This window comes from Chenopodium album, chromosome 17, assembly GCF_948465745.1.
Source record: "Chenopodium album chromosome 17, dcCheAlbu1.1, whole genome shotgun sequence".
In the NCBI taxonomy this organism is placed as follows: domain Eukaryota; kingdom Viridiplantae; phylum Streptophyta; class Magnoliopsida; order Caryophyllales; family Amaranthaceae; genus Chenopodium; species Chenopodium album.
In genome coordinates, this window is record NC_137850.1 from 32352542 (window position 1) to 32424630 (window position 72089).

Below are 72089 nucleotides of genomic sequence, written 5' to 3' on the forward strand. Positions count from 1 at the left end.
AGCTCCTATGGAATCTTTTCCAAAGCTTTTAATGGAGCACGGTTCTATGTTAGTGCCGCAGTTAGAAGTGTGTGTCCCCAGAAAAAGATAGGAGGATCACTAAGACCCATTGTTGATCGTACCATGTGCGGCAAGGTTCGATTTCTCCTTTCGGATAGTCCGTTCCATTGTAGAGTTCCTGGAGGTGTCAATTCTGAAAGTATACCCTTTTCTTTCAGATGGTCATCGAATTCTTGGCTTAAGTATTCACCACCTCGATCCGATCAAAGGGCTTTGATTTTCTTGCCAAGCTGATTTTCAACTTCACTCTGAAATTCTTTGAATTTTTCAAGTGATTTAGATTTATGCAACATAAGGTAGACATATCCATATATACTATTGCCGTCTGTGAAGGTGATAAAATATCGATGGACGTTCCTTGTGGTTGTGCTCATTGGTCCACATACATCGGTGTGTATTAGGCCCAACAAGTCACCTGCCCTTTCTCCCAACATGGAGAATGGCTGCTTTATCATCTTGCCTAATAAACAACCTTCGCAATTCTCAAATAATTATAAATCGAATGAGTCAAGAACACCTTCCTATACAAGTTTCTTGATGCGTTTGATGTTAATGTGGCCAAGACGACAATGCCACAGTACGTCTCATTTGACTCAATGGTCTTAGCTTTCTTGGTGGTATTATTAACATTATAAACTTGTTTTTCTAACAAAAGCACATAAAGATCATTTTCAGAATGTGCAATACCATATAAAACATTATCGAGATAAAACGAACATTCATTGTCTTTTACTCGGAATTCAAAACCTTTGGCGTCTAGCGCCGAAATTGAAATAATGTTTTTGGTAATGTTAGGAACATAATAACAGTTTTCAAGTTCCAAAACTAGCCCGGAGGGCAAAGACAAACTGAGAGTTCCTAAGGATACGGCTGTAATTCTTGCTCCATTGCCGACCAAGAGTTCAACCTCTCCCTTTGTTAGCCTCCTAGTGTTCCTTAGTCCCTGAGAATTGGAACAAAGGTGTGAGCCACATCCGGTATCTAATACCCATGATGCTGAGCTAATGAAGTTTAAGTCTACAACGAATATACATGATATAGAAGCAACGGTTCCGTTCTTCTTATCTTCCTTGAATTTAAGGCAATCTCTCTTCCAATGTCCCTTCTGCTTACAATAGAAGCATTCGCAATCAGATTTAGAAGATGCTACCTTCTTGTCCTTGTTATCTTTTGTAGCTTTTGGCTTAGGCAGAAAGGTTTTCTTACCCTTCCCCTTAAAGCCTTTCTTCTTCTTGCCTGAGCGCTTGAACGGCTTGGCCTTTTTTATCATGAGCATATCATGCTTCCCCTCATCCTTGAGCGTTTTCTCGGCTTGCTTCAATATACCATGAAGCTCGATGAGGGTTTTCTCCATGCTGTGCATGTTATAGTTCATCTTGAACTGATCATAGCCTTTGTGCATCGAGTGGAGAATGATGTCAATTGCCACCTCGGTTGAATACCCTACGTCAAGACTTTCCATGTTCTCGAATAATCCTATCATTTTGAGTACATGTGGGTTGACCAGCTCTCCTTTCTTAAGCTTACTTTCAAGGATCTGCCTGTGGGTTTCAAACCTTTCAGTTCGGGCCTGCTCTTGGAACATGTTCTGGAGCTTAGAAATGATCTCAAAAGTTGTCTCTTTTTCAAAGAAAGTCTTCTGAAGGTCGGGAGACATAGTGGCCAACATGATGCATTTGGCATCCCGATTGGCATTTTGCCATCGGTTTAGGGTAGCCTGAGTCACTTCCTCATTGGGAGTCTCGAGCATTTCCTCGTCAAGGACATATTCCTTTTGCTCTTGCATGAGAACTATACGCAAGTTCCTTTGCCAATCAAGAAAATTTGGCCCATTCAACTTCACCTTGTCAAGAATTGAGCGCAACGAGAATTGGTTGTTTGAGTTATTTGCAGACATTGTTCTAAAATTGAAAGAATTTGAAATGAAAAACCATTCATAATACTTAAATAAGATAGAAATCATGCATATTTATCAAACTTATTTAAACGTCTTATTCACACATTAGATTGTCCCCATTTGGTGAGAATAATTCTATTCCAAGATCCAAAGAATCAATAAGTAGTTAAACATGCTTTGGCTTGTCTTAACGCTTAATATTCTAAGGTAAGCAACTCTTTGATAATGGCTCCAAGCCACTCTTGGTTAGATAAATCGTCGCATCTAATGCTCTCTCAACAATTTATCTACTTTGCCACGACATGTTAGGACTCCATCACTCATATCGTTGAGTATAACCAAAACTAACATGCATACCCGGTATGCCTTACGTTTCCTAGGAGTAATAGTGATTCCTCGCTTTGGTGTAGCTCATCACTACTCTCATATAGGTCGGTAAGTGTTGTTTTGGAATGGCAAATTTAACTCAATATTTTAGGGACCTAGGGTTTCTATGTTGGTTGATTTAAGTGAATTTAATTAATCATTGCAACATTCGAAATCCTAAATATGCATCTAACATATTATTCATATATATAATCATAAATATATATCGAAAACATAAGTAAATGATAAATTTGGCAACTAGCATGACCCCTTGAGTCTTCAAGTCTTCAAGGGTCTTTTTTTGCAACTTCATGGCTTCGTCTTCCAAGAACCTCCGTCTTCAAGACATAACGAAAATAATGCAAATACTGGTATCTACGATTAGGAATAATCTAAATATAAAGGTACATACTCAACGGTTTGCATACCGTATTTAGATTTACAAAAATACATGACGAACGCAGTCCGTATTTTCTATCCTAATTGGGTCCCACTAGTTGCCATGTTATAAAAACCTGTGAGAAAATATACATTCCATTCATCCATTCACTATATGTGAATGGCTCATGCATTTTACAACGATAAACAAGTAACAATACATAAACACGCATAAACTAGAAACTAATTTAGTTGGTTAATCCGATTAACGCGCCTAATTAAAAATAGTCAAAATTGTTTAACTAATTATGTGATTAAGCACAATTGAAGATCCCATTAAATTCCGCATCCATCTTTACTAATCCAATTAATTAAGCCAGTAAACCCAAAATTTTGCCAAAATAAAATTTTGCAAGTGCCGCTCTCAAAGCCAAGGCCTAGCCTCCAAAATTTAATTAAAATAATTTAAATATAATTAAAATAGTTAAAATTGGCAAAAGGAAAAATTAGCATATCCCTAAAACCTAAAGTCCCTAACATTAAGCGTTTCGGCTTAGTTTGCTAGATATCGGGGAATGGGCGCCTAGTGAGGGGTCGTGCACACAGCCGTGGCTCGAGCCAAGCGTTACACCCATAGCCTAAAGCATCGCATACGCGTAGTGCTCCCTACGAGGCGTGCTTGCGACTCATGGCCATGAAGGCCACTCGAGCTTGCTGTTGTGCGCGCACCATGCTGCAAGCAAGCAGCACACCCCGCACACACAAAGGCACCCCTACACACCAAGAGCGCACACACGCACTAAGCAGCAAGCAGTGCACGCACAACCGCAGCATGAAGGCCACTCGAGCATGCTGCTGCTTCCTTGTTGCGCACCAGCCACGCACATGAGTGGCACACACACCAAGAGAAGCCAACCCCTTGGCAGCCATATGTGGGCTGCTGTGCAGCTTGGCTGGCCGAGGGTGGTTCTGCCTTGTTTTGCGTGCTACACTCTCAAGATTGATTTCAAATATTTGCGTGACTTAATTAATTAATTCCAAATTAATTTTAGAATTAATTTAATGAGCAAAATGAAAAGATAATAACAAGTCCAACTTAATAAATTCATTCAAGTGCACAAAACATAATTTATTTCCAAGAACTATTTTTTAATAAAATTGGTTCAACTTAATGCAATAAAATGAATAGCACTATTCTCAACATTAATCTAACCAACATAAATTAGTTATGAGATTTGAAAAAATTAAAGAGAGAGTTGGAATTATGAACATAAAATTCAAATTAAGATTCCAACTTTAACTTGTGAATCCTATATGAAGATAAATTAAAATTATATCTTCCAATAGAAGATAAATTAAAATTCTATCACAAGATTGAAACTTTATGATTCCAATCAACTTAGTAAATGATTAAATCAAAAGTTCATACATGGAATTTAGTAACACAAAGTTTCAATCACTTAACATAGTTAAAGATTGAATCTTTTGTACTTATGAGCCAGAAGAAAAAAACTTTTCACACTTAAAGCAATTTATTTGCAATTATGTGAAAATTTGAGCTAACTAATAAACACCAATTACTACCAAGTAATTATGCTCAAAAGTAGCCTAAAATTGCAGAAGTATAAAGGAAAGAACAAAATGCATAATCACAATTAATATGCCATTAAGATTCAAGGTTGAAAAGATTTAAATTTTTTTGTCAAAACGAAAAATCTCTCGAAACAAGCATTTCTAGGCAGAATTTGGCTCTTTCGTAAAACGGACAGAATGTTTCCAGAATATCTATTCCACCCAAAATTCACTAGTCTTGGGCGAAAATCTGGGTTCTAGAGCCACAGTTCTTAATAAAACGAGATTAAAATTAATAAAATCGAGCTACTAATCTAATTAGAAACATAACTAGAAATTAAATCATTTTTAAACACTTGAAAATTTTTAGTTACAAAAATAAATGAGCAAGGCTCCGATACCGCTGTTGGGTTTCGCTCTCACTCGGAGCTCTTACTTCAAAGCCAAGTCTTGCAAGCAGAGAGACCTCCTACGTTATCCACCCGCAACTTGACCCCGATCGGTCTCTTACTTGGAGTTTAGCCAAGTCGGACCAAAACACTACTCGAGTATTATATGAACTTAAAGGTTTTTTCTCAAGTGGAGATGCCTTATTGAGTTCCTGCTCAACTGACTTTCTCCAAATCCCAAGGTGGGTATTTATAGCGAATGCCATGAGAGAATTCCACTCTCCCATTTATGAGGGAGATTTGGTTAAATAAATTTTGCCTTTTTATTTTAAAATCAAAAGAAAAGAAAATAGCAAACAACTAATTAATCAACAAGTGGCATTCTAAGAGGAGAGGTTAGGTAAGGACCACAAGGGGAAGGGGGGACCAAAACTTGATCCCCAAGGCTCCCATAAACCGCCCCTAATTTCTCTCGGCTCCAATGAGCGGATGCCACATGGCAAGCCAAGCCTTGGCACCCAAGCAGCCTTGTTGGCGCTTAGTGCGCGTGGCTAGGCCCGCTGCTGGGCGCACGCATGTGCGGCAATGCTGCTGCCTCGGCCCAGCACGCCACGCATGCTTGCGGGCTGCTAGCCGAGGGCACTGCGCGCCACACACTACTAGCAGTGCTAGCACGCTAGAGCGCTGCTAGCTTGATGCTACCGCTGCTCGTGCATGTTAGCACGGTTTGCTAGCCATGTGCTAGCAGTGGTGCACTAGCATGCCGTAGCACCAACCAGCTAGCCTAGGCTCGGTTTGGTGCGCATGCTAGCCACCTTGCTATACCAAGTGCCCCTAGCACTCGGTTTGCTCAGGGCATTCCGATACGAGGGGTATTTTGGTAAATTGTTGATTAATTATTGATTTTACCATCTTGTCTGTTATTTATTCGACTCGACTTGCGACACTCGGTTTCGACGCTTCTATCTCGAATTCCGACGTCTAAATATTTAATACTCGAGTGACTCATTAATTCCTTCTGAATTAATTCTTCGCGTCGGATCGTTAGTTTCTTGGGTGTGACCTGAAGGGTTCAGTCAAGATTAAGCTGTAATATTAATTATTCATTAATATTACTGATCCGAAGCGGCCTCCAACTAGGCATTCCGATTACTTGACCTTACTGAATAATTAGCTTTCTAATAATTCCGAACCCTCTATCGAAATAATGCACTTGTTCAAAGGAAACCACTTCTATCAGTTGAGACTGACCATAGGGAGCTTGAGATGTTGAAACAAAAGGAAAATGATAGATTTACTTCCTTCTTCAATAAGTGCAGGGAAGATTCTGCTAAGATGGTAGAAGTTTCTACCGAATAAGAGTCCGTGAGAATGTTCATCGAGAACCTCTAAGAAAAGTATTTAAAGCATTTGAAATACTAAAGCAATTTGAATACTTTCAAGGCCGTCTATGACATAGGTATTGATATCGAAGATGACCTTGAAAAACAGAGAGCTCCTAACCATAGTAACAACTGCAGCTAGAAAGGAAAGAAGAACGACAATCCTTCTTCTTCCGAAAACACCTACTCTAGCAACAATGTTAGTACCTTTGACCTTAATGAAGTCTTAGCCATGGATCAAGGACCTAAAAAGCAACTAAGGAAAGAATTCACCCCTATTGGGATGAGCTACGATACTGCCTTCGATCGACTTCATGCCAAGGGACTCACTACTCTTATCGGACCTATTCAAGATCCCGCACCTGAAAAGAGGTTGCCTAGTTGGAACCCAAACACACACTGCAAGTACATCAAGGTAGGGGACATACTACTGAGAGTTGTTGGAAGCTAAAAGAGGTCATCCAATATTTGATCGATTAAAACAAGCTTCCCATACCTCTAGCGGGCAAGAAGACTGAGTGATAATAAAGCACAAGACATGAGGCGGGCTTCAACGACAAGGCTTCATGACCTTTTTCTTTTTCTTTTGACTCCCCTTCCCCAATGAGTCTAGCATAGGCACCCTCCATCTTTTACTTAGATTTATTTCTTAGAGTTTGATTTTTACCCTTCACTTTTTAATAAAATGAGCATTTATTTTCTTGCACATGATAATTGCATTGCATTTAAAAAAAAAAAAAACACGCTGAGCTAAGCATAAGGTACACCAATGATTTGAGGCACCTCTTGTAGCCACATCATATCACCTTCACCCTTTCAAATATATAATTCCTTTCTTGATAAACCACTTTGAACCTCGTCTAATGATAGACCTTTCTTTTTTCAACCCACATCTATCTAACCTTGGGATGGGATGGTGTGCATTTTATGCAAGTTCTAAATACAAAAGCTTGAGTGATTTTACCTAGATCTCAAAAATTCAAAAAAAAAAAAACCAAATAAAAATAAAAGTGTGCAAAAGGGCAAGTGTTCTATTGTATTTGATATGAACATTTCTTTGATAAGAACACGTCTCAGATTGCGTCTCTTATTGAGTGCTCGGTACCGTGCCTGAGAAACATGAATTTCAAGTGAGTGATAGACCGAATGATCGGGATTTCCCACACTTACAAAAAAAAGGATCTGAATTCAAAAAAATGAAAGAAAAAGAAAACAGAGAGCAAAAAAAAAAAAAAAAAAAAAACAAAAGAGTTCAAAAGTGAGAAACTTCAAGCATAAAAATACCAAAATTCAAAAGCAAGGTTGCATACCTTGGGGGCTTATCTAGGGTCTTGAGCCTTTATCCCCTTCTTCTTCAACCTTTAGCCTAACCATATTACCACCCTTCAAAGACCTCTTTGAGGTATACACATACTTGTGCGATGTTCGGCTAGAGTTACGTTCGGCCTGATTCCTAACGAATACGTAGGCAACCTCACATTAGGGTGAAGCCATAATAATAATGCATTCATTAACATTCATACATGATCATATCAAGGGATCTCCAATGCTCATCTCTATCCATTTAGAGCTAGACTTGGGGGCTTGATCGCTACATCATTAGCCTACCCAGCCTAAGAGTCACCATCATTTAGCTCTTTTCAAAATGTTTTTCCACACACTTAGCCTTTGCAGCCTAACTTTAGTGTCACTTTCACACACATCACAAATACTTGACCAAATAATCCTTCCTTTAGGAATTACTTGGTCAAGAAATCTTAACACAACTTTGAAGCATGTCTCGTCATCTTAGAGTCGTTCATTACTTAAATCATCATTGCATCATAAAGTATGAAGTACTTAGCCTCGGCGCCTAAGTTACCTAAATAATTTCATAATTGAGTCAACAATTGAGATAGCCTAGGATGTTATAATCCTTGCACCCTGAAATACAACGATCGATGCGTACACTTGATCGAGCTCATTCAACATGCACTATCAAGCACTTTACTTCCTTCTTTTCACGCACGTCTTTCTTTTTCGGGAGAAAGTAGGTACCCTCCACAAAAATGACGGAAAATTTTTGTTTTTTTCTGCATTTTTTAGTCGCACGAGCATGATCACACAATACTATGAACACACGAGTCATGTACGTTGAGTCATTTCATATCACATCGAGTTGAGTTTGCACCTTGAGTCATGACAAGTCATACGTTTCAAAACATATTCAATCGAGTTGATTTAAAGCACATTGAGTCACACAATGAGTCAAATAGCACCAAGCCTTAGGTTAACCCTAATAAAAGTACCAGCAAAGTCCTATAGTCCAAAAATATAGATGCAGGTGCACTAAGAGGCGATTTGATTGAGCGCAAATGAACAAAAGACGACATCAACAACAACAAAGCTAAATGAGAAGAAAAAGCTCTGGATTTGATTCAAGCACATTGCAGCATAAACAACGCAACACGATGCTCCCTAACGCAGCGCGATACACTATAACGCAGCGCGATAGACCTGTCGTTGTGCGATGGCTCTAATTTCGCCTGCATCAGCCTTCGATAGTCTCACAACTTGGTTGGTTGGTCCGTGACTAATCCATTTGAGCCTGTTGATGAGCATTTGATCCTTATGAGCAATTGATGGATATTTGATTGATAATCAACCCTATTACAATCTTGATTGATGATTGACCTGATGACGATCATATGAACATCTTTGAAATAACACCTTTGATTAGTAATTAGCCTGATTACAACTTGATTGATGATCAGCCTGATGACGATCAAATTATCGATTGGATATTGATATAGTGGATTTGAAAAATGATTAAGATGATCACAAAGAATTCCTAGGATGGAAGATTTCTACAAAAATCAATTTAAAGACTTTAAGAATCTTAAATATAGTTCTTAAGATGATATTTCCAAAGATGGAAAAGTCAATTACTTCTAGGAGTAAAGATAAGAAGAATTGAAGACTCAAGATGAAGCCTTCGACAGGAGACTCTAAGATTAAAGGGTCTCTCGCTTTGATTTAAGAAGGGCGGTTCGAGATGAAGCGGTCTTCAGTAGCTTTCTCTATGATTGGGAATGTTATCATTTGATTTAAGAAGATAGCACGAGATGGGTGATCTTCGACTGCTTTCGCTAAGATTATGGGGGTTGTCACCTAGATTTGAGAAGATAGCACGAGATGGGCGATCTTCGACGGCTTTCGCTAAAATTATGGGGGTTGTCACCTAGATTTGAGAAGATAGCACGAGATGGGCGATCTTTGACGGCTTTCGCTAAAATTATGGGGGTTGTCACCTAGATTTGAGAAGAACGGTTCGTGATGAGGCGGTCTTCGATGACATGCGCTATGGTTGTGAAGGTTGTCACCTTGATTCGAGAAAATAGCTCGTGATGTAGTAGACTTTGACGATGTTCTAAGATGTGGAAGATTGTCACAACAAAACTACACCAAAGCATTAGCATAGCGTGCAAAACGTAGCATCAGCAGACTGAGGATCAAAAGGCAACGAGGACATCGACAACTTTCACCAGGATGTGAAGATTGTCAATAAAATGATTGAGTCAAGGAATAGATGAAATTTTGAAGGTAGTTACAAGCAGCGGTCTTCAACGATGTCCCAAAGCACAGAGGAGATGTCTACAGCGGTGAGGCACCGCCGTGGCGAGGCACGGCCACAACAACTGAAGATGGCGATGCACGATCACCTTCGACGATGTCTGGAGGTACAGAGGAGATTGTCTACAGTGGCGAGGCACTACCATGGCGAAGCACGGCTACAACAAATGAAGATGGCGAGGTACAATCACCTTCGACGTTGTTCCCTAGGATGTGGAAGATTGTCACAAAAAATGAAGATAGAGATGCACTGCTACCTTCATATGGCGTTCACCAGGCACTGTGGAGGTCGTCACAGCAAAATACAGCAAATAAAAATCGGTTACTCTAGAGGCGTGTGCTCGACGGTACAAGATACACGTTTCTTAACTCTTTTATCTACTTAACTAGAGTTTTCAGGTATCGGCGTTACAAGAATGATTTAGGATCACAGAACGCTCTAATCATTTTCCGTCCCTATCGCTACTTTGACTTTTGTTTTCGAAACTTACGTTTCTCCAAACTTAGTTAAAGTGGGGGCTTCTGTAGACACCTAATTGTGTCTCCCCAAAAACTAAACCTAGTGATGAGTACTTTTCACGTCATTGATTATCGAACAAGGTGAAATGTGAAAGAGTCTCGTGAATCCCTTAGTTTTTAATAAAATAGTTCTTTCGGTTTTCGAAAATCTTTCTTTTCGTATCCTGTTTATGAAAAGCGTCCTAATCCAGCTTAGTTTGGTCCATGATATGGGTCCAATAAATGAAGTTGGATGGGCTTGAAAAGAGCTTTCAAACGATAAATTATAAGATCAATTCTGAGTTATAACAAGGAAGTTATGGCCAAAATACTAAAGTGGATCTTAAATGAGTTTTATGTGCGGCCCAATGATCAAGTGGATGGTCCGTTAATTATTATTCCTAAAGTCATTAGGAATTACTTTAATTTTCTAGAATGATGTAGAAGGTTGTTTGAAGTTCTAATGGGATTAGGACTAGTAATTATATTTATATTTGATTTTGAAAAGATAAAGGATTTTATTTGGAATAAAACAAATGTTTTGAAAAGATTAAATATGATTTTTAAAGATAAGTACGGACTCTTATTAATTCCAATTACATTGGAAAACGGACTCCGTATGGAAATTTATCATACGGCACCATCGAGTTGCGACAAGCCTGTAGCTGAACGATAAGCCTGTCGCTGAACGACAAATATGATGCGTTGCGATAGATCAGTTTTATTCCGATTGAAATTCTGACTCTTTTCTAATTTTTTACGGAAGATTTTTCTCTATAAGTAGAGTCGATATTCCCCCGTTTTCAATCATCAACAATCATCATCTATTCTCTTTTCTCTCTAAGCTAGAAGCTTGTTCTTTCCCTATTTTTCTATGCCTAGCCTTTTCTAAATACAACATTCTTCTTTCATGAGATTTACACACACCTAGCAAAGCTCAAAATTGCCTTTAACCTAGGCGTGAAAGGTTGATAATTTCTAAGGTTTTGGTCCCAAATTCCTACTTCGATTGTTTAAATTAATTGTTTGATTTAATATTGTTATTGAAGTTACTAACGTGTGAATTGTTTTGATAGAAAGAGATACGAGGCAACAAAGTGAGTAATTTCATTGTTATGTATCTTTAGAAAGCATGTTTAGATTATTTTTCTTAAGTCCTAGTATCATGTTATGATGTTATTTTTTACTTTCTAGTATCATGATTAGGTTGCTTCCTATTTCTTCTGTCATGTTAGTATCATGTTAGGATTAAAGCTTTGATCTCTATTGTTTAGTGACATGCTAGGATTTGTTATTAATCTTGTTGGTATCATGCCTAGGATCTTGCTAACATTATTATGCTTTGATGAGATTAAGATTATGATGATGATTTGTTGTATCAATATTATTATGTTGCTTGATTATTATTGTTATTGCTTGATCACGCCCTCTATTGTAGGTTTAAAGGGGAATTTGTACTTGAAATCACGCTTAATAAGATAATTAATAATTTGATTTTAAGCTAATGTTATTTTAATTCAAGTGATCGCCAATAATAGATTTGAATGTGCAATAATATTCAACCAACATAGTTTAAACAGGTTTAGGATTAATATATTAATTGTATGTTAGTCATAAAGTGCACATGAATATGAGAAGAACAAAGTAGAGACTTGTTTTTAAGGCAGGTTCAATCTCTTTTAGGTTAGACTTGTACCCTCATCCCCGAATATCCAGTCATGGTTCCGGACCATTATGGAGTTAGCGATCTCATTGATCGTGAAGGGGTGTAACCTTCACCCTGTGAACAGTTTACAAGTTCCTAAATCTTGTTGGCGACTCTTTTGCTCTAGCTTCCTTCCCTTTGGACGCCACCATGCTTAAGTGTATGATCATAGTGGGGCTCAAGTGTAGGATGCTTGAAATATTCCGTACAAATAACTTATGAATTGATTATATTGAAGTGATGGTTTATAAAGAAGATATCCGAGGTGAAAGAAACTTTTCCTTTCACGTCATGTTCTAGGTACTCGATGCATTCCCTTTTGTAGTGGCCTTTCCTATTACAATAGAAGTACTGCATCTTTTCCTTTTCTTTGAACTCCCTCTTCTTAGGCCTTAGAGAAAACCTAGTACCATTGTAAGAATTAGCTCTACGAAGCTCTTGAACATCCTCCATCAATGAGAGCTTATCTCGATTGGCCATCAAATGCATTTTCAATGCAACATAGCCTGAGTGGAGTGAGCTTAGTGGCACATGAGCCGCTTGTTCATCCTCCAATGACTTCCCAATGAGCTCCAAGTGCTTGAAAAGCCTTGTCATTCAAAGCACATGAGGTTGAAGAGGCATTCCGGGTCTAATTCTAGCATTGTAGACCTTTGTTCACACTTCGAGCCTTTCCTTAGCAATGCAACCTTCCTCCCGAATCTTGATCTTCATTTTCATAAATAACTTGGTCAAGTTATGCACATTCAAGTCCCTTGTCTAGGAAGACATAGTGACAAGCTCCTTAAGACTATTAAGAAGCGTGTCTGGAAGGTAAGAGGTAAATCAACTCTTCCAATCCTCCGGAAGGGAATTCCTCATCAAAAGTGTGACCTTGTCACGATCCAAGGACCAAGTCTCATGAGTCTCATAACTCATGATTCCCTTGGAAAAGAAGCTTGGAATGGGAGTGTCAAGAATGTACTGTATGGAACGATTCCGAAGAGTTTTCCGGAGTTCTTCTTCCCATTCCTTGAAATTGGTCAAATTTAGACAAAATGCCAATTTCTCCGGGAGTTGTCGGTATTAGTTGAAGACATGGTTCTACGACTGAAAGAATTTGAAATGAAAAACCATACATGAAACAATAAGTTTGAATTTTAAAGCATTTATGCATTTTTTCAAGCTTATTAAGTATTTTACCCACACATTAAATTTGTCCCCATTTGGCGAGAATAAAACAATTCCAAGATCCAAAGAATAAATGAGTTATTAAGCATGCTTTGGCTTGTCTTAACACTTATTTTTCTAAGGTAAGCAACACCTTGCTAATAGCTCTAATCTATTCTTAAATTGATAATGCATCGCATCTAATGCTTTATGACGTTTATCTCCATTGCCACGACATCTAAGGACTCCTTACTGATATCGTTGAGTTTAACCAAAAATAACATGTATACCCAGTATACTTTACGTTCCTTGGAAAGTAGTGATGCTTCGCTTTGGCGTAGCCCATCACTATTCTCATTAGTTCAGTAAGTGTCATTTTTGGAATGGCAAGTTTGATTTAATCTTTTAGGGACCTAAGGTTTCTATGCTGGTTGATTTAAGTGAACTTAATTAATCATTGCAACATTCGAAATCCTAAACATGCATCTAACTTATCATTAATATATAATTAAGCATAAATATATATCGAAAACATAAGTAAAAGATGCATTTGGCAACTCGCATGACCCCTTGAATCTTCAAGTCTTCAAGGGTCTTCATTGCAACTTTAAGGCTTCGTCTTCAAAGGAACGCCATCTTCAAGACATCACCATCATTTATGCAACTAATAGTAACTACGACTAGGATTAATCTAAATATTAAGGTACAAAAATACGCAACGGTTCACAGATCGTATTTAGATTTACAAAAAATACATAACGGATTGTAGTCCATATTTTCTATCCTAATCGGGCCCCACTAGTTTCTATTTTTATAAAACCTTTGAGAAAATATACATTCCATTCATCCATTCACTATATGTGAATGGCCCATGCATTTTACAACGAAAACAAGTAACAGTGCAACATTCGCATAAACTAGTAACTAATTAAGGTGGTTAATCCGATTAACATGCCTAATTAAAACTAGTCAAAGTTGTTAATCAATTATGTGATTAAACGTAATAAGCAATGAACTTCCCACTCAATTCTGCATCCATCTTAATTAATCCGATTAATTAAGCCGGTAAACCCATAATTTTGCCAAATAAAATATTTTACAAATGCCGCTCATAACTCGAGGCCTAGCCTCCATTTTTAATTAATTAAATTACAATTAAAATAAATAAATCGGCAAAGTACGCCAAACACATAGCCCCTACAATGCCTAAGTGCCTAGCATAACGCCCGAGGCTCTGTGTGCTAGGCACCAAGGCGCGACTGCCTTGCGTGGCTGCTGCCCTCGCATAGCCCCTTGCGGTACCAAGCACGTGGTAGTGGTTGACAGCACTGCTAGTGCGTAATGCTGGTCGCATCAGCGTGCTCACGTGCTCGCAAGACTAAGCCTCACAAGGCCCAAGGCTGCACGTGGTTGTGCTAGCTGGTGCCACACATCGCAGCACTCCACGCAACGTACCAAGAGCACAATTGTAGCACCAAGCATGTAGCCCCACGCACACTATGCTCGAGCATCGCCCAGCCAAGGCACCATCCGGCATCCCTCGGCAGCCACATGCGGGTTGCACAAGCAACCTAGCTGGCCGAGAGATTTGCTTTGGGTGAGTGCTTCGGTTTGCATGCTCTCGCCTCATGATTTTTATTCTGATTTTGTGTAATGTATATAATTAATTCTAAATTAATTTTAGAACTAATTTTGGGCAAAAATGAAACATAAAATAATTCTAACTCAAATAAATTTAATTTCAAGTGCATAACCAAAATTAATTTCAAGAACCAATCTTAAAATTTTTTTGGTATAACTTGATGCGACAAAATTGAAAGGGCTAACCTCAAAATTAAAATTACCATACATATATTAACAATGAGTTTTGACAAAATTAAAATAAGTTGGAAACATAAACTCAAACATTCAACAAAAAATTCCAATATCAACTTGTGCATACTTGAAAAAATTACATTTTCCAAGATGAAGACTAATTACATTTCATTCACAAGTTTGAAACTTTATGACTTTAATCAACTTGGATAAATGATTAAATCAAGAAATTTCAATAACACAATTATGGAGTCTAGTAATATATATGAAGTTCCCATCACTTAAAGTAATTAAAGATTAGAACTTTATTACTTTGAAAGCTTCAAACACAAACTTTTTCACACATAAAGCAATTAATTTGAAATTTGTGAAAAATTAGCCAACTACTTGAGCACTAATTATAACTTGATAATTATGCTCAAAATAGGCTTATATATGCAGTAGGTTAATAATAATAACCATACATATAATGAATAATTAATATGCCATTAAACAAAGGAAATTTTGGAATTTTGTACCTAAAAAACGGGGGGTGTTAAATCTTGGTACCCCTTTAAAACTTTATTTTATTTTGGTACCCATCAAAGTTACAAAATATAGGTTTAGATACTTCCGTCTATTTTCTGTTAAGTTTGACGTTAGTGGGGCCCAGCCATAGTCTTGCCACCTCCCAGCCACCCTTCCTCCTCTTCAGCCACTACATTGCCATCCCCCCTCCCCGTACTGGCTGTCGGCGACTCCAAAAACCACCCCTTCACCTCCAAACGCACCACCAACTCCACAACATCAGCAGCATCAACATCAGCAACACCGCAAATACCACCAACACAACACACAAAACCACTATAACACCATAACAGCAGCACACACAACATGCAACAACACACAAAACCACCGCAAATACCACAAAACCACCGCAAATACTCCATCTCCACGAAATACCAACCAACACACAAAACCACCGCAAATACCACCAATCATAACACACAAAACAACTTGAAAAACCATCGAAACCACTATTGTGAACGCCAAAGCCGCCACGACCACTACGTTCTCCTCGAACACCGCCGCTACAAGCACCCTTAAAGCTAATGCTATTGTTGTTGTTGTATGATTTGAGAGGAGAGAAAAGAAATTGAACACAAAAACCCTAAAAAATTGATTTGGGGGAAAGGGGGAAGGGATGATGTCGGGGGCAGCCAAGAGTAGGAAAAGGGAGGGAGATTGGTGGGGAAAAGGGAGGTGGGGTGAACGTGTCGGCGCCGGGGGAACGTGGGTGGCTCACGGGGAGGGGGGAGGGTGGCAGTAGCTGGGTTTTGGGTTTTTTTTAAGTTTCTTTTTTCTTTTTTCTTTTTAAAAATAAATTATTAATTAATTAGATATTGGACCCCATTAACGGAAAGTTTAACGGAAGTTGGACGGAAGTACCAAAACCTATATTTTGTAACTTTGATGGGTACCAAAATAAAATAATGTTTTAAAAGGGTACCAAAATTCAACTCCCCCCATTTTTGAGGTACCATATTCCAAAATTATCTTAAACAAACAAGGTTTAAAGATTTAAAATTTTTCGATATAACGAAAAAGCCTCGAAAACAATGTTTCCAAGAAAATTTGGCTTCTAGAGAATCCTAAAGGTCAAAAGTGTTCCATAATATCGATTTCACCCAAAATTCACTAGTCTTGTGTCGAAATTTGGGTTTTGGAGCCAAAATTCGATTTAAAATCGAGCTTAAAATAAACAAAACGAGCTTCTAATCTAAATAGCAAGCATAACTAGAAATTTAAAGCCATTTTAATCACCTTGAAAAAAATAGTTACAAAAAGGCTTCGATACCGCTGTTGGGTTTTGGGATGACCAACACAACGCGGAAAGAAAATCCGACCCCAAGACCCGCCCATAAATAAATGCAACTAAACATAAGCATATTAATTAACATAATTAATAACGTAATTAACAAGAAAAGGAAAGACGATTTTACCCTTGTAGCGTGCTTCGCTCCTTGAAGAGCTTATACTTGAAAAGCTACTCGAGTTCTGCAAATGCGAAAACCTCCTACGAAGTCCACCCACAAGCATGACCCATACGTCCCCTACCCTGGAGCTTAGCTTGGGCTAGACCAAAAGAACTTATTGTATTATGAGCGAAAGTGTTTATGCTTTTAGAGATCCTTTGAAGCTCACAACTTAAAAGTGGGTTTTATCAAATCCCAAAGCTTGGCATTTATAGAGAAATCCCATGAACATTCCTCTCTCCCATCAATGTGGGAGAGTTGGTAAAATCCCCTTTTTCTATTTTAATTTAAACAAAAAATAAAAAGAAAAAGGCAATGTAATCAAGAATCAACAAGTGGCATAGCAAGATAGAAGGAGTATGTTAGGACCACAAAGGGAGGGGACTAAATCCCTTGCTCCCCAAGCTTCCCTCATAAACCGGTTCCCAATAAGAACGGGGCTATCCTTGCGTGCCATCTGTCTCACTTGGCCTTGGGCACCAAGGCTGTCTTGCTGTCGGCCTGGCCCCTTGGCTGGGCATGCCAGCATGGAGTGGGGCTATTGCCTCGGCCTAGCAAGCCTTGCGCAATTGCGAGATCCTGGGTGTGGGGTGGTGTACGTATCTCTAGCTTAATTCTTGCAACTGCCTCGGCCTAGAAATGCTGGCGTGCTAGCATGCGATGCCCCGTACTAGCTACTGCTGCTAGCCGCCTCGACTTGGTGCGGCGCCCATGCTACCAGCCATGCCCCTAGCACTCGTTTGCTCGAGGCATTCCGCTGCAAGGGGTATTTATTACTTCTTGATTACTTGATTTTTACCGTCGTGTCGTTTCAAAAAAATCTGAGTTAACTTGAAACGCTCGGTTTCGACGCTTCTAGCTCGATATCTGACGTTTAGGCTCATAATACTTTGACGACTCATTAAATCCTTTTGGATTAATTCGTCGTCACGGATCATTTACTTGATTGGGTGTGACTCGTAGGGTTCAGTCAAGATTAAGCTGTAATATTAATTATACATTAATATTAATGATTAGAAGCGACCTCTAGCTAAGCATTGGGATCACTTGAACTCACTGAATAATTAGCTTTTTAATAATTCCGAGCCCTCTATCGGAATAATACACTTGTTCGAAGGACACCATTCCTACTAGGGTGTAGGGTGGGTTTCCAGCACTTTTCCAGCGGTTTTAAGTGCCTTCAGGTCAGGTGAAGGTAACTCGTGTTACCGTCTACAGGTCAAGCAATTTTTCGGCGGTTTCCACGTTCTATTTGGTGTTTTTTTTAGGCAAAATTTAGGTAGTTTTCTGTTGTGTTGGGTGCAATTTCGAAGTGCTATTTTTAGGCAACTTCAAAGAGGATTTTCGGATGGCTATTAGGCGGTTTTAGAAGGTTTCGAAGATTTCATCTTTGGTTAGTAATAGGGCTGTTTTTCTAGGCAGTTTGGCTTCATTTTTGGTCTCGTTTTGGTCAGTTACGTGAAGTTTCTGCCTCGTCTTTTGTTCAATTTGTCCTAGCGGTCAAGGGGCAGGTGTAGGACTGTGTTTGGGCTACGTTTGGGCTATTTCAGGTGGGCAGTGAGGTTACTTGTTTGCTGGTTTTTTCTTCGTGGATTTTTTACGTTTTTACAACATTCTATTCAGCTTTTTGCGGCCTTTTGATCAGGCATTATTATTAGGCAAGTGTCTTGGCTTTTACTGCATTTTTGTTGCAGTTTCTTGTGAATTGTGGGTGTTGTTGATAGGAATGGTGTCCTTCGAACAAGTGTATTATTCTGATAGAGGGTTCAAAATTATTAGAAAGCTAATTATTCAGTGAGGTCAAGTGATCGTAATGCCTAGGTGGAGGCCGCTTCCGATCAGTAATATTAATGAGTAATTAATATTACAGCTTAATCTTGACTGAACCCATCGGGTCACACCCAAGCAACTAACGAACAGACATGACAAATTAATCCGGAAAGAATTAATGAATCGCTCAAGTATTGTGAACAAAGACGTCGGATTCTGAGGTTAAAGCGTCGGAACCAAGTATTAAAAGTCGAGCAAAAATTTAGGAATTGGCGAGACGGGAAAATGCTTCAAGTAACAAGTAAAAACCGTAGCCGCGCGAAAGGCTAGGGAAGTGCGCCAAATAGAAGTGCGCCACGTGGCAGCCACCATGGTGGCGGCGTGCAACATGGCAGCACGCCAAGGTGGCGGCGTGGCAAGGTGGCAGCGTTCCACGTTGGCATCCACCAAATGGCAACGTGCCATGTGGCAGTGTGCCACGTTGGCAATGCCATGTGGCAACGGGCCGCGGACCTGGGTGACGTGTAATGGACGCGGGCCGAAGAGTGGCGGCCTAATCGAACCCAACTTGGGGCTAAAGGTTGGGTGCCACATGGTTAGCTCATAATGCATGTGAGTTTCCTTAGGGAGAAAATGAGGAAGTGGTCCTCACCTAACCATGTGACACCTGTTACTTTGTTATTCCTTGGTTTATTTAACTAAGGATTGAATTCAACATTCTTTCCCTGTGGGATCTTTTTGTGAAAAAGTCCCACATTGAAAGATGAGTGGAATTCACCAGGAAGCACTCCTTATAAATAGCCAAGGCATACCATAGGATTGTTCACTTGAGTTAGAGTTAGAAAAGGCATCTCCATTGAGAAAACCTTTAAACTCATAATTACTCGAGTAGTTTGGTCGCTTGGCTAACCTCTAAGCAATAGACCTAGTCCGGGTCGTGTTGCGGGTGGATACCGTTGGAGGTTTTTGCCCGTGCAAGACTTAAAGCTTTCTCAAGTAAGAGCTCGGGATACGAGCAAAGCACGCCTCAAAGGTAATTAATCTTTCCTTAATTCTTGTTAATTAAGTTGATTATGTCTTTTGATTATATTAATTTTGAGTGTGATCTTGGCTCGGGTTTTCTTCCACTATTAGTCGGACTTATCAAAACCGAATAGCGGTATCGAAGCCTTGGTCATTTATTTTTATAATCATAATTTTCAAGGTGTTTTTATGGCTTTATTTTTCTGGTTTTATGTTGCTAATTAGATTACTAGCTCGGTTTTATTAATTTTAAGCTCGTTTTAGACCTGATTATGGCCCTGAACCCAGATTTTCGCCCAAAAATAGTGAATATTGGGTGGAAAAGGTGTTCTAGAAATGATTTTAACTTTTCTGGACTGTTTTTTAGGCCAAAATCTGACCGGAAATGCCTTTTTCAAGGTATTTTTCGTTTTGATGAAAACATTTTAAGTCTTTCTAACCTTGAATCTTAAGGGCATACTTATGGTGATTATGTATATGGTTCTTTCCTTAATAATTTTGCAATTTTGAACCTCTTTAAGCATGGTTACTTGGTAGTAATTAGTGCTTGAAAGATTGGTTTATATTTTCACATAATTGCAAATCCATTGCATTAAGTGTGAAAAATTTGTTATTTGAGGCTTCTAAGTACTAAAGATTCAATCTTTCATTGTTTAAGTGATTGAAACTTTGAGTTACTAAATTCCATGAATTTTTTGTTGAACTTTTGATTTAATCATGTATTAAGTTGATTGGAATCATAAAGTTTGAATCTTGTGATAGAAATTTCATTTATCTTCATATTGGATGATATAATTTTTCAAGGATTCACAAGTTAAAGTTGGAATCTTTATTTGAATATTTGTGTTCATAATTCCAACTCCCCTTTATTTTGTCAAAATCTCATGATTAATTTAAATTAATTAAATTAATAGTGCGTTATTACCCTTGTTCATTTTGTTGCACCAATTTGAACCAATTTTATTAAAGAATGGTTCTTGGAAATAATTTTGGTTATGTGCACCTTGATGATTTTTTATTTAAGTTAGACTTGTAATAATTTTTCATTTTTGGCTCATTTTATTAATTCTAAAATTAATTTGGAATTAATTATTTAGTCACGCAAAATTATTTAGTCACACAAATTTGGGTTAAAATAATTTTCATAGCATCCCGCATGTGGCTGCCTCGAGGCTGCCTCGAGGTGGTGCAACCCTTGCGTGGCTGCTTCTCGCTACCAACAGCACGGCGTGCCAGCCAACAAGCAGCAGCAGCCTCGAGCTGTGCGCGCCATGCATGCCGCTGTGTGTGGCTCGGTTGGCCGTGGCATGGCTTGCGCGAGCTCGAGCCTTGTGGTGCGGGGTATGCTATATATGTATATATTCATCTTGGTGCTTGATAGGGGTTATTAGTGTGCGTAGACATTGCTTGCGAAGCAATGTGGTGCAATGAACTCGCGCAACATGGCCATCATGGGCCATGACTTGGTGTGTGAAAGTTCGCTGATGTGGTCGATGTAACGCGTAAGCGACATCGTAAGTCACTCCCACGTTCATTGAGCAACAATCGGTTGTGCGAGTAGTGAGCACTCTAAGTCTTGGTGCTAGGCACTTAGACATTTTGGACTACGCAATTTTGTATTCTTTTGCCGTTTTAATTATTTTGGTTTTAATTATTTTAATTAAATTTTGAGGCTAGGCCTCGGTTTTGAGCAGCATTGGCAAAATTTTGGGTTTACCAGCTTAATTAATTTGATTAATTAAGATGGATGCGGAATTTAGTGGGAGCTTCAATTTTTAATTGCGCTAAATTACATAATCGGTTAAACAATTTTAACTAGTTTTAATTGGATTAACGACCTAAATTAGTTACTAGTTTACGCGTGTTTGTGAATTGTTACTTGTATATCGTTGTAAAATGCATGGGCCATTCACAAATAGTGAATGGATGAATGGAATGTATATTCCCCCGCAGGTTTTACAAAAATGGCAACTAGTGGGGCCCGATTAGGATAGAAAATATGGACTGCGTTCCGTGATGTATTTTTGTAAATCTAAATACGGTCTGCGAACCGTTGAGTATTTTTGTACCTTAATATTTAGATTAGTCCTAATCGTACATACTAGTTTTTGCTTAATTATGGTCATGACTTGAAGATGGAGGTTCTTGGAAGACGAAGCCATGAAGTTGCAAAAGACGTCCCATGAAGACTCAAGGGGTCATGCTAGTTGCCAAATGCATCTTTATTTATGTTTTCGATATATATTTATGATTATATATATGTGAATTATATGTTAGATGCATGTTTAGGATTTCGAATGTTGTGATGATTAATTAAGTTCACTTAAATCAACCAACATAGAAACCCTAGGTCCCTAAAATATTGAGTTAAATTGCCATTCCAAAACAACACTTATCGACCTATTGAGAGTAGTGATGGGCTACGCCAAAGCGAGGCATCGCTATTATTCCCTAGGATATGTAAGGCATACCAGGTATGCAAGTTGGTTTTGGTTATACTCAATGATATGAGTGATGGAGTCCTAACTTGTCGTGGCAAAGTGGATAAGTTGTTGAGAGAGCATTAGATGCAACGATTTATCCAACCAAGAGTGGCTTGGAGCCATTAGCAAAAAGTTTCTTAGCTTAGAAGACTGAGTGTGAAGACAAGACAAAGCATGCTTAATCACTCATTGTTTCTTTGGATCTTGGAATCACCTTATTCTCGTCAAATGGGGAAAAATTTAATGCGTGGATAAGAAGCTTAATAAGATTGAAATTTGCATGAATGCTTTTTAAATTTCAAACTTATTATGTTATTTTATTGATAAATGGTTATACTTTGCACTTATATTTGTAGAATTCCAAATCAAACTATATTATTTTCCGTGATTGGTAAAGGAAATCTTTGATAATAGTTCTCAAAGGAAGGAAAGGCATTTCTAAAATACAATTCTCATAAATGACTTTTATAAGTCCGAAAGGACGGTTGGACATCATGTATTCAAAATACTAGGTAGTTTTGATAAACATGAAGTATTGAGTTGGAAACTCCAAATTGTCAATGCTTGACAACCAACATATCTTTTCGCTTTATACGCTAGTGAGCACAACTCATTGATGTATTAATTCAAGTATAAATTAAAGAAAAAGATGGAACTTTGTTATACGGCGCACTAGATGCTTAGTCATGCCTAACAAAGTATAAATGTCAAAGACTCTTAAAGAAATGGTTCATAAAGATTATGAGATGAAGTATGATAAGAAATATAGGAAACAAGGAACAAAGAAAAGGAATTAGATTCCATTTCTACTAAAGAGTTCATGTTAACTTAGCAAGTCATTATCTTCACAAGCATCAAATACTGCTTGAGTGTTACACTTTGAAAGTGACCTCAAACTATTGAAGATAAGCTAAGTTATTGACTTACAAGTTTAGAATGAAGCAAGAAGAGCTACATCAGTTGTAAGGTCGTATGCTTTGTTTAAAGACCTTTTAAGCTAAGGCTGGAACAAATAAATGGTTATTGTGTTCCATAATCAGCAAACAATCTGTTAACACACGGAAAGACTCACATCAAAGTAAAGAGCAATAGTTGCAAATTTATTTGAATGGCATGGTTGTCTAAACCATGAGTCAAGAATGCTTGATTATAAACAAACATTTTCCTAACATGAAAACTCACAAAGTTCAAATCATAGGCATGATTTGTGTTCCGAACATCTTTAGCAATGTCACATTAACAAGAACGTACTCAAGGCTATATAGGCTCTTGACAACTGATTGATACGGAATCATTCTAAGACAAGCAAGTCTTAATTGTTAAAAACCGACAAAGTAAAGAGCTATTGTTCTTGGTATAGACAATTGACTTCGAAAGCTAAAGAGGATTCAATTACTTCAACGTTTACGAAGAATTTGAAAGAATATGGCTATATTCATCAAATGTGAACAAACTGACCTTGAATGGCTCAAGAGTTCAATGAAGTACAGAATCCACCTGGAAAGATATCAAAACGTCTAGATTATATCAAGCGATGTTTGCTTGAGCCAAGAGTGACCATCACAAAGTTATGAAATTGAAATTTTCATACATATCTCCACAAAGAACATAGTGTGTCTTCACGGAGACCTCGATGCCATTTAAAATTGACTCGAACAATGATGGATCACATCCCATCCTATAAAGTTCTTAAAGATTTGCACAAATGACCAATGTTACACTAAACAAAATGTTAGAGCTAAGAAAGGACACCATATTCAGTTATGGACAGAATTAACTTCTTAACGTCTTTTCAAGTATATGTCTAAAACTCTTAGCCTCAGTGGGAGCTTGACAAGACAAAGTTGTATCTCCTAATCAAAAGAATTACCTAAGTCATCTAACTAAAGTAGATAGGGAAGTAGGGTCGAACCACAGGGAAACAAGTCAATTTATTCCTAATTAATTAAAATAATCTAAATTATTAAGTAACCAAATTGTTGTTGTAAAAAGAATTAAAGTAAGGAGATTAACGTAAGGAGAAATCAATTAATAAAGACCTAGGGTATAGGTTCACCAATAAATAATATTCCAGGGTAAAAACACAATAATCAATCATCAATGCATCAATTAATCAGATAATAAAGGGCTTTCGCTACGTATTACAATCACAGAATTATTCTACCGGTATTAAATCGCATCTCTCGAATCTTGAATTAACCATTTATAAATTAACCTGCCTATTGAAACTAAGCCTTAACATCAATTCTCATCTTTCGAATCTCGAATTAATATTGCTAAACTCATAAAAATTAAATCTACGCAAATCTAATTGCATAACATTAAAACAATCAATAGGAAATTAATCAAGCATTGACAATCAACAATAATAAATTACCCCTTCATATTATTTATGGATCCCCACAAACCCGAGAAAGAAAACTACTCACACATAATTAAATCTAAACTAATTGAAGCAAATAAACAAGACATAATGAATCAAAGAAATTAAAATACTGAAAGTAATAGAGAAGAAATCGTTACCTAAGTTAACAAAAATAAAGGATTGAATTAAACCAAGAGTTGTAGAGAGAGAAAATAAGAGAGAAAATAATACTAAGAGTTTAATTAAGGGGAAAGAGAGAAAAGTTACAGAGAGAAAGAGAGTAATAAGTAGTGTTAAACTCGCTTAACAAAAGCGTACTTATATTAAGCTAGAAAATCCTAAGTTAAAACAAAGTAAAACGACGCCTATTCTTCTTCCAGAAACACGCGCCCGGTCGGGCAGCAGCTCGCCCGGCCAAGCCCGCCTTTTTCATCAAGTGCGCATCTCTCGCGCCTAGTCGGGCGCGAGACAGGGCGAAGAGCTGCCCATTCCTTCTTCCACCCCGGTCGGGCGCGCCTTCGGGTAAGGCCTTACCTGGATGAGCGAATTCCTTGGTCTTCAAATGGACTAATGATTGGGCCGTGATACTTAGCCCAATCCAAATTTCCTCCAAGGGGCTTGAATACTCGGTCCATAACCTCGGCTTCTTCAAAGTCAAGCCCTTAATCACCGGTTTGATGACTCTAACTGGCCTTGGGCTACGAAAGATGGTCGTGCTCTTCTAATGCTCGTAGTTGCTCCAAATAATCCCGGGAAAATGCTCCAAGTGTGCAATTTCCTACAAAACTCAACCAAAACTACGAAAACACTAGGAGACACAAATTGGTAATAAAAGTGGCTCTAAAGATCCAAAAGCACTACTAATTATGACCAAGGGACGGGGGTAAATCACTATACAAAATAGACATATCATACTCCCCCAAGCCAAACCTTTGCTTGTCCCTAAGCAAAGAGCTCATAAATGAATAAATAAAACATGCCTTACCCCAAATAATCAAAATCAAGAACAACCAATTCAAGGCAAATCTAACAAACATGCTTCAACATCAACCAATCTCATCCATCCAATCACTCATCCTCCCTAACAATTGTCAAATAGAGCAAACCACAAGAGCATATAGAATTCAAGACTAGTGCTCACACACTCAACTCTGCTTTATGTGGCGAGTTAAAGATGTACTCGATCGCTCTCCATCCCAACCCCTTTATATGTGAACAATAACCCCCCAACTCACACTCTCGTGTGTTTAAGAAAACATGCACTCTACCTAATAGTCGACTCGGAATATGTCAAATCATTTCTTGCATTGATAAATAACTAATTTCACTTTCACAAAACTCTATGCACAAAGTTCGGAAGGTCTTTAAAGCTTGTAATGTAAGGCTTAGGATAAAGGGTAGGATAAATTTTAGAAAATGTGAAAGTAAAGTAATGCTTAAGGGAGCCAAAATCCTAATAAATCCCAGGGTCAAAAATACATAATGACCAAACATCTCCAACATACTCAACTCCACCAAAAATTCACCAAACAATAATCTAATCTTAACAAACATTCCCAACACTTACAATTTCACTCATAAAAATATGATAAGGTAAAACTTGAGTGAATAAACAAACTTTAAACTATCAAACTTGATTTTTTTCTTTCATTGAAACTCATTTTTTTCCTTTTGATCAACCTTATATTGGAACATTTGAACATTCAACAATTTTTCTCTTTTTACTCTTTCTTTTTCTTTTGAAGTTCACTTATTTTTCACTTTTTTTCCCTTGAAACTCTTTTTATTTTCACTATCATGCTTTATTTTTTCCAATAAATTCAACTTTCAAAACCATCAAAAACAAAACACAATCAAGAACAAAACAACTTCTCAACACCCACCCACATTGTGCAAACAATAAGCACACAACAAACTCCCCCACCTCACTCACTAATAGCTCCCCCAAACCAAGCTTGGGACTAGTAACCAATGGGGCAAAATCGGCTTATAATGTGGCTAATAAACAACAAAAGGTCAAGGCAACAACATGGGTAGGAAGAAGGGAACAAATGTATCCAATATCATTAGAAGGCCACCTAATAGAATGAACGCCTTCGTCCTCCTCAATGTGCATAATAATGAGTCATACAAACATCACTCAAAGTTAACAATCAATACTCAAATTCATTGACATACCAAGAATTAACACACAATTCCTAACGAAATCAACTAGTCAAGCACTATATTCACAAGTAGTTGGGCAAAATTGACGCATGTTAGGGCATCCAAGCAATCAAACATCAAATCATGGCTACCTTATCCATAATGTTCATCATCATATACCAAGAATCAAAACAATTTTTAAATATAGGGCACAGGGAAACATGATTTACAATTCATTGGAACGTATTTTTGGATTTTTTTTTATTTTATTTCTCAAAGCAATAAAGACTACACAAGAAAGCAATAAATCTATTCTAAATACACCAAAAACAAAAAGAAAGATAGAAACCATACCATAATCCGAAAACTCCCCCAAGCCAAAATCAGACAATGTCCTCATTGACTCAGGGATTAGCCTAGCGCGGCTAAACGAAATCTGGCTTTTAGATAGACAAAAGGTAAAGAAAAGATAAAAAGAAAAGAGAAAGAAAAAGAAGAAAAAAAGAAAACACAACGGGGAAAAGGGGGAGGCGCGCCTAGTCGAGCGGCTTTTTGCCTGGTCGGGCGAATATAGGGACAAAAACTTGCTAACCTCACGCCCGATCGAGCGGTTCCTCTCCCGGTCGGGAGATTTTGTGTCCTCGATTTATCTCTTTTACGCGCCCGGTCAGGCGAAATTTGTCGTATACGGACCTCTTCTCGTGCCCGATCGGGCGGATGTTTGCCCGGTCGGGCGAAATTAAGGCCATAATCTTCTTTCCTCTCGCGCTCAGTCGGGCGCGACTTCGCCCGGTCGGGCAGAGCCTCCACAGTTTGAATAGGGGATTCGTCAATACTACTCGCAAACCTCTGTGGCCTTATTAATTTGCCTTAGTTCTTCACTTGATTAAGCTATTGTCACTCGATGATGTGGGAATCTCATTACGAGCTCAGTTGTTATAACCTGTTCACCTGTCTGCACTTTCTCATCTTCAAAACCAAACCCTTCACAGTACAAGGCTCTTTCTATTGCATTAACTTTCTCTTTCCATGTATTAGTTTTTCCTGTAGAAGATGTAACACAAGATACCGCCTCTAAGGAATCTTTATCAAGAGCTTGGGGCTTATTAGAACAATTATCATCAACCACATTAATGCTAAAACACTTCTCCTCTATCATGGGGCCTTTAGGGGCATTATTCAAATTAAAAATGATATTATCATCCCCTATTGATAGTGTCAGTTCACCACTTTTCACATCTATAATTGCTCCTGTAGTATGAAGGAATGGTCTACCCAAAATAATTGGAGTTTGCAAATCTTCCTCCATATCAAGAACAACAAAATCAACAGGTGTATAAAATTTACCTACTCTAACAGGAAGATCTTCTAAAACACCTAAAGGGTATTTAAAAGAACGGTCGGCCATTTGTAGAGTAATATTGGTAGCTTTTATCTTACCCGTATTTAGCTTAGAGCACACAGTTGATGGCATAACACTAACACTAGCACCCAAATCACATAATGCATTATCAATCATCAGATTGCTAATATAACAACAGATAGAAAAACTACCCGGATCTTTTAGTTTAGGTGGAGATTTATTTTGTAGTAGGGCACTACATTTTGCAGTAAAAGCGAATGTCTGTACCTCACTAATAGATCGTTTCCTAGTCAATATTTCTTTCATCAACTTTGCATATGTACGATTTTGTGCAATTAACTCTGTGAAAGGAACTGTTACCTGTAAATTTTTCACCATCTCTAGAAACTTACCAAACTGTTTATCTAATTAAGTCTTCAAATGTCTATTGGGGAATGGTATTTTAATAACTGGTTTTTAAACATCGCCACTCATATCTTGAGTTGCAACCTTCCCTAGAGTTGTACCCTACAATGTATTATCAGAAATATTAGTACTACTCTGGAGCCCTGTAGGGCTAGTGTTAGAGTTATTAGGTATAACATAATCAAGATTAGCAATTTTCATTAAAACAAGTTCATCATCTTTGGGCATATGAGGCCCATCATATTGTGAACCACTCCTCAAGGTAATTGCAAAAGCTTGATCTGTAGGTTGTACTAACTGCGATGGTAGGGCTCCCTGCTGGCGAGTCTGTAGGGTAGAGGATAGCTGTGCAATTTGATTATCCATGAGTTTATTATGAGCTATGATTGAATCCATTTGAGCATCCCTACTCTCCATGTGATTTTGCATATTTCCTAACATCGCCCTAATTTCTGACAAAGCAGGGTCAGTAGGTGGAGGAGTATTTTTCTAGCTAGAGTTGGGATGGTAATATTTCTGTTGTGGTTGTTGTGGTGCTTGTTTTAGTGATTGTAGTGGAAGTATAGGGTTTTGCACATTGGTGCTCCGGTAGGAAAGATAAGGATGGTTCCAAAGCCCAAGATTATAGGTGTTTGAGTATGGGTCATTTTGCCTATAAGCTTAAAAGGCATTAACTTGCTCCACGGAACTCCTACAATCTTGTTCCCAACGCTCTACAATTCCACAATTTTCACAAAAAGCAACATTAGAATTATTATCTATAGCAAAAACATTAGCTACATTAGCAGTACTAACATTATCTAATTTCTGACAAATAGAGGTTAACTGAGCTTGCACAAAGGATATCGAATCAACAGTATGTTTCCCTTTGTTAGCAAAACCTCTTGGATTCCCATATTGGGAATTGTGAATTGCCATATCTTCAATAACTTGACCTGCATCGTCAACATTAAGATTCATAATCCTCCCACTAGCTGCAGAATCTAGAATTGTTCTAGATGAATTTCCAATCCCATTGTAGAAAGCTTGGATCAACTGCCACTGTGCTAAATTATGGTGGGGACACTCTCTCTACAGATCCTTGAATCTTTCCCAAGCCTCATATAAAGTTTCATCTGGCTCTTAGGCAAATTTTTGAATTGCACTTCTCAATAAAGTTGTTCTTTCTGTAGGGTAATATTTATTATAAAAATTTAAAGTAGGAGTTTCCCAGTCAGTAATACCAAGTGTAGTTCTATTCAAACCATTAAACCATAGTTTAGCTTTTCCACATAAAGAAAAAGGAAAAAGAATCTCCCTGATTTGGTCCTGCATAACCCCAGCTTGCCTAATGGTATTGTAATATTGACAGAAATCTTCAATGTGAAGATTAGGGTCTTCACCCTTAGCTCCACTGAATTGCTTTCTTTCAATCATTGTGATAAATTGGGGTTTGATCTCGAATTGCACCCCATGAAGAGCTGGAGTATGAGAAAGGTGTGGAAAATTCGTCAAGGACGGCTGCGAATAATCTCTGAGCTTATTAGGTGGATTTCCTGTCATCTCTGATTTTGGTTTTGAAAAAACTTCCAAATCACTGGAATCAAATGGAGGGTCCCTAGGAATATCACCCTCAGAACCTGCTAGTATTTGCCTGTTTAAATTCTTTTGTCTATGAAAAGAACGCTCAATCTCAAGATCGAATGGGATGTAACCTGATCTGGAACACCTAGGCATAAACAAAGAACTAAATGACAAATGACGAAAGGGAATAATCTAGAGTACAAAAATAATTAGAAATAAAAACAAAACCATTTTCACGGCAACGGCGCCAAATTTTGACAAGATAAAGTCGTATCTCCTAATCAAAAGAATTACCTAAGTCCTCTAACTAAAGTAGATAGGGAAGTAGGGTCGAACCACAGGGAAACAAGTCAATTTATTCCTAATTAATTAAAATAATCTAAATTATTAAGTAATCAAATTGTTGTTGTAAAAAGAATTAAAATAAGGAGATTAAAGTAAGGAGAAATCAATTAATAAAAACCTAGGGTATAGGTTCACCAATAAATAATATTCCAGGGTAAAAACACAATAATCAATCATCAATGCATCAATTAATCAGATCATAAAGGGCTTTCGCTACGTATTACAATCAGCGAATTAATCTACCGGTATTAAATCGCATCTCTCGAATCTTGACTTAACCATTTATAAATTAACCTGCTTATTAAAACTAAGCCTTAACATCAATTCTCATCTTTCGAATCTCGAATTAATATTGCTAAACTCATACAAATTAAATCTGCGCAAATCCAATTGTATAACATTAAAACAATCAATAGGAAATTAATCAAGCATTAACAATCAACAATAATAAATTACCCCTTCATATTATTTATGGATCCCCACAAACCCTAGAAAAAAAACTACTCACACATAATTAAATCTAAACTAATTGAAGCAAATAAACAAGACATGACGAATCAAAGAAATTAAAATACTGAAAGTAATAGAGAAGAAATTGTTACCCAAGTTAACGAAAATAAAGGATTGAATTAAACAAAGAGTTGTAGAGAGAGAGAAAACAAGAAAGACATATCACTATACGAAATAGACATATCAGAGCTCTCTAGCTCAGAGGGAGCTAAGTGACTCAGTGGGAGCTCACCAGCTTAGCAAGATCTTGGTGGCTCAGTGGGAGCTTAATGGCTCATTAAAGGCTAAGATAGCTCAAGTAGGAGCTAACTATTTGTTTCATAAAAAACTTTTACCCAAAGACAATATACATGTCTCTTTGTAAGCATTCAAGTGAGACTACGGGCATTTTCTCCACAACCTAAATGAGAACATAATGTTTGTTTCTCTAAGTGGTGTCTTTTTGGAAAGTAACACATTTCCAAAACGACAAGTGGGAGGAAAATGAACTCGATTACTATCGAGCTTAGCAATAAACTAGAACTGAGAATCTCGGAAGACTCAAAAGGGCTTCATGAGAATGATTGATCAAGAATACTCAAAGGACTTTACAAGTGCATGAAAAGAGAATTCATTACTCACAAAACTACTGATAAGTTGGAGTAAGATCAACATAATGAAATGGCTTTGGAAGCGCCTTGAAACTCAATGTTTAATGCAATAATCCCGTATAGGTATAGAATTCACCAAAGTTTTGGAATGAATCCTATAAATTTTCTATTAAGTTAGAAATAAACCAAAGACTTACAAGAATACTATTTACTATTAGATAGTAAGGGAATAATGCCTTGTAAGATAGCTACGAAAAATCCAAATTCCGAATAATGGTTAGAGGCCATAAAATTCGAAAAAGACTCCATGATTGAAAATCATGTTTAAAACTTGATTAATTTACATGAAAGCCAAAAACCCATCGATCGCAAATAAGTTTTGAAGGAGAAAACTAACAAATGGGGAAATGTATATGCATACATAGCTAGATTGGTTGAAAAGGATATAATTAAATTCACGGAGTTGATTTTAATAAAAACCTATTCACCAATCGGAATGCTCAAGTCTTTTCATGGTTATTCTAGCAAAATTGCACATATGAAATATAGCAAAATAAATACCAAAACCGCCTTCCTAAAATAGGATTTTGGAAGTGACTATGAAAATAGTCTAAGGGTTTTGAAAATTTAAATAATGCTAGATTTGAAAGCAAGCTCAAGAAATCCATTATAGGATTGAAGGAAGCATTGCATAAAGGAATTAGAACGTGTTTTCTCATAAAGTTAATAAAAGGATTAGCTTATGAAGAAACATAGAAATTCTTATGAATAAGAAGTTTAGTGGGAGCAAGAGTCAATCTTGTAAGGTCCAACAAGAAGTTTACGAACTCTGTTGTAATTAACTATCAAATGCTAAATTCTTAGATTTGAAAGTATTTTTGACAATGGATCAAGCAAAAGACGATACTTAGTACATATTGTGTATTAAGATCTATTGTATCGACTTAATAAAATGTTTAAATGAGTAAAGGAATTTACCGTGTTAAACATGAATTTAAGGGCTTTGAAAGGCTTTTGACCCATATGTATAAAACTATGTAAATGTTTGAACTAAGTATAAGCTAGGCTAAATACTAAGTCAAACAAGAAAGACTCGAGTAGAGACTTTCGAACATATCACATAGCAAACAGTTTAGCAAGACTCAGTGAAACTAGATTAGCTAAAATGTAACATGGATGGAAAAAGATTAAGAATCATTCTACAATTAAATCCATCATGTACGCTACGATATGGAATCATCACACGACTTACTTGCTTAGAGCATGTGAAGTATGTAAATAGTACCAATCAACCTGAATCTATGTAATAGATCGTTAGATTATAGCCAAGAACATCCAAAGTACTTGGATATATATGAGGATGAGTTCTTGACGCATGTAAACAAATATGATTTTCGTAATGATGTTGCAAGAAGAAACCTTAACAAGGAAGTCGTTTATAAGCACGAGCTAACAATGAGTCGTGGCTTGAGAATGGTAACATGCACGTGCATCCGTGTGTAATGTGCGGGAATTTAAGGTAAATTTCTATGATCATAAGTGATTAGGGTATCCCAAATCATTATGAGCCGTTTGGAGTGAAACCCAAGCAAAGCATCATTAGGAAGTCTACTAAAATATATGTTGAGAATATTGTTGTCTTAAAGGCAATAATAAAGAAGATGTTCTATGGAAAGTTCATTGTTGAACGTTAATGATTGTAGGTTGTCAAGTTGAAGATCTCAATCATGAAAATGAGTGGGAGCCGTCACTTGGACAATAAATCCTAAATCACATAAAATCCATGACACTCTCAAATTTTATCATCTTATTATGAAAGTGATCAGTAATGAAGATGCTAAGATTAGAAAAGTAATTATAACTAAACCTATGTAATAAGTGAACGACAACATTCACGATTGCACGAAAGAAATCAAGCATATTAGATATGGGTGTGATTTCTATAAATGTTTTATAAAGAGTGTTACTCTTAAAACATTTGGAAAAACCATTTATCATAAGATAAACCATTCAAGTTTTGGAGTAATTTAAATTTCATGCAATTTTATCACTTCGTTTGCTATTTAATTGTGGTTTATGATTAAATAATGAGTCCATTCGATTATGAGAATATTCAAAATAGGGTATCAAGATCAGTCTTGATAAGGAAACACCTATTAAGTGAACATTGAATATTATAATAGAGAATTATCCTTAATCGAGGTCATTTAAACGATGGACGATTAATGTCCACTTGAGATTAGTGTGTAGTGTGATTTATAACACCGTTTCTTGTGCTACAAGGACATGATTGTCATGAATCATTTGCATAGGTATTGGTTTAGAACTATACTGGATCGACCTATGAGATTACTTTAAGAGATTTAAAAATTGTCATAAGTATACTTCTCATTATGGCTATCGGAACCTCTTTCCTCGACCATGAGTATTGTGAGTTCTCTTGTTTGAGTACTAGTCCATTTTAATGTTAGTCAAACGTCTGGCATAAAAGGGGATTATACCGGCAACACTCGGGCGGCTAGGTCCTCTCAGTAAGAGAAGCTACATTACAAGACTGGGAATGTCCTCCTACTAAAAAAATAGGGAAGATGTCTTTGTTATTTACAAGGCTTCTCGAAGAGCGAGACTGTGAAAATGCATAGTGTAGACACTCATTTGTGTCTCCCCAAAACCAAACCCAGTGATGAATACCTTTCGCGTTGAATCATAATCGAATAAGGTGAAAGTGTGAAAAGTCAAGTGTTGCGGTTTAGTTTTAATTAAAATTCTCTTCTCTCTGTTTTTGAAAATGACTTTATTTATTTGAAAATAGCCAAACCAGTTTAGTTTGGTCCATAATTACGGTCCAATATTTATGTAGTTGGATGGGGCTTTAAAAGACCTTTTCAACGATATATTATAAGCCCGATTCCGATGAATATTGAGGAAGTTATGACCAAAATACTAAACTGGGCCTGGTTAATTATTTAAATACGGCCCAATGATCTAGAGGAGGGCCCAATGTTAATTATTATTCCTAAAATTATTAGGATTAATTACAATTTCCTAGAAGTTTCTAGAAAGTTCTTTTTAATTCTAATATTATTAGATTTAATAATTAATTATTTTAAAATAGACTTTTATTTGGAGTAAAATATCGTTTTATTATCTTAAAAATACATATTTTATTTTCTGTACGGATTCCGTAGATCAAGTTGATTAAAGATCGGATTCCGCGTGAAGAAAACGCGCTAATACAGGTTGTCGCCAAACGACAAGTCTGTCGCCGCGCGACAGACCCTGTCGCCTCGCGACAGACATTGTCGCGTCTCGACAGAGTCGATTCCTGGCGACAGCGTGTAGTTTTATTCCTTATCAAATTCTATGATTTTCCGGACTTTTTCCTTATAAATAGGGTCTCAAACCTCCGTTTTTATTCATGATCTATCATCAACTTTCATCAACTCTGATGATCAATTCTTCCTTAATTCTCTCTATTCCCTCTCAAGAATTATTTAATTCTTTTCTTTCTCCCTCTCTTTCTAAACTAGCTTTCAAAACACAATATTCCGCATTCACAAGACTTAGAGTCTCTTAGCCAAGTTCGAAGTTACCTTCGCCCTAGACGTGCAAGGTTGATAATTTCTGAGGGTTTGGTCCAAAACTAGTCTAAACTTTATTTAATTTGATTTAAATTTAATTCTTTGATTCTTTAATTGTTGTTTATTATTTTCATTGAAGTTTACTAACTTGTGTATTTTGTTATTAGAAAGAGGTACGAGGCTTCAAAGTAAGTAGATTAGCTTACTCTCTATTTTCTTTCACAATGTAGATTGCATGCTTATTATTGTTTTATGATTCCTAGTATCATGTTAGGATGTTTAATATTCCTAGTATCATGTTAGGATGTTATTATTGCTTTCTAGTATCATGTTTAGGGTGCCTTTATTATATCATGTTAGTACCATGTTAGGTTTAAGCTTTGATCTTTATTGTTTAGTGACATGCTAGGATTTATTATTAATATTGTTAGTATCATGCCTAGGATCTTGCTATTATGTTTAAGCTTTATTATGCCTTATCATGCTATTATCATTGATATTATTTAATATTGATTATTATTTATGTTGCTTGATATTATTTATATATTATCGTTATTGCTTGATCACACCTTTTATGATTGTTAAAGGGGATTTGTACTTGAAATCACGCTTAATAAGATAATTATTAATTTGGTTTAGGCTAATGTGATTTTAAGTCAAGTGATCGCCAATAATAGTTTTATTTGTGCATTAATATTCAACCAACATAGATAAACAGGGTAGGTTTAATATGATGTTTGTATGTTATTCGAAAAGCGCACATGAATACGAGCAGAACAAAGTAGAGGCCTATTTTATAGGGCGGGTCCTTTCTTTTGTAGATTGGATTCGTACCCTCATCCCCGGACCCTATTTGGTTCAAGACCTTATGGAGTAGTTGATGGTCCTTTTGGATTGTCTTTTGGGTTTACAAGTTCCTAAAACTTGTTGGCGACTCAACGCCACCGTACTTTAGTGTATGATCACAGTGGGGTTCAAGTTTGGGATCATAATGCTTGAAATATTCCCTACAGTTTTTGGCGACTCCACTGGGGAGGATTTCTATTTATATTCCTGAAATTTATTTAATTTTGGCAATTATTTAGAATGAGCAGATGAGACTCGAAAAATTCTAAGTATTTCATGTGCGTGATTTGATTAACATTATCGTAGGAAATTTTACACGTAGGAAATTTGAGAAATATCTTTCATGACTAGAATCGAAAAGATAATGCGAAATCTGGAAAATTCGAAGAACACAGAAACTTGCCAAGGCGTGTAGGAACTAGCGTCTAGAAAACAGGGCTTGTCGCCCGTAAAACGTTTCTGTCGCCTGGCGACAGGAACTTTTTTGCGGCGACAGTCCCTGTAGTGTGGCGCCAAGTTCTTCCAATACCGAGCCAGGGGTCTGCCTTCTTGCTTTGACCATTTCTAGCATTGTTGGCTTGATTTTGCTTATTGATTGATTCCTTTTCTCACTTTTCTGAACCCATATGTGTTCTACATATGGAAATAACCCTCTGGGGGTTCCTGCTTCACCTGCCCAATGGAATATTCCACTATCATGTGCAAAGTTCAGATTTGGGTACGTGCAAAGTTTGTGAATCCACCAAACCATGGAGTCGAGTTCGATTTCATCACGAACTCGCGGAATCCTGTCCATTCGCTCCAACCCTCCCGGTAGGCTTGTGTGCAATGCATATGGATTCATAACCATGGACCTTTTTGACTTAACCCATATCCTCGAACTTTAGAGAACTAGAGCCATGGTTAGGTTGCAAACTCATCATATTGTGACTATGTGAACTACTTCTGCACCCTTGCTTGTATATATTATATATGTGTTAACCGTTTGTTTGACTTGTGTTAAAGACTAAATAAATTGACTAATGACTAAAAGGACTTTGTCTAATTAATTAATTTTGAATTAATTAAAGGCTAATAAATCAATCAATTCGACTTAGTAAGACTTTAGGCATGTCCATTTAGAGTAAAATCACTGGAAACAGTCCAGATTAATGTTCCAGCAATGGCACAGAAATTTGGACTGTGGCGCTGCAGTTTAATGTCCGTCGCCTGGCGACAATTTTGTCGTCTAGCGACAGGCTCTAAACAGTGGCGACAGTCCTGTTGTTTTAGCGACAGTCCAGTTTTCTTGCTCGAGTCATCACGACGAGTCTAATTCACAGTCTACTAATCGGTTTATCAATTTATTAATGGTTCAAATCACGTTTAAGTCTTTAATTGAGTTTAGGCACTTAAAGTCCAATGGTCATACACTAAGAGTCAAGGACTTTGTTTAATTAATTTGAACTAAAAAAATGGCCTAAAATCGAGTCATAGTTCCTTTTAGTCAACCCGGATTTTTATTCCCGTATACTGCACATGCGTCAACTTGTTTTGGTCATAGACGGAGTTCTAAGAAAAAGCACGAGTCGTATAACCTATGGATCTGTAGCCCCGAGTTTTATCTTTAATTTGGAGTTGGTTTCGTCCCAATCAGAATCACAGATTAAAAGTTATGACTAAAATAACACAGCCTGTCCAGTTTAATGCACATACGTGAAGTCTTAATTTAGTCTTTGCTTAAGTCTAGTCACATAGTCTAGCCACATGGTCATGACACAAGTCTTAACATTTCACCTACACTCACTAGTCTTAGCACACACTTTGTACAAGTTACCATGACCATGTCTTAGGTTCATGCATGAGTCGTTTCTCCGTCATTTGAGTGGGGGTCCATTCTATTCCTATTTCTTCAATATTTCTTCATCTACATCTTCTTCCAATTCTCCACATACTTTCTTCCATATTTCTCCATCCACATCATCTTTCCACTCTCCACATACTTTCCCCATACATATCATTCCCTTCATTCTTTCATGATCTCTTCCCATCTATGCATGTTGAATCGAGTTCGAGTCATGTGATTGACAATAATAATAATAAAAAAAAGGAGTAATGATGAGACAAAACACAAGGCAAGCTTCTCACTAAGATTTCATGCTTTCTTCTTCTTATTTTCAAACCTTTCCCCAATAAAGTCTAGCATAGGCACCTTTCAGTTTCCCCTAGTTTTTACTTTGTAGGACTTTCATGTACTTTTTTCCTTTTAATAAAAAAATGAGCAATTTAATTTCTTGCATATGATCATTGCATTATTAAAAAAAAAAATCGAGGTCGAATTAAGCACAAGGTATACCAATGATTTGAGGCACCCCTTGTAGCCATGTCATATCTTTCACCCTTCAAATATATAATCCCTTTCTTGATAAACCACTTTGAGCCTCGTCTAACGATAGACCTTTCATTTTTTCAACCCACATCTACTAACCTTGGGATGGGATGGTGTGTAACTTATGCAAGTTCCAATTTACAAAAGCTTGAGTGATCTCAAAAGAATAAAATTAAAAATATATATATATAAATAATAAAAGTGTACAAAAGGGCAAGTGTTCCAATGTCTATGATATGAAAATATCTTTGATAAGAACATGTCTCAGATTGCGTTTCTTATCGAGTGCTCGGTACCGTGCCTGAGAAACATGAATGCCAAGTGAGTGATAGACCGCATGATCGAGATTGTCCACACTTATAAAAAAAATGCGAATATGAAAAATGCAAAAGCAGAATAGAAGAGCAAATAAAAAAAAGAAAAAAAGCTCAAAAATGAGAAAACTCAAGCATAAAAAATACAAAGATTCAAAAGCAAGGTTGCACACCTTAGGGGCTTATCTAGGGTCTTGAGCCTTTATCCCCTTCTTCTCTAACCTTTAGCCTAACCACGTTACAACCCTTAAAAAAGACCTTTTTGAGGTATACACACACTTGTGCGAGGTTCGGCTAGAGCTACGTTTGGCCTGATTCCTAACGGATACGTAGGCAACCTCATATTGAGGTGCGGCCATAATAAAAATGCATTCATTTTCACATTCACACACTTACACCATGATCATATCAAGGGATTTCCAATGCTCATCCCTATTCACTTAGAGCTAGACTTGGGGGCTTGATCCTTACATCATTAGCCTACCTAGCCTAAGAGTCATCATTATTTGACTCTTATTAAATAATACTTTTCCATACCGTTAGCCTTTGCAGCCTAACTTTAGTGTCACTTTCACACACATCACAGATACATGACTAAATAGACTTCCAATTAGGAACCCTTTGTCATGAAATCTTAACATAATGTTCAAGCATGCTTTGTCATATCAACATCACTCATCACTTATAATCATCATTGTATCAAAGTATGAAGTGCTTAGCCTCCATGCCTAAGTTACCCAAATACTTTCATAATCGAGTCAACTAAGATAGTTTAGGAGGAATTAATCCTTGCACCTTGAGGGATAGTATCAAACGCATATACTTGATTAAGCTCATTCAACATGCACCATCAAACACTTCGATTCTTTTTCGCGTCTTTCTTTTTCGGGAGAAAGTCGGTACCCTCCATAAAAATGACGGAAAATTAATTTTTGCTTTTTTGCATTTTTGAGTCGCACATCACACACGAGTCATGTACATCGAGTCATGTCGTGTCATATCACATCGAGTAGAGTCTAACACATGTGTCAAACGATTTGAGTTAAGTCATGTCAAATCAATGAGTCAAGAAACACTAAGCCTTAGGTCAACCCTAAGATAAAATAAAGATGAGCAAAGTCCTATAGTCTGAAATATAGATGCAGGTACATTCCAGGGAGCAAGAATATTCCCGTATTTTTTCGAAAAACTGCGAATATAGATGTATGAAACTTTTCCAAGATGAGAGAAGTTTGAGCAAAATTATATGGAGATGAAGAGCCTTAATTTGCAAAAGATTTGAGCAGATTTGGTTGTAAGGAAACGACCAGATTGAAAGTTCGGAGCGATATCGCGGCGACAGGCACTTTTGGCTTGCGCTGGTACAGCGACAGGTTACGTGGCTTCATGATGTGGTCATATAGACCTGGCTCAGCAATTTTGGGTTCCTTGGTACGCCAGTTAGCCTCTATAAGCAATTAGACAGGATTAAGTAGTCGGCTCGATTACAACAACAATAAGTGATCGACCTGACAAAAGATCGTCTCACTTAGCTTAAAGCGCCTAAGTATTATTTCATCGCAAGCACCAAAGTAACGGTTCACAACGATTTCCTAGGATGGAAGAAGATTTGAAGATTTGAGATGACGAAGCCTTCAACAGGGGGCTTTAAGATTTAAAAGAGTCTATTACTTGGATTTAAGAAGGACGGTTTGAGATGAAGCGACCTTCAATAGCTTTCACTATGATTGGGGAGGTTATTATTTGAGAAGAACGATTCAAGATGAAGCGGTCTTTGATAGCTTTCGCTAAGATTGTGAAGGTTATCACTTGATTTGAGAAGATAGCACGATATGGGCGATCTTCGACAACCTTCGCTAAGATTGTGGAAGTTGTCATCAAGTTTTGAGAAGATAGCACGAGATGGGCGATCTTCGACAACATTCACCAAGATTGTGGAAGTTGTCACCTTGATTTGAGAAGATAGCACGAGATGAGAAATCTTCGACAACGCCCGCTAAGATTGTGGAAGTTGTCACTTATATTTGAGAAGAGCGGTCCGTGATGAGGCGTTCTTCGACGACATTCACTAAGATTGTGGAAGTTGTCACCTATATTTGAGAAGAGCGGTTCGTGATGAGGTGGTCTTCGACGACATTCGCTATGATTGGGAAGGTTGTCACCATGATTCAAGGAAAAGCTCGAGATGTAGCAGCAATGATAGACAGCATTCCCTATGATGTGGAGAGTTGTCATGAATTCTGAAGATGGCGAGATATGGTCACCTTCGACGATCCCTCAAGATAAAGAAGAGATTGTCTATAGCGGCGATGCACTGCCATGGCGACGTACGGCCACAACCCTGGAGATGACGACATGCAGTTATTTTCGACGATGTTCCCGAAATACTGTGGAGGATTGTCACCAAGAATATTGAACATGGCGACATATGGTTATTTTCAATGATGGCGTTCACGAGGCACTGTGGAGGTTGTCACAAACGACAAATGAAGCAACAGCAAAACGGTTACGTTAAGAGACGTGTGCTCGACGATGCAAGATACGCGTTTCTTAACTCTTTTATCTGTTTAACTAATGATTGTTTTACAGGTATCGGCGTTATAAGAATGATATGGAATCGCAGAACGTTTTGAATCATTCTCCGTCCCTATCGATACTTTGACTTTCGTTTTCGAAACATTCGTTTCTCCAAACTCAGTCAAAGTGGGGGCTTCTGTAGACACCCATTTGTGTCTCCCCAAAACCAAAACCAGTAATGAATACCTTTCGCGTCGAACCATAATCAAATAAGGTGAAAGTGAGAAAAGTCAAGTGTTGCGGTTTAGTTTTAATTAAAATTCTCTTCTCTCTATTTTTGAAAATGACTTTATTTATTTGAAAATAGCCAAACCAGTTTAGTTTGGTCCATAATTAAGGTCCAATAATTGTGTAGTTGGATGGGGCATTAAAAGACCTTTTCAACGATATATTATAAGCCCGATTCCGATGAATATTGAGGAAGTTATGGCCAAAATACTAAACAGGGCCTGGTTAATTATTTAAATACGGCCCAATGATCTAGAGGAGGGCCCAATGTTAATTATTATTCCTAAAATTATTAGGATTAATTACAATTTCCTAGAAGTTTCTAGAAAGTTCTTTTTAATTCTAATATTATTAGATTTAATAATTAATTATTTTAAAATAGACTTTTATTTGGAGTAAAATATCGTTTTATTATCTTAAAAATACATATTTTATCTTCTGTACGGATTCCGTAGATCAAGTTGATTAAAGATCGGATTCCGCGTGAAGAAAACGCGCTAATACAGGTTGTCGCCAAACGACAAGTCTGTTGCCGCGCGACAGACATTGTCGCGTCGCGACAGAGTCGATTCTTGGCGACAACGTGTATTTTATTCCTTATCAAATTCTAAGATTTTCCGGACTTTTTCCTTATAAATAGGGTCTCAAACCTCCGTTTTTATTCATGATCTATCATCAACTTTCATCAACTCTGATGATCAATTCTTCCTTAATTCTCTCTATTCCCTCTCAAGAATTATTTAATTCTTTTCTTTCTCCCTCTCTTTCTAAACTAGCTTTCAAAACACAATATTCCGCATTCATAAGACTTAGAGTCTCTTAGCCAAGTTCGAAGTTGCCTTCGCCCTAGACGTGCAAGGTTGATAATTTCTGAGGGTTTGGTCCAAAACTAGTCTAAACTTTATTTAATTTGATTTTAATTTAATTCTGTGATTCTTTAATTGTTGTTTATTATTTTCATTGAAGTTTACTAACTTGTGTATTTTGTTATTAGAAAGAGGTACGAGGCTTCAAAGTAAGTAGATTAGCTTACTCTCTATTTTCTTTCACAATGTAGATTGCATGCTTATTATTGTTTTATGATTCCTAGTATCATGTCAGGATGTTTAATATTCCTAGTATCATGTTAGGATGTTATTATTGCTTTCTAGTATCATGTTTAGGGTGCCTTTATTATATCATGTTAGTACCATGTTAGGTTTAAAGCTTTGATCTTTATTGTTTAGTGACATGCTAGGATTTATTATTAATATTGTTAGTATCATGCCTAGGATCTTGCTATTATGTTTAAGCTTTATTATGCCTTATCATGCTATTATCATTGTTATTATTTAATATTGATTATTATTTATGTTGCTTGATATTATTTATATATTATCGTTATTGCTTAATCACACCTTTTATGATTGTTAAAGGGAATTTGTACTTGAAATCACGCTTAATAAGATAATTATTAATTTGGTTTAGGCTAATGTGATTTTAAGTCAAGTGATCGCCAATAATAGTTTTATTTGTGCATTAATATTCAACCAACATAGATAAACAGGGTAGGTTTAATATGATGTTTGTATGTTATTCGAAAAGCGCACATGAATACGAGCAGAACAAAGTAGAGGCCTATTTTATAGGGCGGGTCCTTTCTTTTGTAGATTGGATTCGTACCCTCATCCCCGGACCCTATTTGGTTCAAGACCTTATGGAGTAGTTGATGGTCCTTTTGGATTGTCTTTTGGGTTTACAAGTTCCTAAAACTTGTTGGCGACCCTTTTTGCTCTTTTTCTTTCCCTTTGGAACGCCACCGTATTTAGTGTATGATCACAGTGGGGTTCAAGTTTGGGATCATAATGCTTGAAATATTCCCTACACATAGCCTTGCTCGAATGAATTTTAGAAATCATCTATTTATTGACAGTCGGACTCGGATATCGAGAAACACTTCTGGACTTAATAAGGATGACGAATAAATCTTACCTTACAGTTCATGAAGAGAAATTAAGCGACATAGGGAATATTAATGAATAATTAATATTACAGCTTAATATTACAGCTTAAAATTTTGGCCGCTTCCGATCAGTAATATTAATGAATAATTAATATTACAGCTTAATCTTGACTGAACCCTTTGGGTCACACCCAAGCAACTAACGAACCGACACGAAGAATTAATTCGAAAAGAATTAATGAGTCGCTCGAGTATTGTGAACAAAGACGTCGGATTCCGAGCTCAGAACGTCAGAACTGAATCTTAAAAGTCAAGCCAAAATTTAAGAATTGGCAAGACGGGAAAATGCTTCAAGTAACAAGTAAAAACCCTAGACACGCGAAAGGCTAGGGAAGTGCGCCACGTGGCAGCCACCATGGTGACGGCGTGCCACGCGGCAGCACGCCAAGGTGGCAGTGTGCCACGTTGGCAGCCACCAAGTGGAAACGCGCCATGTGGTAGTGTGCCACGTGGCAACGGGTCGCAGACCCGGGTGACGGGTCATGGACGCAAGGCGAAGGGTGGCGGCCCAATCGAACCCAACTTGGGGCTCAAGGTTGGGTGCCACATAGTTAGCTCACAATGCATATGAGTTGTCTTGTGGAGCAAATGAGGAAGTGGTCCTCACTTAACCATGTGACATTTGTTACTTTGTTATTCCTTGGTTTATTTAACTAAGGATTGAATTCAACATTCTTTTCATGTGGGATCTTTTTGTGAAAAAGTCCCACATTGAAAGATGAGTGGAATTCACAAGGAAGCACTCCTTATAAATAGCCAAGGCATACCTTGGGATTGTTCACTTGAGTAAGAGTTAGAAAAGGCATCTCCATTGAGAAAACCTTTAAACTCATAATTACTCGAGTAGTTTGGTCGGGCTTGGCTAACCTCCAAGCAATAGACCTAGTCGGGGTCGTGTTGTGGGTGGATACCGTTGGAGGTTTTCGCCCGTGCGAGACTTAAAGATATCTCAATAAAGAGCTCGGGATACGAGCGAAGCACGCGTCAAAGGTAATTAATCTTTCCTTAATTCTTGTTAATTAAGTTAATTATGTCTTTTGATTATATTAATTGTGAGTGTGATCTTGGCTCGGGTTTCTTCCGCAATGAGTCGGACTCATCAAAATCCAATAGTTGTTTTTCGATCTGTTTAGGGCAATTTGATGGTCTGTTTTGCTGCTATTTGGTGTAGTTTTCTGGTCAAATTTCACCTTTTTTGGTGCAGTTTTGGGGTATCTTTGGTGCTGTTTTTATTATTCAATTGGTGCAGTTTTCAGGTGTGCAGGTTTGGGGTGCTTTCGATGTAGTTTATGGTGCATTTTTGGTGTGATTTTGGTGTGCAGTTTTGGTGTGTTTTTTAGGGCGATTTTGGTGCAGTTTGTGTTATGCTAGTTTGCATTCTTCTCTTGGCAATTTGCGTAGATGTTATGCCTCCTATTTAGTTTCACTGCCCATTTCTGGGTCTTAATGGGTGTAAAAATGGTGGGTGTAATTGGATCACAAAAACTTCTTTGCTTACTTATCTCCGTGACCATTATTGTTATGCGACTGTGCGGGATTTGACTCGAAACTCTCTTACCTCCGATTTGGCTATTTTCTTTGAGTCGGAGTCAACCTATAGTCATAGGGGAATTTGGCTAGGTGAGGAGTGTTTCAAGACTCATATTGTTCGTATGAAATGTCGTCATGGTCCTAGTTCCAATGATTTTGTGGACCCACCTGATTCTTGGGATGGTGTTATTCGGTTTGTTCTTTATGGTTTTCCTAAACTGTAGGGTCCATCTTCTGATGTATCTGATCCTAGTGTGCCTCATGAGCCTCATTTTGCTTTCGATGTCGCACTCCTTGATAGCTTGCTATCTAAGCGGTTTCGTTCGGTGAAATCTATCCCTCCTAATTAAGTGTCGCATGGGTTTTTCTCGGGTTTTCAAAGGAGCGCTTGATAAGGTGATTTGCAAGCCTGATTACATCTCCTGCTGGATTCAATTGCTTGTGTTGCCTCTTTGTGTCCTTAAAACCTTTTCTTCGCGGAGTAATCGTGAGTGTACTTCGGGTATCAGGCGTTAGTGGTAGAAAGAGAGTATCTCCACTGCCATTCATTCTTGGTGTGAGCTTGGCAGTTCTATGCAACTTGTGCGGGACACGTTGGCTGATGTGTCTCCACCTTTATTGGATGGTGATGAGGACCATGATTTTCCTGAGCGTAATATTAAGCAATGTAGGAGAAAGATTTGTGACGGACATTACGTTACGGCGGTCAGGGTTCTTTCGTCTTCTGGTCTTGCCCCTTATAATGATGCTACTCTAGCAGATTTACAAGCTAAGCATCCTTCCTTTCTGGCTCCCATATTACTTGATATTCCTGTTGATCAACACCTCATTGCTACTTCTTCCATTGTTTTGGACCAGATTAAAGGTTTTTAGTGTAGTACGTCATGCGGTAAAGACGGGTTACGTGCTCATCACCTTATGGATTACTTGAGTGGTGCTGCAGTTACTATTTTAGATGAGTTGGTGGACTCTATTACGCAGGTGGTAATCTCTTTCTTGCTGGGAAATGTCCTTCTGAATTGGGAGAATATATTGCTAGTTCTCTTCTAACGCCGCTTATTAAGCCTGTTGGTGGTATTCAACCTATTATTATGGATATTGTTTGGAGGCGCCTTGTTTTAAAGGTTGGGGCAGCTTTAATAGGTCCGCGTCAAGGAAGCTATGTAGGAGGTGTTCAGTTTGGTGTTGGGGTGCCGGCAGGTGGTGAGGCTATTCTTCATGCTGTTAATCGTTTAGTTGAGGCTCGTGGTGGTGATGTTGTCCTCTCTATGTTGCTGGTGGATTTCCAAAATGCCTTTAATTTGGTTAACCGTACGGCTTTAATGCGTGAGGTTCGTCTCCGTTGTCCAGCTCTCTCGCGTTGGGTTAAATTCTTTTTCTCTACTTCAGCCAGGCTGTTTTATGGAGAACATACCTTATGGTCATGTTAGGGAGTGCAATAGGGTGATCCTCTTGGCCTATTGCTTTTTTCTTTGGTTCTCCATCCGTTGGTGTGCCGAATCAGGGATTCTTTTGACTTATGTTTCCAGGCTTGGTATTTGGATGACGACATTATTATTGGTGACACCTTGGTGGTAGGAAGGGTGTTGGAGTTGATTTTTGTTGAAGGACCTCGTCTCGACCTCCATGTTAACGTTAAGAAAACGGAAGTTTCTGGGCCACAGTTTACCCTCGTAGCCGTCTCGTTGTTGTCTTTCCTCCAGATATTGTTGGTCTTGTGCATGGTGTAAAGTTGCTTGGTGGTCCTGTCGGTGCAGATTCCTCTTTCTGTAGTGAGCTTGTTTCTCAGAGAGTGTCGAAGACCATTGTGCTAATGGATGTTGTTGTTAAGCTTGATGATCCCCAATGTGAGTTGTTACTACTTCGTGCATATACTAGGGTTTTAAAACTCTGCTTTGCTATGCGCACTTATCCCCCTTGTCTTTTTTAGGCGACACCGATTTCTTTTGATGTATCCCTACTGGCTTCTTTAGGGTGCATTGTAACTGCTTCGGGGCCTAGTTTTGGTGATTGGCAATGGCGTCTTGCCACTTTACCTTGTACTTATGGAGGCCTTGGTGTTTATTCAGCGGGTGATGTTCCACACTATGCGTTCCTTGTGTCGCGTTTGCAGTCTACTGGGCTTCAAGCTACGCTTCTTCGTAATTCTGATATTGTTGGTCCGGGACCAACCTTCGATGATGCCCTTAGTCTTTTTAATAAGACTGTGGAGACCGGCCTTTGGAGTAACTCTAGTGAGATCGCTGCCCCCAAGCTCATGAAGAAATTGACAGATATATATTTCGCGAAGGTTACCGCTTCTACAACATCCACTTTCTCCTTATCTCCGCGTCAGGTTGCCTAATGTAAATCCTAGGAGGGGGATAACACTTCTAACTAGATGCAAGCAGTCCCAATATCGGGGTTGGGTCAGACTATGAATAGTAAGGCTTACCGTTCTGTTCTTTGCTACCGGTTGGGTATTCCATTATTCTCTATTTTGGCACCGTATTTCCGCTTGCTCAAGAGTTTTCGATGGGGATATTTTTAGGGATCACGCCGTGTTATGTGATAGGATAGTGGATAATAAACTTCGACATAATGTTGTTCGCAATACCCTTGTTGTTATTTGTTTTAGGTTCGGGATTTCTGCTCGAAAGGAGGTTAACGTTGGGTCGATTGGAGGAAACGATGGGGCTCCTCGACCAGCGGATGTGTTGCTTTATTCTTGGGACAGAGGCCTTGATGTATGCGTTGACTTGACGAGGTCTTCTCCTTTGACACAATTAGGGTTGTCTGACTTCGTTCCTGGTCGTGTTGTGTCCGTTGCGGCTTAGCGAAAGCGAGACAATTATGGGATGCGTTGCAGAGCCATTGACTATGGGTTTCTTCCTTTCTCCGTTTCTTCATTGAGGAAATTAGAGAGGGATGTTGTTGCGTTAGTAAAAAGGGTTCAGGCGTTCGCTAGGACTCAGGATATTGGTGCTCATGCATCTGCTTACATCTTCACCAAGATCGGATTCGCTATAGCTAGAGGGGTGGGGGCGTAGGTTGTATCTTGACTCTCCACTAATTTCTTGTAAATTGATTGAATTTGTAGGTTTCTGTTAATAATAATAATAATAATAATCCCTCCATCCTTTTATTAAAGTCCTATTTCTAAAATAAAATAATAACAATAATAATAATAATAATAATAATAATAATAATAAAATTCCCGTGGATGGTAAGTACGTGTCTTTTCAATGCTATGATTGCTATCAGTTTGCTGAATTATAATTGATCGTCAACAATCTTAGCGTATAGACAAGCAAAAAGAGATGTGCATGATATTAAAGCAGTTGAACACCAAATTGCTCGAGTTTAGTTACATCGCTTGGATTTTTTGTTAATTTTTTTTAGTCTACTTTGTTAGTTTAATGAACAAGTTTTGACCATCCTACTTATTAACATAGGAGTAAAACTAAAAGAATGATGGGTTAGCTAGGGAAAATGAATAGAGGATATAATTGTGAGTAGTAAAGAAAAATTGTTTAGAACCATTAATATAATTATAGGAGACCTGTATAACTAAAGAGAAGGTATTGGGTGCGGCAAGCCGCACCAAATAATTCATGGGTCAAGTATATAGAATATGCAGTATTTGATATAGGATATGTATTTATTTATAGAGGATATGTACAACTTGTTGGAGGATATGTTTATTTGATAGAGGATACGTACAGTTTGTTGTAGGATATATGTTGTTTGTTATAGGATATGTAATATTTGATAAAGGATATGTACAATTTATCTGTGATAGAGGATACGTATAATTTGTTAGAGGATATGATTTGCAATATTTGGTAGAGGATATGTGCTAATTAATAGAGAATACGTACAGTTTATTAAAGAATATGTAGTATTTGATGGAGGATATGTATTATTTGATAGATGAAATGTACATCTTGTTGGAGGATATGTGTTACTTAAAAGAGGATACATAATGGTTGGAGGCAATATATTATTTGATAAAAATAAAGGATACGTATAGTTTATTAGAGGATATGATGTAGTATTTAGTGGAAGATATTGTTGGGTTTCGATGAGTCCAGCTCACCGCGGAACAAAACCCAATAATAAGACCCTCTCACAATTAATATAACTAAAACGACATAAATAACAAGAAAGAGAGAAAAGATGATCTTACCCTTGCCACGTGCTTTGCTCTCACTCAGAGCTCTTACTTTAAAGCCAAGTCTTGCAAGCGTAGAGACCTCCTACTGTATCCACCCGCAACTCGACCCCGATGATGTGTCCAATTTATATAGTATTTTACCCCCGTCCCTTGGTCATAATTAGTAGTGTTTTTCGCTCTTTAGAGCCACTTTTATTACTAATTGGTGTTTTCTAGTGTTTTTGTAGTGTTACTTGAGTTTTGTAGGAAATTGCATCTTCGGAGCGTTTTCCGGGTTTTTCATGGAGCAACTACGGACATTAGGAGGACACGACCATCTTTGAAGCCCAGGACCGGTTAGAGCCGGTGATTAAGGGCTCGGTGTGTGATACCGGGGTATTTGGACCAAGTATTCAAGACCCGAAGAGGAAATTCGGATTGGGCTAAAGAATTAAGCCCAATCAAAGTCCAAGCCTCGAGGAAGAGACCGGGCCCGATCGGGCAAGCTTACGCCCAATCGGGCGGGCACGTAGTCAGAGGCATCAGAAAAGGCGGGCCCGATCGGGCGCGTGTTTTTGAGGGTTCAGATTTGTCGAATTCTTAGTTTTTAATTAGGATTGTTTTTAGAGTTGTTTAAGTACGATTTTAGTACGGAATCTTGTTTTGACCTTCTTTTTTAGAGTTTCTCTCTCTACTTAGATTATTTTCTCTCAACTTTGTTCTCGCTCAACTTTGTAGTTCCATTGATTTTGGTAACGATTTCTTCTTCTTTAATTTCAGCTATTTATTTTATTTCTTCCATCATGACTTGTTTAATTGCTTTGATTAGTTTATGTTCGATTATGTCTGAGTAGTTTTCTTTCTAGGGTTTATGGGGATCCATAAATAATATGAATGGGTAATTTATTGTTGTTGATTGTCAATGCTTGATTAATTTCCTATTGATTGATTTAATGCTCTGTGACTAGATTAGGCCTGATCTTTTATGCATGAGTTTGACAGTATTGATTCGAGATTCGAGAGATGAGAATTGATGTTTAGGTCTAGTTTAAATAGGCAGGTTAATTTATAAATGGTTAACTCGAGATTCGAGAGATGAGATTTAATACCGGTAGATTAATTATATGATTATAATACGTAGCGAAAGCCCTTTATGATCTGATTAATTGATGCATTGATGATTGATTATTATGTTTTACCCTGGAATATTATTTATTGGTGAACCTATGCCCTAGGTCTTTTATTCCTTGATTTTCCTCCTACTTTTATTCCTTCACACTTTCACTCTTAGTAGTTTAGTTCCCTTTTACAATAACAATTTGGTTACTTGATAATTTAGATTATATTGATTTACTAGGAATAAATTGACTTGTTTCCCTGTGGTTTGACCCTTCTTCCCTTTCTACATAGTTAGTGGATTTAGGTATAATTTTTTATTAAGTGATTACGACTTTAGCCTGTCAAATTTTGGATTAATCTGTAATATTAATTATGGATTAATATTACTGATCGGAAGCAGCCTCCAACTAGGAATTCTGATCACTTGACCTCACTGAATAATTAGCTTTCTAATAATTTTGAACCCTCTATCGGAAGAATACACTTGTTCGAAGGACAACATTCCTATCAATCTCCCACTTGTCCTTCCGGACAAGTGCGTTTTTTTGTATAGCCTATTTCCTATATCACTTAATGTCTCTTCATGATCTATAAGGTAAAATTATTCGTCATCCTTATTACGTCCAGAAGTGTTTCTCAAAATCTGAGTTTGACTGTCAATAAACAGATGATTTCTAAAATCTATCTGATCACGGCCATGCATTTACAGTCTCGCTCTTCAAGAGGCCTTGTAAACAACAAAGTCATGTTCCCTATTGATGATAAGGGGGACATTCCCAGTCTTGTATAGTCAGCTTCTCTTACTAAGAGGACCTAGCCGCCCGAGTGTTGCCATTATAATCTCCATGTACGGCAGACGTTTGACTAACATCAAAATGGACTAGTACTCAAACAAGAGAACTCACAATACTCATGGTCGAGGAATGAGGTTCCGATAGCCATAATGAGAAGTATACTTATGACGATTTTTAAATCTCTTAAAGTATTCTCATAGGTTGATCCAGTATGGTTCTAAACCAATACCTATGCAAATGATTTATGACAATTATGTCCTCGTAGCACAAGAAACGGTGCTATAAATCAAACTACACACTGATCTCAAGTGGTCATTAATCGTCCATCATTTTAATGACCTCGATTAGGGATAATTTTCGATTATAATATTTAATGTTTACTTAATAGGTGTTTCTTTATCCAAGACTGGTCTTGATACCCTATTTTGAATATACTCAGAGTCAAATGGACTCAATATTTAATTCTAAACCACAATTAAAAAGAAATGGAGTGATAAAATTGCATGAAATTAAATTACTCCAAAACTTGAATGGTTCATCTTAGTGTCTTACATTAAAATATTCAAAATTAATTAAAACACTAAACAAGGAAATCAAAACCAATCTCCAACGTGCCTAATTCCCATTGCCTCAACGTGCTTGTTGTGCTTCACTTGAGGCAGAGGTTTAGTAAGTGGATCTGCTACATTGTCATCCGTTCCAACTTTACAAATTCTGATTTCATCCTCTAATTTCCATTCCCTAATCATGTGAAATCACCGCTTGACATGTTTGACCTTCTGATGTTCCCTTGGCTCTCTGGCCTGAGCAATAGCTCCACTGTTGTCACAATGGAGGGCTATTGGACCCTTGATGGAGGGTACAACATCAAGTTCACCAACAAACTTACGAATCCAAATTGCCTCCTTAGCCTTTTCAGTAGCTCCCAAGTATTCGGCTTCGGTTGTAGAATCTGCAATTGTGCTTTGCTTGGCACTCTTCCAATTAAACGCTGCTCCATTTAGACAGAACACATATACAAACTGTGATTTGAAATTGTCTCTGTTTGTTTGGAAGCTTGCATTGGTATAACCTTCAACAACTAATTCTTCTGAGCCACCATATACCAGGAATTTATCCTTGTTCTTTTTCAGGTACTTTAGGATATTCTTGGCCGCAGTCCAATGCGCCTCTCCTGGGTCTGATTGGTATCGGCTCGTAGCACTCAAGGGCATATGATACATCTGGCCTAGTACATATCATTGCATACATGATCGATCCAATAAGCAAAGCATATGGAATCTGATTCATCCTTTCCCGCTCATCAGGTGTCTGTGGACACTGCTTTTTTCTTAGGGTTATGCCATGTGACATGGGTAGGTGACCCCTCTTGGCCTCTTACATGTTGAATCGTGCCAGTACCTTATCAATGTAAGTACTCTGGCTCAATCCAATCATCCTCTTTGATCTATCCCTATAGATCTTTATGCCCAATATGTACTAAGCCTCACCCAAGTCTTTTATTGAAAAACATTTTCCAAGCCAGGCCTTTATAGACTCTAACATAAAAATACTGTTTCCAATGAGCAATATGTCGTCGACATATAAGACTAGGAAGACAATGTCACTCTCACTGACCTTCTTGTAAACACAAGATTCATCTGGATTCTTGATAAAACCAAACATATTGATAGCTTCATCGAATCGCAGATTCCAACTTCTACTAGCTTGCTTTAGCCCATAAATGGAGTTTTTAAACTTACACACCTTTCGAGAATTGTTTTGGTCGACAAAACCTTTAGGCTGTGTCATATACACAGTTTCTTCCAAAATTCCATTGAGGAAGGCAGTTTTGACGTCCATCTGCCATATTTCATAATTGTAATATGCAGCAATCGCTAGGATGGTCTGAACGGATTTAAGCATTGCGACCGGAAAAACGGCTTCATTGTAATCAATACCATGAATTTGCCTGTAAAATTTTGCTACCAGTCTAGCTTTGTAAATGAATACATTTCCATGTTTGTCTGTTTTCAATTTGAAAATCCACTTACATCGGATAGGTATGTAACCTTTGGGTAAGTCAACCAAGTCCCAAACTTGATTTTCAAACATGGAATCCATTTCAGATCTCATAGCCTCTTGCCATTTTAAAGAGTCGGTGTTCGCCATAGCTTGCTTGTAGGTTGCCGGTTCGTCTCCATCCACTACCAGTAGGATGTCCTGATTCTCGATTAATACAACACCAAGATACCTATCAGGTTGAGACCTTGGCCTCTGCAACCTACGTAGGGTAACGGACTGAGCATTTGCATTGTCGGTTTGACTTTGCACATTTTGACCAACGTCAGCAGATGCTGCTTGAGCACTTTAACTGTCAATTTGATTTTGTTACTCATCCTCTCGAACTTCATCGAATTCGATTTTCCTCCCACTTGTCATTTTGGAATGTTCCTTCTCCATAAAGACACCATCGCGAGCGACAAACACTTTTTTCTCGAATTTGTTGTAGAAGTACTACCCTATGGTTTCTTTTGGGTAGCCCACAAAGAAAACCTTGTTGGATTTAGGGTGAAGTTTGTCAGAAATTAATTTCTTGACATATGCTTCGCATCCCCATATCTTAAGAAAAGAAAACCTTGGAGGTTTCTTCGTCCATAGTTCATATGGAGTCTTTTCCACAGCTTTTGATGGAGTACGGTTCAGTGTTAGTGCCGCGGTTAGAAGTGTGTGTCCCTAGAAAGAGATAGGAAGATCACTAAGACCCATTGTTGATCGTACCATGTCCAGCAAGGTTCGATTTCTCCTTTCGGATACTTCGTTCCATTATGGAGTTCCTGGAGGTGTCAATTCTGAAAGTATACCCTTTTCTTTCAGATAGTCATCGAATTCTTGGCTCAAGTATTCACAACCTCGATCCAATCGAAGGGCTTTGATTTTCTTGCCAAGCTGATTTTCAACTTCACTCTGAAATTCTTTGAACTTTTCAAGCGATTCAGATTTGTGCGACATTAGGTAGACATATCCATATCTACTATAGTCGTCTATGAAGGTGATGAAATATTGATGGCCGTTTCTTGTGGTTGTGCTCATTAGTCCACATACATCGGTGTATATTAGGCCCAACAAGTCACCTACCCTTTCTCCCAACTTGGAGAATGGCTGCTTTATCATCTTATCTAATAAACATCCTTCCTAATTCTCAAACGATTGTAAATTGAATGAGTTAAGAACTCCTTCCTGTACAAGTTTCTTGATGCGTTTGATGTTAATGTGGTCAAGACGACAATGCCACAAGTACGTCTCATTTGAATCAATGGTCTTAGCATTCTTGGTGGTATTATTAACATCATAAACTTGTTTGTCTAACGAAAGCACATAAAGACCATTATCATAATGTGCAATACCATATAAAACATTATCGACATAAAATGAACATTCATTGTCCTTTACTCGAAATTCAAAACCTTTGGTGTCCAACGCCGAAATTGAAATAATGTTTTTGGTAATGTTAAGAACATAATAACAGTTTTCAAGTTCCAAAACTATCCCAGAGGGCAAAGATAAACTGAGAGTTCCTACAGATACAGCCACAATTCTGGCTCCATTGCTGACCCGGAGTTCAACCTCTCCCTTCGCTAGCCTCCTAGTGTTCCTTAGTTCCTGAGAATTGGAACAAAGGTGTGAGCCACATCCGTTACCTAATACCTGTGATGCTAAGCTAGTGAAGTTTTAAGTCTATAACGAATATACCTGATCTAGAAGCAACGGTTCTGTTCTTCTTATCTTGCTTGAATTTGAGGAATCTCTCTTCCAATGTCCCTTCTTCTTGCAATAGAAGCATTCGGAATCAGATTTAGATGATGCTACCTTCTCGTCCTTGTTATCTTTTGTAGCTTTTGGCTTAGGCGGAAAGGTCTTCTCACCCTTCCTCTTGAAGCCTTTCTTCTTCTTGCCTGAGAACTTGAACGGCTTACCCTTTTTTATCGTGAGCATATCATGCTTCCCCTCATCCTTGAGCATTTGATCGTCTTGCTTCAACATACCATGAAGCTCGGTGAGGGTTTTCTCCATATTGTGCATGTTGTAGTTCATCTTGAACTGATCATAGCCTTTGTGCAAAGAGTGGAGAATAATGTCAATTACCATCTCAGTTGAATACCCTGCATCAAGCCTTTCCATGTTCTCAAATAATCCTATCATTTTGAGTACATGTGGGTGACCGACTCTCTTTTCTTGAGCTTACTCTCAAGGATTTTCTTGTGGGTTTCAAACCTTTCAGTTCGGGCCTGCTCTTGGAACATGTTCTACAACTCAAAAATAATCTCAAAAGTTGTCTCCTTCTCAAAGAAAGTCTTCTGAAGGTCGGGAGACATAGTGGCCAACATAATGCATTTGACATCCCGATTGGCAGTTTGCCATCGGTTTAGGGCAACGTGAGTCACTTCCTCATTGGGAGTCTCGGGCATGTCCTCATCAAGGACATATTCCTTTTGCTCTTGCATGAGAACTATACACAAGTTCCTTTGCCAATCGAAAAAATTTGGCCCACTCAACTTCACTTTGTCGAGAATTGAGCGCAACGAGAATCAGTTGTTTGAGTTATTTGCAGACATGGTTCTACAATTGAAAGAATTTTAAATGAAAAAACCATTCATAATACTTAAATAATATTGAATTCATGCATATTTATCAAACTTATTTAAACGTCTTATTCACACATTAAAATTGTCCCCATTTGGTGAGAATAAGTCGATTCCAAGATCCTAACAATCAATGAGTAGTTAAGCATGCTTTGACTTGTCTTAACACTTAATATTCTAAGGTAAGAAACTCTTTGCTAATGGGTTCAAGCCACTCTTGGTTAGATAAAACGTCGCATCTAATGCTCTCTCAACAACTTATCTACTTTGCCACGACATGTTAGGACTCCATCACTCATATTGTTGAGTATAACCAAAACCAACATGCATACCCGATATTCCTTACGTTTCCTAGGAGTAATAGTGATGCCTCGCTTTGGCGTAGCCCATTACTACTCTCAATAGGTCGGTAAGTGTTGTTTTGGAATGAAAAATTTTACCTAATATTTTAGGAACCTAGGGTTTCTATGTTGGTTGATTTAAGTGAACTTAATTAATCATCGCAACATTTGAAATCCTAAACATGCATCTAACATATTATTCATATATAAAATCATAAATATATATCAGAAACATAAGTTAACAATGCATTTGGTAACTAGCATGACCCCTTGAGTCTTCAAGGGTCTCCTTTTGCAACTTCATGGCTTCGTCTTCCAAGAACCTCCGTCTTTAAGACATAACCAAAATAATGCAAATACTAGTATCTACGATTAGGACTAATCTAAATATTAAGTTCAAAAATACTCAATGGTTCGCAGACCGTATTTAGATTTAGGGAAATTCTACACAATAACCCTCAGGTGTTCACTTTTCCACGCTGTGCCCCCTCCTTTTAAAAGTTCCACGCTATAACCTCAAGGTCCATTTATTGATTACGTTGTAACTTATCGTTAACCCTCTGTTACATGTTGCCGTTAGTGGAGCTCACTTTACACCTATTTCATTTTTTTCTCTCGATTTTCGTACTAAAATAATGTTTCGTTAAAGGTTTTAGGGATCATTTTATTCCTTAAGACCCCAAATTGAGCTCAAATTTTGCCAAAAAATAACGTAAAAGCCCCGTTTGTGAATTCTAAATTTAACTATGGGAATTCGAATTCACAAAATGAGGCTTTTACGTTATCTTTTCACAAAATTCGATCTCAATTTAGACCCTTAAAGGCTTAAATGACCCCTAAAAGCTTTAACTGAATATTTTTTAGCTTGAAAATCGAGAAAAAAAATAAAATAGGTGTAAAGTAGGCTCCACTAACGACAACATGTAACAAAGGGTTTATGGCAAGGTTACAATGTAGTCAATAAATGGACCTTGAGTTTACAGCGTGGAACTTTTGAAAAGAGAGGGCACAACGTGGAAAAGTGAATGCCTGAGGGTTATTGTGTAGAATTTCCCTTAGATTTACAAAAATACATGACGGAACGCAGTCCATATTTTCTATCCTAATCTAGCCCCACTAGTTGCCATTTTATAAAACCTGTGAGAGAATATACATTCCATTCACTATATGTGAATGGCCCATGCATTTTACAACGATAAAAAAGTTACAATGCACAAACACGCGTAAACTAGTAAGTAATTTAGGTGGTTAATCCGATTAATGCGCCTAATTAAAACTAGTCAAAGTTGTTTAACCAATTATGTGATTAAGTGCAATAAAAAATGAAGCTCTTTTCTAAATTCGGCATCCATCTTAATTAATCCAATTAATTAAGCCGATAAACCCAAAATTTTGCCAAAATAAAATTTTGTAAGTGCCGCTTAAAACCGAGCCTAGCCTCCAAAATTTAATTAAAATAATTTAACTATAATTAAAATAATTAAAATTTGCAAAACGCAAAATTAACATAGCCCTAATAACCCCAAAGTCCCTAACATCAAGCCTTTCGGCTTCGTGTGCTAGACACCGGGGCATGGGTGCCTAGTGAGGGGTCACGCGCATAGCCGTGGCCTGAGTAGCTAGCCAAGCGTCACACCCATAGCCTAAAGCATCGCATATGTGTTGTGCTCCCTACAGGGCGTGCTTGCGACTCATGGCAACGAAGGCCACTCGAGCTTGCTACTGTGCGGGCACCATGCCGCAAGAAAGCAGCACACCCGCACACACAGCCACCTACACGCACCAAGCAGCGCACACACACGACAGCCGTGGCACGCAAGGCGCGCATAGCCGCGTATGTTGCTGCTGCATTGCTGCGCATCAGCCACGCACCTGAGAGGCGCACGCACCAAGCCCAGCCAACACTTGGTAGCCACATGCGGGCTGTTGTGCAACCCGGTTGGCTAAGGGTAGTTTTTCCTTGGTTTGCGTGCTATACTCTCGGAATTAATTCCGAAATTTTGCGTAACTTATGCAATTAATTCCAAATTAATTTTAGAACTAATTTAATGAGAAAAAATGAAAAATATAACAAGTCCAACTTAATAAATTCATTCAAGTGCACAAAACCAAAATCATTTCCAAGAACTATTCTTTAATAAAATTGGTTCAACTTGATGCAACAAAATGAATAGGGCTATTCTCAACATTAATTTAACCAACATAAATTAATCATGAGATTTGACAAAATTAAAAGAGAGAGTTAGAATTATGAACACAAATATTCTAATAAAGATTCCAACTTTAACTTGTGAATTCTTGAAAATTATATCTTCCAATATGAAGATTAATTAAAATTCTATCACAAGATTGAAACTTTATGATTCCAATCAACATAATAAGTGATTAAATCAAAAAGTTCAATAAACATAAATGGAATTTAGTAACACAAAATTTCAATCACTTAAAATAATTAAAGATTGAATCTTTTATACTTATGAGCCTTAAGAAACAAACTTTTCACACTTAAAGCAATTTATTTGCAATTATGTGAAAATTTGAGTCAACTATTAATCACCAGTTACTACCAAGTAATTATGCTCAAAAGTGGTCTAAAATTGCAAAAGCATAAAGGAAAGAACCAAATGCATAATCACAATTAAGATGCCATTAAGGTTCAAGGTATAAAAGATTTAAAATTTTTTGTCAAAACGAAAAATCCCTCGAAACAGGCATTTCTGGGCAGAATTTAGCTTTTTCGCAATCCTAAAAGGGTCAGAATTTTTCGAGAATATCGATTCCACCCAAATTCACTTGTCGTGGAAGAAAATCTGGGTTCTGGAGCCAAAGTTCTTAATAAAACGAGATTAAAATTAATAAAATCGAGCTACTAATCTAATTAGCAACATAACTAGAAATTAAATCATTTTTAAACCCTTGAAAATTTTTAGTTACAAAAATAAATGAGCAAGGCTCCGATACCACTGTTGGGTTTCAATGAGTCCAACTCATTGCGGAACAAAACCCGACCCCAAGACCCGCTCACAATTAATATAACTAAAACGACATAAATAACAAGAAGGAGAGAAAAGACGATCTTACCCTTACCGCGTGCTTCGCTCTCACTCGGATCTCTTACTTTAGAGCCAAGTCTTGCAAGCGCAGAGACCTCCTACGGTATCCACCCGCAACTCAACCCCAACCGATCTCTTACTTGGAGTTTAGCCAAGTCGGACCAAAACACTACTCGAGTATTATATGAACTTAAAGGTTTTCTCTCAAGTGGAGATGCCTTATTGAGTTCCTACTCAAGTGACTTTCTCCAAATTCCAAGATGGGTATTTATAGAGAATGTCATGAGAGAATTCCACTCTCCCATCAATGTGGGAGAGTGGGTAAAATCAATTTTCCCATTTTATTTTAAATGAAAATTAAATAAAATAGCAAACAACTAATTAATCAACAAGTGGCAATTACACAAGGAGAGGTTAGGTGAGGACCATAAGGAGGGGAGGGGGACCAAAATACTTGCTCCCTAAGGATCCCCAAAACCGCCTCCAACAAGGCAAACCGAGCAAACCAGATCGCGCCAGCTGGTGCTGCCAGCCTTGGGCGCCAAGGTTGTCCAGCTGGCTGCCTGGCCCCTTGGCTGGGTTTGCCAGCTGGTCGCGCGGCCCAGCAACGAGCCCCAGCATGCCTCGCATTGATGCGGGCTGCTGGGCGCTGCTGCCAGCATCATTGCGCGCCAACTCGCGCGCCAAAGGTACTTATGCTATGCACGCTTTGCTAGTAGTGCTAGCACGCAAGAGCGCTGCTAGCTATGTTGCTGCTATGCGCATGCTAGCATTGGTGCGCCAACATGCCGCACCACGCACCAGCTAGCCTAGGCATGGTGTGGTGCACATGCTAGCCACCATGCCATTCCAAGTGCCCCTAGTACTTGGTTTGCTCGGGGCATTTCAATGCTAGGGTATTTTGGTAATTTGTTGATTAATTATTGATTTTACTTTCTCATCATTTATTAATTCTACTCGACTTGTGACGCTCAATTTCGACGCTCCTAGCTTGATTTCCGACGTCTAAATATATAATACTCGAACGACTCATTAATTCCTTCCAAATCAATTTGTCGTGTCGGATCGTTAGTTGCTTGGGTGTGACCCGAAGGGTTCAGTCAAGATTAAGCTGTAATATTAATTATGGATTAATATTACTGATTGGAAGCGGCCTCCAACTAGGCATTTCGATCACTTGACCTCACTGATTAATATTACTGAATAATACACTTGTTCGAAGGACAACATTCCTATCAGATATGTGTTAGTTGATAGAGGATACGTACAATTTATTAAAGGATATGTATTATTTGATGGAAGATAAATAGTATTTGATAGAGAATATGTATAACTTGTTGGAGGATATGTGTTACTTAATAGAGGATACGTAAAGTTTATTGGAGGATACATATTATTTGATAGAGTATATGCACAATATGTTGGACTGATGAAACTTTTGATCAGGCTAGACTGATGCAATAGTTTATGATAACTAAAACATGTGGTGGGGTTGATAAAAAGGATAAGAATAATGTAATAATACTCCCTCTGTGTTTTTTAAGACTTACAGTTTAACTTTTATCATTATTCACATAATGGTTTTGACTTGATTATTTTACTAATTTAGAAAACACAAATGTCATCGTATAATACATTCTTGGATTTCTCATAATGAATACTTTCATAATATAAAATTTCTTATATAATCCTACTAACATATAAATAGATGAATTGATGGCCAAAGTCATATTTCGCCATATATATTTGGTCAAAATATAACACTTAAAAAAAAAAAACACATAGCGAGTATATATATAAAACTAACTTGTACAAACACATTCCTGATCTCTAATATAAGTAAGCTTAATATATGTAAGCTTAATAATGCTTATAAGAGTTAAAACTCTAGGGCGTCCCCCACCCTCAAAATCTCCTATAGATGTCAATTTTTAGTGAAAGATTGATTGTGATGTACGTGCTCCTCTCAAAAAAGTTAAAGGGGGGCAAGTTTTAATGACACTTACGCATCTAATAGTACACAATTAAGATGGCCCACGACTAAAGCCGAAACTAAAGATGATGCCAGAAAATCTAGGGCAAGCATTATGCCAACAACCTTAAGTATGGCCAATTTAATTATGGATTTACTCATAATAGTTCTCCTTAATGATTGATTATGTGAATAAAGTCTGTGTTTTGGAACTTAATTAAGCGTCTTTTAGCCACATAATTGCAAAATTTGCCCTAGCTACATATTCTCGTCCAAATTAAATTTGCATTTAGGGTATGTTCACATTTACTGAAATGAGCTGAACTGAAATGAACTGATTGGAGCTGAATTGAACTGAACTGAATTGATTGGAGCTGAACTGAACTGAACTAAGTTGAAATAAATATTTTATGAGAGAAGGAAATTAGGAGCCGAACTGAACTGAACTAATTAGAGTTGAACTGAACTGAACTGAAATTAAGCTGAAGTGAACAGACCCTTAATTTGCCGATGATTTTTTATGTATACAAGCAAATTTAAGATTAATTTCTTGCACAATTGATTATTTTAAGGTATCAGGGTCTGAAGGTTTTGAGAACAGATTGTGTCGCATGCTCTTGCTTATTTATCGACAAGCATGCAAGCCTCGTGTAAAAATAGGGATTGTTAGCATAAAGTAACACAAGCTAGTGTTTGTATCTGATCCATTGGTACTCCAATCTATGGCGTTAGAGTGTGGGTGATTAGGGCTTGTGACGGATGAGCTAATCAAGGCGTTAGGCGTGCATAACCGGGTCCAAATTACAACTTTTGATAGCATCTAGTATGTGAGTTAGGGGAACTAAAATGCATGCGCGACCAATTACTTCATATCTAAAAGGGCTAAGAACACACAAGCATCTTGTCAAAAAAAAAAAAAGTTCAGAGCGATGCATTAGTGGAATTGTATATATCCTAAAATAGTATAAATTTTACGATTTAAGATAAAAACATGCATAATCGATGTACATAATTAATGCTTGATTACTCTCTCTATCTTTCCTTTAATTTTTCAGTATCTCACATGGATCCCTTAAGGTTTGCATATAGCATTTTCATATTCTATTACAGTACAAATTTTGACCAATCATATTAACTTTGATATGCTTGACATAAGTTTAGCCTTGACACTGCACACTAAACCTGGTGTAGTGATTGTACAGTAAAATGGACATTAAATAGTGCAAGTTGGAAATAATTAACCATATATTGCAACGCACAACATTAGTGGGTGTGTAAAGAAAGGAGGTTGAATAAAAAGTTCGAACGCCGAATTGGTTGTGGGCAATGATGTTAAGGTTGTTGACTGATCAGGAGGTGACATTAGGGTCTTTAGATTGGTTACTACTTACTAGTCAGATTAAATCGGGTTAGTTTTAAGTTTGTGTCAACTTATGTAAATCTATAGTCATTGTGTAAATATGACAAATTATTCATTGTTAGAGACATTGATGTTTCGGCCAAATCAGATCAACATCGAATTGGATAAATTACGATATTCATGTATAATTAAATTTTGACAAATTTAATTAAGTGTATAATTGAATTTTGATAGACTTAATTGAGTATATATACAAATTAAATTGGGTTAGTTTTAAGTTTATGTCAAGTCATGTAAATCTATATTGTCATTGTGTTAATATGACAATTTATTCATTGTTAGAGACATTAATTTTTCGGCCAAATCAGGTCAACATCGAATTGGTTAAATTACGATATTCATGTGCAATTAAATTTTGACAAATTTAATTGAGTGTATAATTAAATTTTGACACACACACACGTAGTGTATATATAAGTTCTTGAGAAGAACTCCTTTATGTGAGAATGAATTCTTTTTATGTGAAACACTTTTTATGTTCTAAATTTTTACTCGTATGTTCTAATTTTTTACTTGTATGTTATAAATTTTAAATCTTATGTTCTAAACTTTTCTCTAAGTGTTCTAAATTAAATCAGATGTTCTAAATTAGTACTCACATGTTCTAAACCATAAATTAGTTAAGTTATATTAGATTTTATAAATTTTGAATGACTAATTCAAAAATTTTAACTTCTATGTTCTAAATTTTAAAACGTGCGTGTGGTTTAAGATTTTTAGTTATAATTTGAAAGCATATGTTCCAATTTTTACTTGCATGTTCTAAATTTTTACGCATTTGTTCTACATTTTTACTCCCATTTTCTATATTTTATACTAGGTGTTCTAAATTTTTTATTCACATGTTCTAAATTTTAAATCAGATGTTCTAAATTTCATAAAGCAGATTTTTAAAATTTTTACTCACATGTTCTAATTCTTAAATCAGATGTTCTAAATTATTAATCACACAGATATTCTAAATTATTACTCATATGTTCAAAATTTAAATTTGAGTCGCATGTTCTAAATCTTTACTCATATGTTCCAAATTTTACCTCACGTCACTACTACAAAATTGGCCAAATGAACCACTAAAAAGAAACCCCTTTTATCAAATAAGGGGTTTCTTAATAAAAGAAATCTATTTTCTTAAATAAGGGGTCTCTTATACAATAATATAAGAAACCCCTTTCAAGGAAGAATGGTTCCTTATCTATTTCAATAGATTTACAACTATTAAAGGAACCACTTTTCACGAAAAGGGTTTCTTATATTTTTTTAAATAAAAAAAAAAACTTTGACACAGTAACAAATAAATACAGCTCTCCTACCCTTTCACAAACCCTAGCTATTCTCCCAACCGCCCCCTTCTATATTCTTATCTTCTTTCTCTTTTTTCCGCTCCCTCTTTGATCTAAATAAACGAGTTCCTCATTTATTCCATGGAAGCCTCATCTTTCTTAGCTTTGTATTCTAGAATGCAAATCTTGAACTTTCTCTCTTTGGTCTAGAATTCAAGGGAGCAATCAAAGGTAAGAGTTATCAGTTATATTTTTTTTCGTTGAACTTTCTACTTTCATTTTGATTTTTTTCCCTTTAATTTTACTTTAAAATTTCATTTGAATTTCTTTTATCTTGTTATTTTATTTCCATTTACATTTTTTTTAAAGATCTAGTTATATTTTTGTATTTCTTCATTTTCAGATCTCCTTTTTTCGGTTTTTTACAAGGCCGATTTCATTTAAATCTACTTTGTTTTTTTTTTTTTTTTTTTTTTTTTTTGTTGTCTTGTTTAGTCTTTAATAGTGTTTTCAATAAAATTAGCATAAGATATATTCATAATTTACGTTTTTTTATTGTTTATTCTCATTTTTTATATTAGACTTTGTTATATTCGACTTTTATATATTCGGATTTTGATATGCTATTCAATTTTGTGTTTTAACTTTTGTATATTCTGTTTTACTTGTTGTAACCTTTGATTTATTAATTTGGTTAATTATGTGTGTTTTGCAGATGAAAACTAATATTCAACAAAGGAGTTCGAAGAATCAACTGCACGATGGAAGCATATTATTTTTTGTTTGGAGATAATTGTAATTGTTTAGAGGTTTATAATTCGTTATTGTAAAAGTTTATAATTTAGTTATATACTTACATTTCAATAACATTATGTACATGCATTTTTTGTATGAGCTTAATTTTAGTATTAATTATATGGGATTTCTAACTGAATTTTTTATATGATTAGAGTTATTGTTGTGGTATAACTATCGTATATACGAAACAGTATATATTTGATAGTTATATTGCAATAAATAACTTTTTTTTAAATTACAAACCTATCAAAGAGACCCCCTTTTTGAAGTTTGGTCTTTTACTTGTTAATATAAGAAACCCCTTTTCTAAAAGAAAGGGGTTTCTTTAATGCTTTTAATAAATCATTTTATATTCTTATAAATAACCCCTTCTCTAAAAAAGGGGTTTCTTATGTTGAGCAAAGAAAATCCCTAAAAGAAGTGGTTTCTTAACTTAAGACATCGCTGAGCTTAAGAACCCCTCTAAAGTGGTTTCTTAGACCAATTTTAGGGGGTTTCTTTTCATGTTTTTGTAGTAGTGCGCTTGTTCTAAATTATAGATCAATTCTCATATAAGTTTGAATTCTCACATATGGACCTATTCACACACACACATATATATATTCGTTTCCATTTCATCATAGGTGTAGTTATATTGAACATGTTTAACACGAAGTATACTTTATACAAAAGATGGATCCGGGCAATGTCATGGTTGGATGACTGACTTGGAAAGTACGATCCAAACTAACAACTTTTTTTTATTAATTTCTGTTTTTTTTTTTTTATTTTAATTCCTCTTAAAATGAGTTTGGTGAAATTTAACCCCGATCTCATATCCGGAATTCAAATTACCAACCAACTATTCTAGTGTCCTATCTCTCACAACCCAAACTAACATGGTTGAATCTAAATGTACTATTCCATGAAAACTGGAGATGTGCCAGAATTAATGGACCTAATTTCATCATCTAGCATTTTTTTAGGCACAATGGAATTGAGAATGTATACTCAATCAACACGGTTATACGAATAAATTAAAGGACCAAAAATCAAAGATAACAACCAATAATTCTTACAAAAACTACTTCGTAGTATGTAGGGAAAATAATTGCATTGCCTTTAATCGTTCTGCAAATATAGTGTTAGTAACGCCCAGCCTCTCGTAAGTCGTAATATCCCACATTGTTTGACACCCATCTCGTGCATTAATAAAACCCTTCCATGGCTTACATATATCATATATCATATACATATATATAGAGCTGTCAAAAGCTGACCCGACCCGAAATACCGACCCTAACCCGACCCTAACTCTAACCCGTCTGAATCCAAAAAAAATGGTGACCCGAACCCGACCTAAAACCAACCCTAGACCCGAGTTGACCTGAGTATTTGAGACCCGAACCCGACCATGAACCGACCTAGAGAGGACCCGACCCGAATGTGACCCGTAAATTATTGACCTGAACCGAACCCGACTCGAACCCGAGAATGACCCAAACCCGATTTAACCCGTCAAAACCCGAATTCAACCCGACCTGTTACTAACCCGACCCGAGTTCAACCCGACCCGTTCCTAACCCGACTCGATTTTAAACCCGACCCGAAATAAACCCGACTTGTTATTGACCCGACCCAATTAAATTCAACCCGACTTGTTATTGACCCGACCCGAATTTAAACTCGACCTATTACTAACCCGAATTTTAGGATTTAGGAATTTTTAGGATAAAAAGAGTACTCCGTATTGACTATTGAGTTTGAGGCTTTTTTTCAATTTATTAACATGGATTCCAATTATAAAACAAAAGTGGCCTTTCTCATCTTACTTGACTTATTTCTTACATAATCCTCGTCAAAGAAAAACTGAACTGGATAGCAGCAAAAAAAAAAAAAAAAAAAAATACACGGGACCCAGACAATAGCAAGTCTTTCTCATCTTACTTGACTTATCTTTTTTTTTTATTATTATTTTTTTTAAGGGAATTCAAATTTTTGACTTGAACCACACCCGAGACCGACTTGGAAATGACCCGACGTGATTATAACCTGCAAATTATTGACTTGCCAATTTGAACTCGAGAATGACCAGATAAGTTTAAATGACCCAACTTGATTGTGACCCGCAAATTATTAACTAAACCCGACTTGAACCCAAGAATGACCCGACTTGGAAATGACCTGATTATAACCCGCAAGTTTTGACTTGAACCGAACCCGACCTGAACCCGAGAATGACCCGACTTGATTATGACCCGCAAATTATTGACTTGAACCGACCCTGACTCAAACCCGATAATGACCCGACCTGATTATAACCCGAAAATAATTGACTTGAACCAAACCCGACTCGAACCTGAACATGACCCTAACTCATTTAAACCCGTAAAAACCCGAATTTAACCCGACTTGTTTTTCACCCGACCCGAATGAAACCCGACCTTTTATTGACCCGACCTAAACACGACCCGAACCCGAAAAGATGTATGACCCGACGTGACCCGACTCAAGCATGACCCATCCCAAACCCGACCCACATAGGTCTTGACATTAACCCATATTGACCCGACCCGAAATGACCCGACCCACACAAACTCGACTCAAACCCGACCCATTTACCCGAAATTTTGTACTTATATAATCAATGACTCAAAATCTTCATTAAATATAGTATAGATGGGTTCTAATCGGTTTACAAGACCAATATTCTAAACTCGTATCATAGATATAGATTTCTAAACAATTCAAGCTACGGAAACTAAGGTAGTGTTCTCTTCCCATTAATTCCACTTATCTCAGTTATGAACTTATTATTTTATATGATCTTATCAATTACACTTTATAATTTATTTATTTTTGTATTTTAGAACTTATTAACATTTATCTTATTGAACATCATGTGAACTTCTTAACTTTTATATTATCTGAACTATTAGGCCTTATATCTCATTATGAACTTATTATTTACACTTCTATCTCATCTTCATTTATTAAGTAAATATAATTGAGCAGAGCTTACCCAAGTAACAAATGACTCACTTGGTAAAAAAAAGTAACAAATGACTCTTTCCAAGAGATCTCCTAGGCGTATGGTTCGTTGTTAGTTGGCCACAAGTAGGCTGTGGCATGCCTAAGTTTTCCATGGGTACGTCTACATTGTTCAAATCAAACTTGAGATCTGATAGAGTCATCAATAACTATATACTGAAAGACACACCAACAATAACACGCGTCAATTTCTGGTGTGTCCTTAGTATTACTTTTTTAATAAAAATAAATAATTAGAAAATATATCAATTAGCAATAATATTTACCTTTTTATGTTGATATGCAATTAACTATGGAGAATAAGGAAGTAAATAATCTTTTATAAGAAGATGTAATTTTGGTGGAATATATTTTAAGAACTAGGTTAGATCCTGTGCCATGCACGGTGATCTATAGTTATATATAGTTTTTTTGTTTTTAAGGGATACAGTTATATATAGTTATAGATTATTAATTGATAATTATTATAATCATAAATTATTCGGATATAATAAAAGTATGTGATATATTGATTTTTAGTTGTAACTTCCAATACACAATAACACAACTAAAAGAAAAGTAGGCCAAAAACAACAATTTTTTTCTTGTTGTAAACACACAAAATATTTTAAGAATATGATTTTTGGTTTATAGTTTTCCAATTTTTTTAAGAAGTGAAATATTTTTATTTCTAAACTTATAATTATTACGTATAAATATGGAATATGTATATAAAATAAAATTATTTTTGTAACGTTAAAAAAAAAAAAAACTAACAACACACCAGGAGATGACACGTGTCATTGTTGCTGACAGAGCTGTCAATTCGGGTAAATGGGTCGGGTTTGAGTCGGGTTTGTGTGGGTCGGGTCATTTCGGGTCGGGTCAATATGGGTTAATGTCAAGACCTATGTGGGTCGGGTTTGGGATGGGTCATGCTTGAGTCGGGTCACGTCGGGTCATACATCTTTTCGGGTTCGGGTCAGGTTTAGGTCGGGTCAATAAAAGGTCGGGTTACATTCGGGTCGGGTGAAAAACAAGTCGGGTTAAATTCGGGTTTTTACGGGTTTAAATGAGTTAGGGTCATGTTCAGGTTCGAGTCGGGTTCGGTTCAAGTCAATTATTTTCGGGTTATAATCAGGTCGGGTCATTATCGGGTTTGAGTCAGGGTCGGTTCAAGTCAATAATTTGCGGGTCATAATCAAGTCGGGTCATTCTCGGGTTCGAGTCGGGTTCGGTTCAAGTCAAAAACTTGCGGGTTATAATCAGGTCATTTCCAAGTCGGGTCATTCTTGGGTTCAAGTCGGGTTTAGTTAATAATTTGCGGGTTACAATCAAGTTGGGTCATTTAAACTTATCTGGTCATTCTCGAGTTCAAATTGGCAAGTCAATAATTTGCAGGTTATAATCACGTTGGGTCATTTCCAAGTCGGTCTCGGGTGTGGTTCAAGTCAAAAATTTGAATTCCCTTAAAAACAAATAATAATAAAAAAAAAAGATAAGTCAAGTAAGATGAGAAAGACTTGCTATTGTCTGGGTCCCGTGTATTTTTATTTTTTTTTAAATTTTTTTTTTTTTTTTTTTTTGCTGCTATCCAGTTCAGTTTTTCTTTGACGAGGATTATGTAAGAAATAAGTCAAGTAAGATGAGAAAGGCCACTTTTGTTTTATAATTGGAATCCATGTTAATAAATTGAAAAAAAGCCTGAAACTCAATAGTCAATACAGAGTACTCTTTTTATCCTAAAAATTCCTAAATCCTAAAATTCGGGTTAGTAATAGGTCGAGTTTAAATTCGGGTCGGGTCAATAACAAGTCGGGTTTATTTCGGGTCGGGTTTAAAATCGAGTCGGGTTAGGAACGTGTCGGGTTGAACTCGGGTCGGGTTAGTAACAGGTCGGGTTGAATTCGGGTTTTGACGGGTTAAATCGGGTTTGGGTCATTCTCGGGTTCGAGTCGGGTTCGGTTCAGGTCAATAATTTACGGGTCACATTCGGGTTGGGTCCTCTCTAGGTCGGTTCATGGTCGGGTTCGGGTCTCAAATACTCGGGTCAACTTGGGTCTAGGGTTGGTTTCAGGTCGGGTTAGGTCGGGTTCGGGTCACCATTTTTTTCGGGTTCATACGGGTTAGGGTTAGGGTCGGGTTAGGGTCGGTATTTCGGGTCGGGTCAGCTTTTGACAGCTCTAAGCTGCTGTGTCTTTTAGTATAAAGTTATTATTAATTGATTGATGCAATTTTGATTATATATATAAATAACATTTACAAAATTTTCAATCCATATATATATTTTCTAGAAATCAATATACTATATAAATTGAGAAATTTTATCAAAAATATACTTCATAATTATTTATTACTCAACTACACTTCAAAAGAAAATAAAAATAAAAATGAGCTACACTCTTCTTATTCAATTTATTTTATAAAATAATTAGTCCAATGTAATATGTTCTTCTCATAATTTTAGTAAACCGTAGAGTGTTGTAATGAATCCATTCCTCTGCATAAAATTGATTTTTTATGGACTACTCATATAGAGAGTTGAAATTTATTAAGATGAGCATGATTTTTTTTTTGCTTTAAGATAGCTTATTCTTTGATAATTGTGCCTTTTCTCAGAACGTGTAAATCGTAGCTCACTTAGTTGGTAGGTCGGATATGATTAACTATCCCAAATATGTTTGTATTGAACCATTTTCACAAACTTGATGTAAATTAATAAAATGCTCATGCTACCTTTTCTTAAAAAAAATAAAAATAATATATAAAATGCTCTCTTTCCTTGAAAAAAAAATAATAAATAAACGTAATATTTCATTATTTTATCAAATACTTCAATTTTGTCTAAAATCTTTTAAACAATTTTTAAATTTTATTTTATAAATTAATTTATCAAAAATAATACTTCCTCCGTTTTTTTTTACTTGCAACACACCTTTTAGGCACGCAGTTTTAGGAGATGATTAGTGAGGGTAAACGAGCGATTTTATCAATATAATTTTTACACGAAGATTAGAATAAGCTTAAGCATCATTTGTAAAAATTATAATGAATAATTTATCCGTTTACAATACATAAATCCGACATCAAATCACGTGCCACAAGGCTGTGTTGCAAGTAAAAAGAAACAGAGGAAGTACATAGTATTTAAAATAATCGTATATGACAAAAGACATAACCTAGTGTAAAATCTAATCATAAGTTTTAATCATTATTCTAAATTTTTGATAGATTTAGTCCTTCTATGATAAAATCCCGCAACATGTTTGCAATCCCGCTTGCAAACTCATCGGAGTCTAACGGCATCAATGTCACGATCCTTGGTCTGAAGTTATTCTTGCTGTTTAATTTATACTACTATTCGAGCGAGTGGTTGTTGGTTGCATTCTTCTGCAAAGCTCATTGAACAGTCAAACAAACAAGAGGGGTCATGCATGCCATGCAACGCTAACTGATTGGACGTATTAATAATAAAGTGCAGTAAAATACGTGGGTAAGATGTTCACTACCAAAAAGAGTTGAACACGACAAAAATAGCAAAATAATAGAAGCCGAATTTAAAAAGCAATTATCAAAAAGGACAAATTTATTATAAAGGGACTATAGATGAATGAATGAGAGCGCATTGCACATTGCCGAATGATTGCTTGCATGCCCTTTCTAGCATGCCTAGGGCACTTACTATACGATAGTTTTTCCTATTTTCAGTAAAATTACTTGGTTGATTCTCACTTCTCCTACAAAAGAGGGTTATTTTTGCTTCTTCATTTTTGTTACTTTGGACGTGCATTTGAAGAACATGATAGTATATAGGTAAAGTTTGGTGGAGTCCACCAATGTAATGAACTTTATTTTTGGAATCAAAAGTAAATCTTGTTGTCAATTATCTTGTAGGATATATTCCCTAATAAAACTGTACAATTTTCAACTAATTTAATTATTTGAATAATTCGTATTTGTAACTTTTTGTATTTTATTTAAGTGCTTTCAGTTCGAGTGTCATTTCAATATACAGCTAACAGACATCAAATGTGTTCAGATGTTAGGTACAATCGACAAACATATATTGTTTTCAAGAATCCCAATATTTACAATAATGTCAAATTTGTCAATCTTTGAACATTAACACATAAATGTATATGTGTAACAAATCATTTGTTAACACTATATTTGCAATAATACCTTCATTTATAAGAAAACTCTATTATGTTTAGTCACCTCTAACAATAAATAAATTTGATTGTCTTATCCTTAACTATGAAGCATGGGGACTTTTCACTTGTCATTGTATTAAAATATTGATGGTAGCATCAATTATATACAGGGCCACAACTAACATATTGTTTTTGGACCTGTAAGGAAGCATAATGCTTAGGGGAATGTTGTATTACACCCAAATCTCCCTCTATGAAAATACTAGTATAATGTGTATAATTATACCTTAGAGATAGATTTAGGTGTATCATCATCGAGTGATTACGCAAGGAGAATTAAAAATACTTAACTCAATAACGAACTTGCAATGAAAATCTCAACTTTCTTGTAATAATAATAATAATAATAATAATAATAATAATAATAATAATAATAATAATAATAATAATTGTCATGAGTACTCATAAAGAAACAAAACCAACATTTCCTAATCTAGGTGAAGCAAATCTCTGGACTCCCATATGCTCAAATCATAGACTCCA

General features: G+C 36.9%; 1 non-coding gene across 1 annotated transcript; it reads left to right on the top strand.

The window, feature by feature from the left end:
- Positions 1-29440: 29440 nt before the first annotated feature.
- On the top strand, positions 29441-29547 carry LOC145590418 (small nucleolar RNA R71). Its single transcript, XR_014102020.1, has one exon. It is a non-coding gene; the product is annotated as a small nucleolar RNA R71 (small nucleolar RNA).
- Positions 29548-72089: the final 42542 nt, after the last annotated feature.